The sequence below is a fragment of the Scyliorhinus torazame genome, chromosome 14, assembly GCF_047496885.1.
Source record: "Scyliorhinus torazame isolate Kashiwa2021f chromosome 14, sScyTor2.1, whole genome shotgun sequence".
Classification (NCBI taxonomy): Eukaryota; Metazoa; Chordata; class Chondrichthyes; order Carcharhiniformes; family Scyliorhinidae; genus Scyliorhinus; species Scyliorhinus torazame.
In genome coordinates this window covers 18,938,485-19,001,353 of record NC_092720.1, presented here as the reverse complement: position 1 = coordinate 19,001,353, position 62,869 = coordinate 18,938,485, and the positions used below count along the sequence as shown (strand labels likewise).

Below are 62,869 nucleotides of genomic sequence, written 5' to 3'. Positions count from 1 at the left end.
CTCCACACAGACTGTCACCCGAGGCCGGAATTGATCCTGTGACCCTGGAGCTATGAGGAAGCAATACTAACCACTGCACCACCGTGCCGCCCTTGAAAGTAGCTATTGATCTCTTTCACCAACAAGGAAAAGATTATTTAATGATCACAGACTATCTGTCAAACTATCCCAAAATGGATCTCCTGTCAAGCATAATGGCAAGAAGTGAAATACTGCATACCAAGTCAATTTTTGCTGGACAGGGAATTCCGCAAGTCGTTGTCAGTGACAACGGTCCTTGTTTTAGCTGTAAAGAGTGGCAACACTTCTCAGTCACATATGATTTCAATCAAGTCACGTCGAGTCCGTTATACCCTCAAGTCAAAGAAAATGCAGAAAAAGGTGCACATATTGTTAAGCCATTGTTGAAGAAAGCAATGGATCTTATCCATATCTCTCACTATTGAGTTACAGAGCGTCACCATTGTCACATGGTAGATCGCCAGCAGAGTTACTCATGAATAGAAAGTTGCGCACCACACTTCCATACTTGGCAAAGAAGGAGGCGAATGCAGTGGTGCTGCAGGAAATGCAAGACATTAAAGAGAAACAAAAGCAGTTCGATGAGAGAGTGTCGAGAACTTTACCACCTCTGAGTAGTGATGACATTGTAAGAGTAGAAGGTTCAGGCAATTGGTCGAAAAAAGCCATTGCACTTGAAGCAGTAGCACCTCATTCCTACAATGTACAACAGAGGATGGGTTGGTTTTAAGAAGAAATTGTCACGCACTCTTGAAAACCCGAGGAGACTTTCACAACACCGTGACGGATGACGAATCGACATCAGAATCAATGCAAGCTGCAGTGTCAGATAGTTCAGCAGTCCCTGAGCATAAGACTGTCACGGAGAACATTGAATCTACAAGCTCTGAGCAGAATGGCCAAGCTTTGAGAAGATCAATCAGAGTCAGAAGACAACCTGATCGACTCAATTTGTAGATTTGGACTATTTGTACTGTGTCCTTGCTGTTCTTGTGTGTGTATATATGTATAAAAACATGTATGTAATTGAAAAATGAAAAAACAATAATGCTGCTGGACTCGTCGGCTCATGATATCACATGTACGTATACTGATGATGGGGCAGCACCGTGGCACAGTGGTTAGCATTCTGCCTATGGCGCTGAGGATCTGGGTTTGAATCCCGGCCCTGGATCACTGTCCGTGTGGAATTTGCACATTCTCCCCATATCTGCATGGGTTTTGCCCCCACAACCCAAAAAGATGTGCAGGATCGGTGGATTGGCCATGCTAAATTGCCCCTTAATTGGAAATAAAAATAATTGGGTACTCTAAAAAATTGTTTTTTAATTTTAAGGATGATAATGTATTAATTTATTCTTTCAAAGTAAAGGGGATGTAATGATAGCATGGTTGTGTTGTAATTCACTGAATGACCACTAGGAGTCTCACTAGCATACAAGTGAATGTTGAAGTAACTGACCTCAGACTGGCTGGAGGAATTTGAAGAGAGAGTTTGCTTTGCATGATTTTACTGTATTTCATCTGTTGGCTTGTAAATAGTTTACCCACAGGTAAATCATAGAATAGAATCATAGAATTTACAGTGCAGAAGGTGGCCATTCGGCCCAACGAGTCTGCACCAGCTCTTGGAAAGAGCACCCTACCCGAGCCCACACCTCCACCCTATCCCCATAACCCAGTAACCTCACCCAACACTAAAGGCAATTCTGGACACTAAGGGGCAAGGTATCATGGCCAATCCACCTAACCTGCACATCTTTGGACTGTGGGAGGAAACCAGAGTGCCCAGAGGGAACCCACGCATACACGGGGAGAAAGTGCACGTAAAGTTAATAAATTGTTTATAACTTTAGCTACAAGTGTTCTTATAACAAATCAGGCCAACCAACAAGGACACGACAGTATTAGAAACACCAGGAACTGATTAACCAAAATCTCTCTTGCCACCATCTATCTATCTGCATGAATCTTTGTTTAGATTAATTGTTTTTCTGGTTCTCATTGGGGTAGATCTCAACATTGTGCGATTCAAAATGGAGGGAGTGATTTGGCAGACCTTATATTGCTAGTTCCATCAGAAAGAGGAGGGTTGTAAAATGGGGTGTCAACACACTTTTACCTGATTCACAATATTGAACAAAGGCAAGATCCAAATCCACTCTAGACTACCTCCAAATCTTTACCTTTTGTCTTTATATCTGCCTGCTTGTTCTTGTCTTTTCTAAACTGGGCACCTCTCATTATGATGAAAATGAAAATCACTTATTGCCACAAGTAGGCTTCAAATTAAGTTACTGTGAAAAGCCCCTAGTGGCCACATTCTGGCACCTTTCCGTGGAGGCTGTTAGGGGAATTGAACCATGCTGCTGGCCTGCCTTGGTCTGCTTTCAAAGCCAGCGATTTAGCCCTGTGCTAAACAGCCCCTGCTGATGAGATGCCACTATCACTATCTCTCACTCTATGTGGACATCTTTTGCTTGTCTATCTCTTGAACTTTATCATTGTTATTTTGTTTTTTAAATTTAGAGTGCCCAATTCATTTGTTTCCAATTAACGGACAAATTAACGCGGCCAATCCACCTTCCCTGCACATCTTTGGGTTTGTGGGGATGAGACCCACGCAGACACGGTGAGAATGTGCAAACTCCACACGGACAGTGACCCAGGGTCGCAATCAAACCCGGGTCCTTGGCGCCGTGAGGCTAACCACCGTGCCACCCTCCACTTTATCATTGTTGTAGCGACGAACACTAGTTTGTTGCTGAACATAATCCTTACATCTGTGGTGACTTTTGCCACCCAAACTTTTGGATGCATTGAAAAAGGTATTTACAGAATTGTGCCTTACCATTTTTTGTCCTCCACTCCACACTATACCTTCCTTCTCTATAACAAGTTGGTTATCTGTACCGACTGATGCATCATACTGGCCAACTTTAATGTACTTCAGATTACCATTTGGGACCCGCTGCCAGTTCAGGAGATCATAGGTTGCTCGAGGATCACCATTGACATCGAATCTTACTTCATCTCCAAATGCAGTTGTAAATTTCACCTTCTTTAAATAATGCAGGACCTTTGCAAAGAAATCACAGAATATTATTTCATATTTTGATACATAGAATTTTTTTTTACAGTGCAGAAGGCGGCCATTCGGCCCATCGAGTCTGCACCGGCTCTTGGAAAGAGCACCCTACCCAAGGTCCACACCTCCACCCTATCCCCATAACCCAGTAACCCGACGCAACACTTAAGGGCAATTTTGGATACTAAGGGCAATTTTAGCATTGCCAATCCACCTAACCTGCACATCTTTTGGACTGTGGGAGGAAACCGGAGCATCCGGAGGAAACCCACGCACACACGGGGAGGATGTGCAGACTCCGCACAGAGAGTGACCCAAGCCGGAATCGAAGCTGGGACCCTGGAGCTGTGAAGCAATTGTGCTATCCACAATGCTACCGTGCTGCCCTATACATGCTATATTTAAAACCAACATTGTGTAATTTAAATTCACTATGAAGCTGAGGCAATGCTGTAGCTTACACCTGAGTTTAGAGTGGTCTTAGGTGTCAATTAGATATTAATCTCTGAGTCACAAGTTTGAGGTTTCAAATTCCACTCCAGAACTTGACCATATATCCGCAACTGACACGTCAGTGAAGTGTCGAGGGAGTGCTGCGCCATTGGTGGTGTCACCTTTCAGATGGGCATCTGACCTCTCAAGTGGAAGTAAATGACCAGATGACACGATTTGAATAAGAACAGGTGAATTCTCCTGATACCGTGGAATATTTATTCCTCAAGCAAAAGCTGAAAGAGATGCTCAGGTCATTTGTTCCATTACTCTTTCTGGGAGCTTGCTGTGCATGATGGCTCCTGTGTTCCCTACATGACACAAGTGACTTTACTTCAATAGTGCTTCATTGGCAAGTGTTCCATCAATGCAGGTTCTTTCTTTCTTTGAAATTCAAAAATGGCAGCATAGTTCTGAAGTCCGGCAATAAAGATTATTAAAAATTAATGTAAAACAACATACTGTGGGTGCTGGAAATCTGAAACACAAGCCATAGGATTGATGGTAATATAGTGGCTTGTGGACTTGTGCTCCAGGCTAATACCTGATGGGTATAAGAACATAAGAACTAGGAGCAGGAGTCGGCCATCTGGCCCCTCGGGCCTGCTCCACCATTCAATGAGATCATGGCTGATCTTTTGTGGACTCAGCTCCACTTTCCGGCCCGAACACCATAACCCTTAATCCCTTTATTCTTCAAAAAACTATCTATCTTTATCTTAAAAACATTTAATGAAGCTCTACTGCTTCACTTGGCAAGGAATTCCATAGATTCACAACCCTTTGGGTGAAGAAGTTCAATTCCCATCATGGAAACTGTGAAATGTAAATTAACTTGATACATTTTAATGATGGTTTTGTAACTATCTTTTATCATTTTTTAAAAACGTATCTGGTTCACCTCTGTCCCTTTAGGGAAAAAAATCTACTATTCTGCCCTATACTTAGGGCAGCACGGTAGCACAAGTGGATAGCACTGTGGCTTCACAGCGCCAGGGCCCCAGGTTCGATTCCCCGCTGGGTCACTGCCTGTGCGGAGTCTGCACGTTCTCCCCGTGTCTGCGTGGGTTTCCTCCGAGTGCTCCGGCTTCCTCCCACAGTCCAAGGACTTGCCGGTTAGGTGGATTGGCCATGATGAAATTGTCCTTAGTGACCAAAAAGGTTAGGAGGGATTATTGGGTTACAGGGACAGGGTGGAAGTGAGGGCTTAAGTGGGTCGGTGCAGACCCGATGGGCCGAATGGCCCCCTTCTGCACTGTATGTTCTATGTTCTATATGTGTCTCCCGACCTAAAGCAATGTGGTTGACTCTTAACTGCTCTCTGAAATGGTCCAGTAAACCAGCTCAGTTTAAGGGGAATTATGAATAGGCAACAAATGTTGGCCATACCAGTGAATCCCACAACCTGTGGGAGAATTAAAATAAAGCTTGAAAAACTCAGCAGGTCAGGCAGCATCTGTGGAGAGAGACAGAGTAAACATTTCTGGTCGATGAACCTTTATCAGATTCTGGCCGACCTGCTGAGTTTTTGTTTAGGGCAGATTCACTTTGGTTTAACGTCCCATCTGAAGAACGTAATTGCAACATTAGGAAACAAGCAGCCTCCAAACTGACCGTACCTGTTAAAGCAGTATATCCTCAAATTTACAGCAAACTACATCAGATAGACAAGTATTTTCAAAAAGTGAATGTGTGGAATTGACTGCAACCGATTGTGAGAGGTATTCACCTTCTCAACTGCTTTTCTGTGAAGCAAAAGTCAAACTTGAATTGCATTTAGCTGTGACACTCACCAATTGCACGCCTGATTATATATTCATTGGGATTGGTCTAACTGGGTGCTATCAATGATAGATAATCACCAGAAATCCAGGGTGGAATTGGGAAGAAACCTCTTCACCCTGAAAGTGGTAAATTGGACAGGCATATGCAGGTGAAGGGACTGGATGGTTACAATGGTAGATTTAGATGAGTAAGATGATGTGGGGCATAAACACCAGCCCTCACCCATTCCAACCTCTCTCCTTCCGAACTTTCTGCTCTTCACTCCGTCAGGTCTAACCCCGACTTTGTCATCAAACCTGCCGACAAAGGGGGTGCTGTTGTCGTCTGGCGCACTGACCTCTACCTCGCAGAGGCTGAGCGCCAACTCTCAGATACTTCCTCTTACCTCCCCCTGGACCATGACCAGACCACTGAATATCAAGCCATTATCTCCAACACCGTTAGCGACCTCATTTCCTCCGGATGCATTCTCCCTACTGCTTCCAACCTCATAGTCTCCCAACCCCGGACAGCCCGCCTTTAGCTACTTCACAAAATCCACAAAAAGGACTGTCCCAGCAGGCCCATTGTGTCAGCATGTTCTTGCCCCACCGAATTTATTTCCTCTTATCTTGACTCCATCCTCACCCCTCTGGTCCATCCCCTCCCCACCTACATCCGGGATTCCTCTGATGCACTGGGTCATATTGACGGCTTCCAGTTCGCGGGCCCTAACCACATTCTATTCACCATGGATATACAATCCCTCTGCACCTCCATCCCACACCAGGATGGCCTGAGAGCTCTTCACTTCTTTCTCGAAAAGAGGCCCGGACAATTCCCATCCACCACCACTCTCCTCAGCCTGGCTGAACTCGTTCTATCTCTCAATAACTTCTCCTTTAACTTATCCCACTTTCCCCAAATCAAAGGGGTAGCAATGGGTACCCGCATGGGTCCTAGCTACGCTTACCTTCTATGGGGTGTGTGGAACATTCCTTGTTCCAGGCCTAGCCGGACCCCCTCCCACAACTCCTTTACCGATTCATCGATGACTATTTTGGTGCCGCGTCATGCTCTCGCCCGGACCTGGAAAAGTTCATCAACTTCGCTTCCAGTTTCCACCCCTCCATCTCTTTCACCTGGTCCATCTCAGACACTTCCCTTCCCTTCCTTGATGTTTCTGTCTCCATTTCCCGCAATAGACTATCCACGAATATGCACTACAAGCCCACTGACTCCCACAGCTATCTGGACTACAGCTCTTCGCACCCTACACCCTGTAAGGACTCCATCCCTTTCTCTCAACTCCTTCGCCTCCATCGCATTTGTTCCAATTATGCCACTTTCCAAAATGGTGCTTCGAAAATGTGTTCCTTCTTTCTCAACCGTGATTTCCCACCTACAGTTGTGGACAGGGCCCTCAACAGTGTGCGGTCCATCTCCCGCGCCACTACCCTCACCCCCTCCACTCCCTCCCAGAACAAGAATAGAGTCTCCCTCGTTCTCACATTTCATCCCACCAGCCTCCCTATGCAAAGCATAATCCTCCGGCATTTTCGTCAACTCCAGCGTGATGCCACCACCAAACACATCTTCCCCTCACGCCCTCTGTCAGCATTCTGCAGAGACCGTTCCCTCCGAGACAATCTAGTCCACTCCTCCACCATACCTAGTACCTCTCCCATCACCCATGGCACCTTCCCATGCAATCGCAGAAGGTGTAACACCTGCCCCTTTACCTCTTTCATGCTTAACATCCCAGGCCCAAAACACTCATTCCAGGGTAAGCAGCGTTTCACTTGCATCTCTTCCAATTTGGTCTACTGCATTCGCTGCTCCCAATGTGGTCTCCTCTATATCGGAGAGACCAAACGCAGACTGGGTGATCGCTTTGCTGAGCATCTTCGGTCTGTGCACATTCAGGACCCTGACCTTCCTGTTGCTTGCCATTTTAACAGAAGACCCTGCTCCCCTGCCCACATGTCTGTTCTTGGCCTGCTGCAATGTTCCAGTGAAGCACAACGCAAACTGGAGGGACAACATCTCATCTTCCGGTTAGGCACGCTACAGACTTCCAGTCTCAACATCGAATTTAACAACTTCAGATGATCAGCTCTACCCCAAATCGACCCATTTGTTTTCATTTCATTTTAACCGTCTTTTACCATTTCTTTCTTTCTTAATATATATTTAATTTCCCCCCCCCCCAATCTTTTCCACCTTTCCTTCACCTTTCTCCTCTTTGCTTCCCCCTTCCCCTCCCCCCACATCTACAGTTCATCCTCTGATGTTAGTCTCCCTGCTGTTTGACCTTTCACATCTTTTGTCCTCTCTGGGGACTGCCATTCGCACTCTTTCTCCTTGGTCTCTGTGGCCATTAGCATCCGGTTTCCCTGGGTTTCTGTGGCTATGACTCATCTTTCATTCTCACTCCACAGTATAAATATTTCCCACTTTCTCTGTCTGTTAGCTTTGACAAAGAGTCATCGGACTCGAAACATGAGCTCTTTTCTCTCCCTACAGATGCTGCCAGACCTGCTGAGATTTTCCAGCATTTTCTGTTTCGTTTCAGATTCCAGCATCCGCAGTAATTTGCTTATAACCAGCGTAGACCGGTTGGGTAGAATGGTGTCTGTGTTCTATATCCAATGTAAACCTGTGTAATCTGATAGGGCATTGCTGGCTACATTGAATGGAACGTCAATTTCAAACAGCCGGTATTCTCCTCCCGTTGGGATTCTCATTTCCTGCTGGAAGTGCACCCCCTGCCTGCGGGTTTTCTGGTGGTGTGGGATGGCCTTCAATGGGAAATCCCATGGAGAAGCGGCAGGAAAAGAGAATCCCGCTGCCAGTGAACAACGTGCTGCCAAGAAACACACGGCTGGGGGATTGGAGAATCCCTCCCATGATTTGTACAGGGGATGGATTTAAACTGTAATTTTTTAGAAAAATACAACTTACCTGCCAGGGTTGAAGTTTTGAAATATCTGGGCATGTTTTGTTGACAAATGGCCCTTGGCCTTTTTTACACTGTAACATATTATGGATGGAATGGGCCACAGCATAAACAGCTCGATAAGTATTATACGAAACTCTCAATTGTGTTTCATCAGTGAATGCATTTTGGGCAACTTTTAAATCTTCTTGCCCAGTGCACAAATGTTTTAAAGGCCCAAGCCTGGCATTTCCTGTGTCGTTGTGCGATGTCCATGTACAGTGAAACACAACTTCCCAAAGCTGCTTAATATATTCATTGCCTGGATACTTAGATGGGTGGAGCCTGACCAGGAACTGTTTAATCCCTGGAATATCAGCCCTACGAATTGCGAAACCCAACGTCCCACCCATAATCTCAGAATTGGCTGCCGTTGAGAGCAGTGCTGCTGTGCTCCAGCTTTCGCTCGCCAACCATTGCAGTCCAGTGACATTCTGGCGCACGAGTTCTTCCACCAAGAAGTTCAGGTCTATCTCTGGAGCAAAGACAAGAATAACTTTAACATTTGAATTTTTAATGAGTTCAACTTGATGCAAGATTTTCTCCTTGTCATTAAATTTGGGAAGATATTCAGCGAAAGCCACGCAGGCTCCAATTTTAGTTACTTCTTCCACGAAGGCTGAAATTCCCAAGTGGCCATAATCATCGTCAGATCCAAACGCCGCCAGCCAGGTCCAACCAAAATGTTTCACCAGCTGCACAAACGCTGCGACCTGAAAATAATCGCTGGGTATAGTTCGGAAAAAGGTCGGAAATTCCTTTTTATTGCTCAGGCACATGCATGACGAAAAATAACTAATCTGTGAAAACATCAAAAAGAGATTTCTTTTTTAGTTCAATACCTTCATCATTCAGGAAGACCAGCCTTCAAAATGTCCCTTCAAGAAGAAGCAGATTTTCAGTTTGCTGCCACAATGTGAAACTGGCATTACGGATTGGCCGACTGTTAAAGCATCCCACCCGGTTCAATCTCCATTGAATTCAATGGAAAGTCAAACTGAGCAGGGCTCTGTCATGAGTTCCACAACATCAGTTTCATGCCCAGATGGGAAGCTGCAAGTCTGACCTTAGTATCCCTCACAGATTAGCTCATGTACACATTCAGAACAGTTATGAGCCGCACATTTGGCCAAATTTGCTAACTAAAAATAATGTGCTAATGTCATAGAACATAGAATTGTTATGGTGCAGAAGGAAGCCATTTGGCCCATTGTATCTGCACCGGCTCTCCAGATGAGCATCATTACTTAGTGCCGTTCCCCTGTCTTTTCCCTCTATCCCTGCACAATATTTCTGTTCAAATAACCATTTGTGCCTCAATTGAAAATGCCCCCACCACTTTTCCAAGGCATGTGCATTCCAGACTCGAACCACTCATTGGATGAAAAGAACTTTTCTCACATCACATTTGACAGTCCAGCCCTTTCTTTAATGAAGATCCTAATCAACTCTGAATAGCGGAGAGCAGAATGTCTTATGAATGCTGTCGGTACCTGGCCACTATTATTAATTATAGTAACTTGTGAGCTGTTGTCCATTCATAAATGTACGATATGAGGAATTCTTCCAGGTATCAATGAGATGGATGCGGGCACGAGGAAATAAACTAACTTTTCCTTGCAGAAATCCTATGGATTTCTAAATACGAAGATCCCAAGTTTAATGCAGACTAAAGCTCTCTCTGCTTTGACTTAACACTGTACCTTCGCGCAAACCTCAAAGAGCACCAAACCAGTCTGACCCATTTTGCCCAGTACCAGGCAATGAGTGAGATCAGCAATAAGTGCCAGTTTGCACTGTGGGTTGAATCACACCAAGAACTGAAACGAAGAACCACGTGAAAACAATCTCACATAGAACCTTGTCAACCTGCAAAGGGGGAAGACATTTGTTTTGTTTCTCGGTATTAGGTTTGGATACAGATTCCACTGGTAGTATTTCACCTGTCACTGAATCCACATGTCCATAAAGGCACAAATGTATTTAGCATGACTTGGACTTGTTCATCTCTCTATTTGAAGAATCCCTTTGAGTGCTGATACCAAGCAACAATATTGTGAGAGGAATTTAGAATGTAGAATTGGTTTAGATTGAATGCTGCCTGCATCTAGTTTCATAACTTCTATTGCTTTCTCTCTTTGTCTCAAATTCTCCTACACACCCTTCTGAAAATACAATTCCAAATCAGAAAGGTGCCCGCCAATATCTCAGCTTGTGTGAGATTTGACATGGTTTAGGTGCAGGCTATGAGACTCAGAAGAGCACCAAAGCTGAATATATTCCAAGCATCAGCTCATACACCCTTCCGACAGGGCTCAGTGATGCAACTCTGGGCAATATTTATTTTCCTAACGCAGCGCCAGTATGACGATTGCTGCACCCATAGAACTGCCCAAGCCTAAGTTGAGTAACTCAGAACAAAGTGCTCAAAACTGGATGTTTCTTTGTTGAAATGGCTGAGTGACTGAGGAACATTGGACTCAGGAGGAGGCCATTCAAGGTTTTTGGGCCTAGCTGCTCTGCATTCAATTTATCTGTACCTCAAGTGCATTTTGCTGTCTTTGCTCCATAGCTTTAACAAAAAACTACCAATCTCAGTCTTCAAGCATCAGTTGTCCAGCATGCACAGCCTTTTGGGAGGGGCTGAGTTTTAAATTTCAGCTACACTTGACCTCCATGCTTCCAACAAAGTTGCTAACACTTACATGTTAAATGTTTTATTGCTTACCATTGGTATTCCAAAAAGCCCCGCTGTCCTGGCAATTGTTATGGATTGTGTTGAGCCAGAATCGCCAATAAGTGCATGAACCGGAGAGCCTCCATTACATCTCGAGAGTGTAACATTTTCTTCTTGGCCATTAAGAATTGTCAGGGCTGCTCTAAGAGCCAATGCTGGAGTGGCACAGGAATCATAAATATTGTAGCCCAGCGTGATATTGGGAAGAAGCGACGGGTCATTATTAATTTCTTCAATGGCAAAGATCATCAGTTGAACCCAGCGGAAAGATCTCACATTAAATCTGTTGGAAACAAAGACATTTTGACTCTGAAAAAGTCACGTGATCATAAGTATTTATACAGCTGGGTCTGTCACACCATGACACCAGAAAGACATAATAAGTACATGCATTTATATAATCACATTTCCAATCTCTGAAGAAATAATGGCACATGCTATTGGAGTGACTATAGTCTATTCGTGGAATGGTGAAATGATACATAAATAGTGCAGTTCATTGTTTCACTGTGCCAGATGTCAATTTTTATCGATTTGATCGAGAAATTATTTTAGAGACAACTAAAATGTATATTCAGTGTAAGTGGCTCCCCTTTATAACAACATCTCCTTTGGCCCGAGATCTGTCCGACACCCCTCTAGGTTCTGACTCCTACCTAAATGCACTCCCTTGCTTTCTCTGCCTTCACCTAGCTTGGACCTACTCTGTGGAATATCTTCCTGAAATATCTTTGAATCTCTACTTCTTCCTCCACTTCTACTCAATAATCAAGAAGACTCTACTCACTCTAAGCACCGTGGAGTCTCTGGTTGTGTTTGGTAAGAAGTCCTTGGCGGCATACCTCGGTAATGAATGGGAAAAATTCCACCAATGATGATGTCTCCACCTTGCGTGAGTTCAGGCAAATTAAACTTTCCTTGAAGGCTGCAGATTCGATCGTCTTTGGCAAATATACAGGTCACCAAAACAAACAGCACCCACCCCAGCAAATACATTGCAATTGTTGCTGGTAAGGTCTGCTGCTGGTTATTGGAAACAGAGCAGGTTTCATTCCTTATATTGAGTTATTATTGCCAACTGAACAAGCAACCAAAAACATAATTAAAACAACAGAAATCCCACATGAACTTCAGGTTTAGCAGCACCTGTGGCATTTTCTGATTGCATCCATTGTCTGCACCTCAGTTAGTTTAACTCTTTTTTTAATAATCTTTATTGTCACAAGTAGGCATACATTAACACATCAATGAAATAACTGGAAATCCCCAGTCGCCACATGCCAGGGGCCTGTTCGGGTACAGGGAGGGAGAATTCAGAATGTCCAAATTAACTAACAGGACGTGTTTCAGAAGTTGTGGGAGAAAACCAGAGCACCCCGAGGAAACCCACGCAGACACGGGAGAATGTGCAGACTCCGCACTGACAGCGACCCAAGCTGGAATCGAACCCGAGGCCCTGGCGCTGTGAGGCAACAGTGCGATCCACTGTGCTACCGTGGAATTATTGTGCTGAGAGTAGTAATAAAATAATTATTTCCCTGTATTTCTAACTTGTACGATGAAAATCGTAGACAGGGAAGAAGAAATTAGTTGGGAAATACATAGATACATAGAACATACAGTGCAGATAGAGGTCATTCGGCCCATCGAGTCTGCACCAACCCACTTAAGCCCACAATTCCACCCTATTCCCATAGCCCAATAACTCCTCCTAACCTTTTTTTTGGACACGAAGGGCAATTTATCATGGCCAATCCACCTAACCTGCACATCTTTGGACTGTGGGTGGAAACCGGAGCACCCGGAGGAAACCCACGCAGACACGGGGAGAACGTGCAGACTCCACACAGACAGTGACCCAGTGGGGAATCGAACCTGGGACCCTGGAGCTGTGAAGTCACAGTGCTAGCCACGTGTGCTACTGTGCTAAATAATTCATGCTTGTTATGTACTTTGCACACACAATACATTGTAACTTGTCTGTTCTCTCACACCAAAATATATTTCCAAGGTTCCTATTCTTATTAAAGAATTCCTGCATTTGCAGTTTTCCCTTTTGTTTTCCATTAAAATGTCCGATTTTGCAAAATATTCAAAATGGAGTAAATAATTAGAGACACTGAATTGGGCGTGATTGAGCAGACTTCAATCTACATCCTCTGTCGGGCCCGTTTAGCATTGTGTTTCTTGGTGACTGCAGCACTGATAAACACCCAGCAATTCAACAGCACTTTGCCCTTTTATTGGCCTCGGGGAGATTCACTCCACTGAGGCTGCACTTAGAGGAATTTCCTGCTGGTAACTGAAACTTGCCAACTTGAAAGGCTCCTTACAGATCGGGGCGCCATTTTGACCGGTTGCCCTGACCAGCCTCTCAATCTTCCCCCCCACCAGCCTGGAGGAGGCCCCTGGGAACATACCCCATACCTCCTCTCCTCAGCCAGATGCCTGGTAGTGCCAACTGGGCACCCTGGCACTGCCAGCTGAGCACCGCTAGACAGGCACCCTGGTAGTGCTGTCTAGGCACCCTGGCACTGCAAGAGAGGCACTACCAGGGTGCCCAGGTGGCATTGCCAGGGTGCCAGGCAAGCAGTGCCAAGGTGTCCAGGTGCCAGGGGGCGTGTCAGGGTACCACCTTGCCCTGTCACCCATCACCTGGGAGTCTCCAATGGCCTGGGAGACCCCCCCCCAGATGCCGTTACGCCTGGTGGTGCATGTTTGTGTGGATCAGTACTAAACGGCACCCTGGCGAGGTCTCACAGGTGCGGCCATTGAGTCTCGGACGCCCGGGGAATCTGTCGGTCTGGATATTTAATGAGTCCAGCAAGTGTGAGATCTGGATCGTGCCGGGCAAAATCGAGTTGGGTGACTTGCGATCGGCCTGCGCGGATCCCTAGTCAGTGTTCTCGCGTAATCCACCCGTTGCGCCCGGCTCCATGCTAGGTGTGACGGGGGTTGCTGAATCACGCCCATAAGGTCACAATTACAGGGCAATGAAGAGGGGATGGATAGTGGGACTGAGCTGGTGCGAGAATAATGGACTGAGCAGTGTGGTTCTATATTTCTAAGCAACATTCAGGTTGGCTAAGTTCGGAGCACTTTTGCATCTAAATTATGAGATATGAGTTTAAAATCCATTCTTGTGCGTGAGTGTGCAAGGCTGACACAACTCCTATCCAACACTTAAACGATGCCGCTGCAATGCTAACCCTGGGACGGCAAACGTGGCTGATGTTGGTTGAGCAGAGAGTTAGAGATAGCAGAGTATTCGATGCTGCTGAACACGCCTCCCTCAACCATACCGCGTAAAGTCTGATGAATTATCTTACTGCAGTTTGCTGATCCAAAATGTTCATCTGTGCAATGACAGGCAACATATTTCAAATTCAGAAACGATTGGAAGGACCCAGCAGGTCTAGCAGCAAAGGAAGATAGAAAAAGAGAGTTAATGGCACAGATTCCTCCCGTATCTGCCTGTCTGACCCAGGAACGGAAAACTGGACCCGCTAAGGTCTGAGTCCTTTCATTCGGAACTGAGAAAAGCGAGAATTGTGACAGGTTTTGAACAAGTGAAGGGTGGAGGGTGGGATTAGCAACCAAACAAAGGCTAAGGCAGAGTGCAGGAGAGATTAAATGACAAAAGCTTTCACCGTGCACAGGCAAAGGCTGTGGGAATGGGACAAATAAAGAAACAAAAAACTGTGGCGAGTGTGGTGTTCTTTGTGGTCCAGATCCTAGGATAGTTGGCGTAGTGCTCACAAAGACCAGAAATAGCTTTTGTATTAAACAAAGCTAAAGATTTATTGACAGTATTTAATTGAATTCGACTTCTTACTTCTATATAATAAACAATTGACAATAAACATACAATCTACACTCATCTACCACTAATCTCTAGACTAATACAATAACAATGATTTGCTCTCACTCACACTAACTTTCCTACAGTCTTTCTCCTTACCTTCTCCTCAACACTCTCTCAGAAGGCCTAGCATCGATGCTTTATATAATTCTGCATCTACCTCCCTCTAGTGGTTGATTCGGACATAACATTAACCCTTACAGTTCTGTACATTTCTCATAATGCCACAGCGAGATGAGGGATGAATGGCAAGTAGGGAGAAAACACGTTTTTATTTTTCAAACCAAATTTATTACAATTTCCTATTTGTCTCCTAATGCTTGTGTCCAGATACATTTTGGCAAAGGTATCAGAGCAAAACATTCATCTGTTGTGACAAAGCCTGGAGTGTAAGGAAGTAGGACATGGAAGAAAAACAAAGTGACCTAAAAGGGACAAATAATTCTGATATTAGTGTGGTGTCACCAGTGACTTGCACTTTGGCCTGTATGGGAACCCGCTCTGGTAATCAAACCCTTCTAAAGGACTGTTGCTCTTATGTACTGTGTTGAATTTTCCCTGGGAAATGGATTAGTCGTCCAGCCTTAAATCGGGATTATATGGGGTTGGATTCTCCAGCTTCCCAACCGTGAGTTTCCGGGCAGTAGGAAGTGACGTGCCGTTCGCCAGAGATGGGATTCTCTGCTCTCGCTGCTATCAACGGGAATTTCCATTGAAGCCACCCCAGACCGCTGGGGAACCCATTGGCAGGGGTGCACTGCCGATGGAACCAGAGAATCCCGCTGTCAGATAACGGCTGGAGAACTCTGGCCATGGTGTGTAAAGCCAGGCTCAAAGAGCTAGGTGTTTATTTCCGTTTCTATTTTGCTGGGTATCTGATGACTATTTATATAAATCTTCCTTTTTTTATTTGGACAACAGTGGGAGTTATTGAACAGAGTGAACTCCACCTGACCTGTCACAATACCCATCCCATTGAGACATCACATGAGGTATAAACTATAATATATGTTTGGTATACAGAACTTGAGGATTGCTGAAAAAAGCGACATTCTATCAAAACTGTTCATCTTTAGCTCATTATGGCATTGATGCAAGACAAACCAACTCTAAAGGGAACAAACGATTCACTGTTTTCTGCTGCATTCTCCATAGCCACACATCTACCAATTAGAATCCACTTGCCAAGGAAACAGCGCTCTCTTCCCATGCAGTAAAAAAATGTTTTCTTTATTGTTGATTTAGTTATTTATTTTTTTAATTTAGTGTACCCAATTCATTTTTCCAATTAAGGGACAATTTAGCCTGGACAATCCACCTACCATGCACATCTTTGTGTTGTGGGGGCGAAACCCACGCAAACACAGGGAGAATGTGCAAACTCCACACGGACAATGACCCAGAGCCGGGATTGAACCTGGGACCTCGGTGCCATGAGGCTGAAATGCGCCACCATGCTGCCCTTACTGTTGATTTATCTTGTGTGGCTGATCTGATGAATGCAAGATGAAAAGCTTTGGTAGCATATGTCTCAAATACTCAAGATATAAATGTTGGGCAAACCAAATGGAGTTTTAAGGGATTTATATTTGTATTAGTAAACATTAAAAAAGGTATAGTTTTAGGTGTGTTTAATTTAATGTTTCGGTGCCTGGAAAAGATTTAGTTAGATTCATGCCAGACAAAGGGTTTTGTGGGTGTGGCGCTTGGTTAAGTTTCAACTGTAATAGAGAGAGCTATGGTGTGAAGAGTAAATCAAGTTGCTTGACAGATAGAGGCCCTTGTAAGGAAAAAGATTCCTTTGTTCTTTAGTTTGAGCTGCAACCTATAGTAGTTTGTAGATAGACAGCTGGATTGGGATCAGTTCCTACAGCTCTGCTCAAAACAATAGTTTTATAAAGCTAAAGAGGGAACAGGTCTTCCAGCTTTGTTAAAAGTAAAGCCATGGAATACAGTAATGGTTATCTAAAGAGCAGATAGTTAAGGAAACTAAATTAATGAAAATAAGTTTCCAGGTGATCTGAGGGTAAAGGTACAAGAACAGAGAGTTCTCAGTAAAGACAGAGAGTTCAGAGGAAGGCTGAGACAGAGAGCCATCTGAAATGATTTTCAGGTTTGTGAGATTTTAGAACAGCCTATGGAACATGAATTGGAATATCTGTGGAATTGGTGGCTGGATCTCAAGTGTTTAAAAGCAGTCAAGACAAAAAAAATCATGAAAAGGGTTGGTGTAAAATCCTAGACCGGATTCACCGGTAAAAGTGGAGCGGCAGTTCTATTCACAAGAGTTATTTGGAAAACGTGGACAGGATTTTAAGATGCAAACCATTAATAGAGATATGAGAAGATTTTAAAGCACGTTTTTGGGATTAGAATTTGAAAACTATCATGTGACAATCATCTGGGTGGATTCTGAGGAGAAATTCACAGACACTAACTTGGGTTCAGAGTGGATTGTGTCTTTGAAAAAAAGGACTTTGTGTGAATGAGACAATTGTAGTTTCAAATATACTGTGTCATCTGTGTTAAGCTTAGAACCTCTATGTAATTCTTAACCTAAGTGGGAGGAAAGGAGAATTGTATTATAACCTTTTTGTCAATTTTAATGTTGTTTCCTCAGTTAAAACCAATTGGTGGTCTTGTGATTCTGTTCCTCTACATTTAAAAAAGAAAGTGAAAGTTACGGGTCTGGATTCTCCATCCCACTGCACCAGATTTCTGGTTCAGCATGCCAGCGGGATGCTCCGTTTCGCCGGCTGATCAATGAGGTTTCCCATTGTGGGGCACCCCACACCATCGGAAAACCCCCGGGCTGCCGGCAAAATGGAGCGTCCCGACGGCGGAGAATCCAGCCCACTGTGTTTTGAGCCAGGGTTCCATTCTGGGATCTTCCCATACATTTATAACATCAACTGGACCATAACAAATGTGGACACTCTTGTGGAATTTCCGAAATGTGGACAAAGGGTGACTTGATGCTGAACAGTACAACATGTTTTGGGATTTCTGGTTAAATGGTGGGATCTGTGACTCCGTAATGAAGAGTAAGTGGGGTAATGACGTAGTGGACAAAAGAATTTGAGTTACTGTGAGATATATTGTACAAGTTAGAATCCAAAATAGAATTGTAAATTACGAAGACTTTTTTAACGATGGAACATGTAACTCTGACTGGTTTACAGAAAGTTACTAAGAGTCAATGAACTGAATTGTCAGATAAACTGAAATTAGGATTACCTGTAGAGGTAAGGAAAACTGATCATTGAAAGCATAGCAAAACGTAAATTGCAAGGGTTGCCTGATAGGCCAAGTTCTCAAAGTGTGGCAATTGAATTGGCCAAAGTTTCAATTGCAAAAATAAACTTGAACCAAAGATGGAGATGCAGGAGAAGCAAAGAGAGAGTTTTTTAAAAGGGAATTGAAATGAGGACACTTGGATTGGATTGATTTATTGTCACGTGTACCGGAGTACAGTGAAAAGTATTGTTCTGCATGCAGCTCAGACAGATCTTTCTGTACATGAAAAGAAAATACATAATAGGGCAAACAGAAAATACACAACTTAAATACATGGGCACAAGTATTGGGTGAAGCATACAGGAGCATAGTACTGCTCTTTTGTAAGTAAATAGAACATAGAACATACAGTGCAGAAGGAGGCCATTCAGCAAATTGAGTCTGTACCGACCCACTTAAGCCCCCACTTCCACCCTATCCCCGTAACCCAATAACCCCTGCTAACCTTTTTTTAAAATTTGGTCACTAAGGGCAATTTATCATGGCCAATCCACCTAACCTGCACGTCTTTGCACTGTGGGAGGAAACCGGAGCACCCGGAGGAAACCCACACAGACACGGGGAGAACGTGCAGACTCCGCACAGACAGTGACCCAGCGGTGAATCAAACCTGGGACCCTGACGCTGTGAAGCCACAGTGCTGCTATCCACTTGTGCTACCGTGCTGCCCAAGTAGAGAAGATGTGCGAAACCCACACAGATATGGGGAGAACGTGCAGACTCCACACAAACAGTGGCTCAAGCTGGGAATCGAAACCGGGGCCCTGGTGCTGTGAAAGAATATTGCTAACCACTGTGCTACTGTGCCCCCCCCCCCCCCCCCCCCCTGCCAAGGGTTGTGAATCTGTGGAATTCTCTGCGCAGTGAAGAAGTTGAGGCTACCTCGTTGAATGCTTTTAAGGAAAATAAAGATAGGTTTTTTGCACGGTAACGGGATGGCAGGCGAGTAAGTGGAGCTGAGTCCACAAAACAATCAATTTGGTCTTATTGAATGGTAGAGCAGGCTCAAGGGACCAGACTCCTGCTCCCAGTTCTTATGTTGTTATGTGTGAGTGTTAATGCATAATCTCACTATGATGGCTCTCACCTGACACCCAAACATGAGCACTATCTACTTGGGACCATTGGAGGACAGATTGGGAATAAACATGACTGATTTGTCCTCTCTTACCAAAACATTGTTTTCAAATTATTTGAACTGACACCAATTCATAAGCAGAGTAATCACAAGCAGAATTATGACAGAGTGAAGGGAGAAATTGGAAGAAAGTTATTCAGCATGGTTCATATATTTTCTGTTGCAAGCCTTGGTTTTATATCACCGGAATATCGGAGCAGGAGTCATCCATTTTCCATTGAGCCTCCTCTGCTATGCAGTATGATCATGGTTGATCATCACTTTTCCCACACATCCTCTTATCCCTTATGTCATTGGTATTCAGAGATCTGTCAATCTCTACTTTAAACATGCTCAATGACTGAAATTCCACAGCCCTTGATGAGCGTCTAGAAATCCATTAGTCTCTTGTAACTCCTGAACCACAGGGAAATGTTGTTTAATAGATAGCTTTGATCGCTCGCCTCTGCCATGAATTTCACAATGTTTATTAACACAGGATAAAGGGGTTTGAAGTGCTTTCAGTTTCTGCAATAGATACTTTTATGAATATAGAAAGTAATCAATAAATGATAGGGGCTGGTTTAGCACAGTGGGCTAAACAGCTGGCTTGTAATGCAGAGCAAGGCCAGCAGCCCGGGTTCAATTCCCGTACTGGCCTCCCCAAACAGGCACCGGAATGTGGCGACTAGGGGCTTTTCACATAAACTTTATTGAAGCCTACTTGTGACAATAAGCGATTATTATATGATATTATTATTATAGCTTTCTTTGTTTTTAAATAAATTTAGTGCATCCAATTCATTTTTTCCAATTCAGTGGCAATTTAGCATGGCCAATCCACCTACCTCGTACATCTTTTGGTTGTGGGGGCGAAACCCACGCAAAACGGGGAGAATGTGCAAACTCCACATGGACAGTGACCCAGAGCCGGGATCGATTCTGCTAACCACTGTGCCACTGTGCTGCCCCTAAATAGCTGTTTCTTAACGATATTTTTAAACTCATTCCATTGTCCCTAAAGTGTTCGTTGCTTTGATACAATATATAGCAGGTGAATTAGCATGAACATTACACAACTTGGCATTGGGATCATGACGGGTTCTTTGGGTGGTATACCTGGGAATAGGAGAATGAGGGGCCCTTAATTCTGGGGGCCATATCTTGACATGGTGGTATGAGAGGCCATATGGGTTGTTTGGGGGCATACCTTAGCACGAGGGCATAAGGGGTCATTCTCATAGTGTGTAGCTAGACCTTGGCATAGGATCATAGGCATAGTTTGGAGGTCATAGCTTGGCATGCAGACATGAGGGCCACAAGGGTGGGTGCAGGAGCATGAGGTGACATGGATGATGCATGGAGAGTAGGTGGGGAAGGGGCGGTCAGGGCTAGAGGACCTTTCTGTTTTTACAACTGGGTAAAGGTTCCACACCAGTGAGGCCGGCCTATTAAACAGCCTGCCTTGACCACTGGCAGCCAATGTGGCTGCCTTCAAACTTTTTCCTGGGTTGTCTGAACAAGTGCACCCCACACCCACCCACCCACAATGCAAATCCCATCCTTGTGACACTTTCTCCTGAGGTGGGCTGGCCAAGCAGGGAACTTTCATAACTCACGCCACCCACCTTGAGGATAAATATCCAGTGTGTCATGTATGTTGCGAGGATATTGAGCCTGACATGTATGATGCACTCGAGAACTTTACACAACAGCTGGACATTGCTGGATGGAATTAATTTTGATTTCAGCATGGTGAAGAGTTGAAATGTGATACTCACAAAGTGATGAAGATCCCATCAATGGCACCTTGCATCATGGGGATGCTTGATATTCTCACAAAGCTGTGTACTCGCTCCGCCTGCTTACCTCTCGCAAGAGAGAATGAAATGCATTCAACTCTTGGAATACAGAGAATGTTTTGTTTATTAAATAGACAACAGTAACAAAGATTTGAAAATCAGCTCCGTAACCTTTCTACATATCTGATTAACCAGTAAACAACAAGGAAAGTCACCGTTCCATATTGGTACCATTACAAAGTTAGATCGGCTCATTTTCGCAAAAGAAAACAAACACACGGTATCTCCAATTGCAGGTCATTCAACAGAAATGGAGAATAAGTCTGAGAATGTATTATCATGTCCAGAGCTTTGTCGTAGAAAAAATCTGTCCACCAATGTGTGACGTGTTCCACGTATCACTGCCATTCTCCGTCCAGAAGCCACAGCTGTGCGGGCCCCTCCCACACGGCCCAATCTCACTGGAACCAAATCCTGGCATCCACATATTCCACAGGCGCTCAAGGTATAGTTGAACATCCTGGACTTCCAGAGTGTTTAACCCGCGGTGACTTGCCAGTTACATACAGCGCCCACCACACCAGCAAACAAAAGCATCTGCAATCTGCAAAAGCATTTCTTCAATGGCATCATCAGGTGGCCCGTTTGGAACAATGTTGTGCACCAGGTCCCACAGCGACTTCTTGCTTCAAACCGGATTGTTTCCTGGACACATACGTCCCCCGAGTCCGGTGTTCCAGGACCCAGGGATCTTAGAAAATATTGTCCGCCTTTCCGGCTGCAGAAAAGGACATAAACAGCCACAGCAGCCTCCAGGCATCAAGTCAGTGACTTCCCTTCTGTGACAGTGGAGAACAAACCGCGATCACCTGCTCCAGTCTGCAAGGAGGCAGATAGATAAAAAATCATGGCCACAGCCACTTCCATAGCCACTGGGAAAGCTGTCCACAGTTGGCTCTAAATCTGCATTTTAGGCTTCAACAGGTGGAATATTCATATTTAGGGCTGAATACTGGAGGGGAGCAGACAGCTCGACACCCCCCCCCCTCCCCGCCCCGAACCCAAGCAAAGTTGATGGAGACCCAACTCACTCCACGCCGACTCGCTCCACATATGATGTGCTGCCTGTGGGCTTAATAAAGACCAAGTGGGACTTCCGCACATCACTAGAGAGGGAGTCCTCCCCTCTGGAGCTGCTGGCAAATCTGATTGGCTGGTAGCTTCATCAGTCCCGGCACCATCACGGGATGTTCGTGGCTACTGTTGGGGCTGAAACAAGAGGAGGTAGAGGCCTGTGGTTCCCTGAAGCCGGAAAGTCCGGGAAAGGGACAGGGAAGGTTTTGTTAGATCGTGGGGGCAGGTGGGAGGGGGGCTGTTGATGGGGGGAGCTGAGTTTAATGCTGTGGAAGGTTAGGAAGAAAGGGGGGATTCCAACTTAGTTTCACCCCTCCTCCTGTCCCCTCCCCTGAATATTGAGTCCTCCACTGTCCTCCCATTTGCTGAATGTGGTTTAAAAACTGGGCCGTCCACTCCTGCCTGACTGCTCACACCAGCCGTTTTAATTTTTTAACCATCCTTATAGTTACAAAGCCAATGCACAGAGTGATCAGGGGAAACTTTAATCCATCTCATTGCTTGCTCCAAAAAAGAATTCAAATTCAATTTTACGGTTATGGGGCTGGGTTCTGTGCCCCGCTGTGCCACATTTCTGTTTCACGTCGCCGGCGGGATGCTCCGTTACGCCGGCTGGTCAATGGGGTTTTCTATTGTGGGACAGCCCCACGCCGTCGGGAAACCCCCCGGCTGCCGGTAAAATGGAGCATCCCGCCGGCAGAGAATCCAGCCCCAGGTCTCCACAAGAGAGACATACAAGTTCCAAGCTGACAGTAAAGATATTGCTCCTCATCTAGGGCTTGATCTGATGCTTGCTCTTAGCATATTATCAGAGTGAATGGTAATGATCCTAATTGACCCTTGATTACCTAGTTAAATATGGCAAGTGGGCTGCCAATTGTGGCACCCACCTTCCCACCCCCCATATTATAGGGGGTGAGCTCGGGGTGGATAGGAAGCTGGTGGTGGGGGCACCTGCCCTATTTTACATGCCGTGCTTCCAGAAACATGTAAAATGCAGCCCGCAGTGAAGTAGAGCATGATAGCACAGTGGTTAGCACTGTTGCTTCACAGCGGCAGGGTTCCAGGTTCAATTCCTGGCTTGGTTCCTGTCTGTGCAGCGTTTGCACGTCCTCCCTGTGTCTGCGTGGGTTTCCTCCGGGTGCTCCGGTTTCCTCCCCCAAGTCCCGAAAGACGTGCTGTTAGGTAATATGGACATTCTGAATTCTCCCTCCGTGTGCCCGAACAGGTGCCGGAATGCGGCGACGAGGGGCTTTTCACAGTAACTTCATTGCAGTGTTAATGTAAGCCTACTTGTGACAATAAAGATTATTATTATTATTAGAGTCGTCTGATACACTCTTCCGCACTGAGATTCAGGCAAGAGAATTGCTACCTTGACAATCTGAGCCGATACGTCCTCTGCTGAGAGTCCGCCTCTCTTTTATCCTTCTAATAATAATAATAATCGCTTATTGTCACAAGGAGGCTTCAATGAAGTTACTGTGAAAAGCCCCTAGTCGCCACATTCCGGCTCCTGTTCGGGGAGGCTGGTACGGGAATTCAACCCGCATTGCTGGCCTTGTTCTGCATTGCAAGCCAGCTATTAGCCCACTGTGCTAAACCAGCCCCTTCTTCCTCTTCCACCACCTTCTCCGACCTTATCTTATCTCTGTATATATTCCCCGTCATCCCCACATGGGGAATGCATAAAACCCCATCCATATCTGGGAGCATGTGATTTATGTAAAATTCTTGAGATCAGGATGCAATCCTACTGCACTTTCCACACCGCTGCCTGTGGATGTTTGCAGCAACCACCAAATGCCCCCAATCGCAGCAAACTCCAGTAGAAGTCAATCAGCACCCTGACAGAAGTTGATGATTCCCTTGCAGTAGCAGTGGTGGAGGGGGTGATTGGGATGCTGAACACATATTCAGCTCTGTTACCTGGAACACGGAACTCCACAATGCAACATTGATGTCACATCTGTCATAATATCCACTCATGTATATAATGAGATGCAGACAGGCAGTGATTGACACACAGGATAACCAATGAACACACACGACACATAACAACCAATCATCAGACAGGACACCACCACTATAAAGCACACAGGGCATTAAGACTCTCCCTCTCTCTACAGGGCACAGCTACTGAGATAGTCAGAGTGCACAAGCCAGTGAGCACTATCACCATGAGGTAGAGAGTTAGTCTGGTCAGGCCAGTAGGAGGTTATCAGTTAGATTGATAGAGTGTCAACTCACAGCAGGCTATGTACAGCAATCAGGAAGTTCAATAAAACAGTGTTGGACCATCTCCTGTGTCAGAAGCCTGTTTCTAGTTTCACTGCATGGAGTTGCAGTCAACGTTGAACCAACTTACTTAACACATCATGGTACCAGAATACTATTAATTCTTACGAACCTACCTCGAGTGCATCTGCAATGACCAGCAAGCAGCCATCCAGTGGCATGGAAAGGATCCAGCCTCCTTCGCAACTCCAGATCTCCGGCAACCTCGCGCCAACTGGAAAGTCTTCAAACAAAAGTTCCTCCTGTACATCGAGGCCTCCGACCTCGAGGCAGCATCGGATGCCAGAAAGATCGCGCTGTTGCTGTCGACTGCGGGGGATCACGCCATCCACATCTATAACTCACTTACGTTTGCCGATGGCGAAGAACAGACAAAGTTCAAGACAGTTCTGCTGAAATTCGACAGCCACCGTGACATTGAGGTGAATGAGAGCTTTGAACGGTACATCTTCCAACAGAGGCTTCAGGGTAAGGATGAACCTTTTCAGTCCTTCTTGACCCATCTGCGCATCCTAGCACAGTCATGTAATTATGACTCGACAACTGATTCCATGATCCGGGATCAGATCGTTTTCGGGGTCCAATCCGACTCCCTGCGGGAGCAGCTCCTCAAAATCAAACAATTGACCCTCTCTGTCACCAGCGAAACGTGCGTTGTCCATGAGCATGCCAGAAATCACTACTCCCGCATCAGGGCAGGAGAAACTGCAAAACTGGCCTCCCACGAGGCAGAAAGGGTGTAGGCCATAGCGAAAATGCAAGGCCTGAGCATCGAGGAGAGTGGTTGTTTTGCGTGCTTTTCTCGGGTCCCCACGCATGCGCGCCACGACCGGGTGGACGATGAGGCCGAAGACCCTGAGGCGCATGCGCGAACGTCGGTCGACCGCACTGTGCATGCGCGATGGCGCACAGAATGTGCTGATGTAGGCGTCATGACGTGTCCGAATTGTGGCTCCGCCCATTTAAAGCGGCAATGTCCAGCCAAAGGCAGGCATGAGGCCACCGACATGGCAGCAATCCCGCCTGTCCCAGTGCCGGCATCTCATCCTCCACCTCTGAGGCGATTGACAAGAATTCGTTGCCCACTACAAAGACTGAATCTATAGTCTTAAATCTTGTAAATTTTGTTCAGTTTGCTCTGTATCTGCACGATAGACACCTTCCCATGTACATATGTTCATTCACTCACCACTTGTATATAATCATGCATGTATATATATTGCCACGTTCCAAAATTTACTTCAAAAAGGGGAGATGTCATAATATCCACTCATGTATATAATGAGATGCAGACAGTCAGTGATTGACACACAGGATAACCAATGAACACACACGACACATAACAACCAATCACCAGACAGGACACCACCACTATAAAGCACACAGGGCATTAAGACTCTCCCTCTCTCTGCAGGACACAGCTACTGAGATAGTCAGAGTGCACAAGCCAGTGGGCACTACCACCATGAGGTAGAGAGTTAGTCTGGTCAGGCCAGTAGGAGGTTATCAGTTAGATTGATAGAGTGTCAAATCACAGCTGACTATGTACAGCAATCAGGAAGTTCAATAAAACAGTGTTGGACCATCTCCTGTGTCAGAAGCCTGTTTCTAGTTTCACTGCATCCAGTTGCAGTCAACGTTGAACCAACTTACTAAACACATCAACATCAGTATCATCAGCAGATTGTCACTGTGAGCTGCGCTCTCTCCATACCTCTGGTACATGCTTCCAGCTAATGCCCTCATCAAATATTCCCAGGTGCGACTAGCACAAGAAAAGCGACCAAGCACCAGGGATACCACATTGGATCCAAAACAGCACTTGTAGCATCAAAATAACTCTACGTGAGAATCACAGTTTTTGGCCATAGTCTCTTATAATCAATGATGTGGTCAACAAAATAACACTTGATGTCAGATTAGCTATTGTGCGGGATTTTCCGGCCATTCTGGCTGCTGGGATTATCGGTCCCGTCGATGGCGAGTCGCTGCCACAGGTTCCCCGACGGCGGACGGTGTGAACAACTTGGAAACCCCGTTGAAAGTGGCAGGATGTAAAGGTCCCAGTGCCGGCCAATGGCGGGCTGACTCCAGTGCCCCATAACCGGTTTCATGCACATTTGAAATCTTTTGTGCGTGTGTTTCTATGTGATCTGAGAGGATTAACTTCTCTGGTAAACAATATTTGAAATGTTTTGTTAATATTAAAGAATTACTTTAAATTCAGGACATTGTGCGCCCTCGACAGAATCTCTTGATTTGTCACACCTTCTCTTTGATTCTTCTCAACTGCTTTGTAGACCTAAAAACATCATTGTTGGCATTGTGCCCATTGAGGTCCTCCATTGGATTATTCTGTCAATTGTACACGTTATATCATAGAAGTGCCCACATATTTTATTTTTTTAATTTTAATTCAGTAGAATTGAATTATTGTGCAGAGCTATTGAACAAAAATTAAGAGTTATTTCTGAATTTAAAAACATTGCAGTTTTCACAACTTCAGGATATCCCAAAGCTCGTTCCACAAATTATAGGCGGTATTCTCCGGTTACATAGCCATGCGTTCCTTAGCGGCGCGCTGTTCGCTGGCAGTAGGATTCCCGCTGCCTGTCGATGGGATTTCCCATTGAAGCCACCCCAAGGGTGCGCTGCCGGCGGTAACACAGAATCCCAACAGCCGGAAAATTCCGGACTATGGCCGGGATTCTCCGCCGGCATGGTTCTCCATTATGCCAGCGCTCCGGGGTTTCCCGATGGCGTGGGGCTGCCCCACAATAGAAAACCCCATTGACCGGCTGGCGGAACGGAGAATCCCGCCGGCCGGTCGGGGGAGAGATGTGACGCGGCGGAGATTCCCGACCAATGTCTTTTAAAATTCGGACACTGTTGTAATGTCGGAAACACAGCTGCCAATTTTCACACTTCACGCTCCCACTAACAGCAACATGATAACGATTAGATAAACTGTTTTCGTGATGTTAGTTGAAGGATGACTATTGTTCAGGACACAGTTTAAATAGAATTGATAAAGGGATGGCTCAGCAAGCACTCACACATGTACATTATTGTTTATTTGCATTCATACATTTTCCAAAGAATCTTTTCTGTGGCACAACAATTACAATATAGAAAAATGACAAATACTAACTTTAGCATTGCAATAAAAGCCATGACCCTTGCATACTTTCTTTTTGGACTGGCCAAAGATTATCAACCTTCCAGCATTCACAGTGCGTTAGCGGGTGGCCTGTCCATTATATTTTTCTTGGTGTTCAGTTCCGGTTTCAATAGAATGATATAAAACCCTTTGGTGCAAATATACAGCTCAGCAAACCAAAACTGGAAGACAATATTGCAAATATCTCCACAGCTACTGTGTGCTTTCCAGAGTTGATGTCAACTGGAATGAAAGTTATCCAGACGGCACAGAAAATCAGCATGCTGAAGGTGATAAACTTTGCTTCGTTGAAGCTATCTGGCAACGCACGCGCTAGAAATGCAAGAACAAAGCACATGACAGATAGGAAGCCTATGTAGCCCAACATGGAATAAAAGGCTGTTGCTGACCCCACATCACATTCTAATATAATGGTTGCACTTTGATGTTGAAAGTTTTTGGCAGGATATGGGGGTGATAAGGTCAACCAAAGAATACATATCACAACTTGAATTGAGGGCAGGGAAAATGTGGAAAGTCTTCGCTGCAGAGGGCCAAACCATTTTCCCACATCATTGTTTGGAAGCCTTGCATTGAATGCCATTAACACCATGATTGTTTTCCCAAGGATACAAGAAATGCAAAGGACAAACACAATAGCGAATGCTGTATGTCGCAACATGCAGGACCAGATTGTTGGTTGACCGATGAAGAGAAGAGAGCAGAGAAAGCAGAATACCAATGAAAATAAAAGAAGGAAGCTTAACTCAGAATTGTTTGCTTTGACAATAGGAGTATTCTTGTAATGGTAGAAAACAGCAATAACAGCCATTGATATACAAGCACCGGATATGGACAATGCTGTTAATATGATCCCCATGGTGTCTCCAAATGACAAAAATTCAATTTCCTTAAGGATGCATTTGTCTCTTTCTCGGTTTGGCCAGTAATCTAAGTGGCACGTCAGGCAGTCCACTGAATCTGCAGGAAACAACACAGAATATCATTCCAACAAATTTCCAAGACAAATCTATCTGTAATTATCAAACTGGATCATAAATAGGAGACACACAACCTGCCCAAAAGCACTTATTTCCTTTCATGACTTTTGATAGTGCTTTCTTGGAACTTTTAAATTTCTACTCCATGTTTCCTATTCAACAATCAGGGTGTGAAGTATAGAATCTTACGACACAGAAAGAGGCCATTCAGCCCATCCTACCTATATTGAGTAGGATTTGAAACCATTTCCTCAAGTTTTAACTGACTTTTTAACACCCCAATACTAGGTTGAAAGATTTTGGACATCCCACAAATTGTCAATTTTGAGTTGGTTTGATCCCCAATTGATCAATTATGACTTAAACTGGACAGAAATAATCAGATGGGATTCCTGAACCTATTTGTGGGTTTGGGATACTCAGCTTGTACCTAAAAGTACAGGTTTTTCTGCCTAACTATTTTAGTTACACGGAGAGATCAGCAAAACTAGGATTGTCCTCTTTATAATTATAAGATACTCTGCTATCTCTAACTCTCTGCTCAACCAACATCAGCCACGTTTGCCGTCCCAGGGTTAGCAATTGCAGCGGCATCGTTTAAGTGTTGGGTAGGAGTTGTGTCAGCCTTGCACACTCACGCACAAGAATGGATTTTAAACTCATATCTCATAATTTAGATGCAAAAGTGCTCCGAACTTAGCCAATTTGAATGTTGCTTTGAAATATAGAACCACACTGCTCAGTCCATTATTCTCGCACCAGCTCGGTCCCACTGCCCATCCCCTCTTCATTGCCCAGTAATTGTAGCCTTACGGGCACGATTCAGTGAACCCCATCACATCTGGCATGGAACCGGGTGCAACGGGTGAATTGCGCGAGAACACCAACTAGGGCTCCACGCGAGCCATTCGCAAGTCACCCGACTCGATTTCCCGTGGCACGATAAAGGTCTCACACTCGCTGGACTCATTTAAATGTCCAAACCAACAGATTCCCCGGGCGCCCGAGACTCAATTGCCGCACCTGTCAGACCTCGCCAGCGTGCTGTTTAGTACTGATCCACACAAACATGCACCAGGCGCAACGGCACCTGGGGGAGTCTCTCAAGTCATTGGAGACTCCCAGGTAGTGGGTGACAGGGCATGTTGTACCCTGACACTCCCCCTGGCACCTGGGCACCTTGGCAGTGCCACCTGGGCACCCTGGCAGTGCCCCTCTGCCAATGCCAGAGTGCATGGGCACCATTACCAGGGTGAAAGGCTAGCAGTGCTCAGTTGGTAGTGCCAGGGTGCCCAGTTGGCACTGCAAGGGGTCTGGCCAGGGGCGGGGGTCGCGCGATCTTTCCACATGGAGAGAAGGTATGAAGGGTGTTCCCAGGGGGAAGAGGGGGGTCAATAAAGAAAGGGGGGATGGATATCGGGGCAGCCGGTCAGACTGACGCCCCGATCTGCAAGGAGCCTTTCAAGCTGGCAAGCTTCAGCTCACCAGCAGGAAATCCCTCTAAGTGCAGCCTCAGCGGAGAGAATTTCCCCGAGGCCAAGAAAAAGTGCTGTTGAATAGCGGGGTGTTTCCAGGCGCTGCAGTCACCAAGATGCAAGACGTTAAACGCAATCGCGCCCAATAGAGTGTCTCTAATTATTTACTCCATTTTGGATATTTTGCAATATTCTTCAGTAAAATAGAAAACAAAAGGAAAAGTTGCAAATGCAGGAAATCTTTAATAGGAATAATAATCATGGAAATACATTATAGGTGTGAGAGTGCAGATAGGTTACAATGTATTGTGTGTGCAGAATTTATAGATATGATCAGTGGCCACCTGTGGTCAGAGATTTATGGTTATTCTAATGCAGTGTTTTCCCTGAGTTAGGCTACTTTTGAGCAGGAAAAAACAGGCCTTCAGAAACTTCAGATCGCTTTCCACTCAATTAAACACTTGCTTCTCATGTCCAATGAACTAGACCTTAAATTCCTATTCCTTGATTCAGTCACACTGAAACCATAAAAGAAAACAAGGAAGAGGGCTCTCAAAGTAAACATACTTCGCTAAGTACATAACAAGCATTAATTATTTACCAAGTAATTGGTTCTTCCAAGTCTCCGGTTTTCAACCTATGGCGTAGAAATACAGGGAAAAGAATTATTTTATTACTACTCTCAGTACAATAATTCCCCCAAATAGTCTTCCAGTGACTCGGAGTAACTTGAGCAAAGTTAAACTAACTTAGGTGCCGACAATGAAACACAATTATCAGAAAATGCCACAGGTGTTGCTAAACCTGAAGTTCATGTGGGATTTCTGTTGTTTTAATTATGTTTTTGGTTGCTTGTTCAGTTGGCAATAATAACTCAATATAAGGAATGAAACCTGCTCTGTTTCCAATTACCAGCAGCAGACTTTCTACCAGCAACAGACCTTACCAGCAACAATTGCAATGTATTTGTTGTGGTCGGTGCTGTTTGTTTTGGTGACCTGTATGTTTGCCAAAGACGATCGAATCTGCAGCCTTCAAGGAAGGTTTAATTTGCCTGAACTCATGCAAAGCGGAGACATCATCATTGGTGGAATTTTTCCCATTCACTACCGAGGAATCCCTCCAAGGACTTCTTACCAAACACAACCAGAGACTCCACGGTGCTTAGAGTGAGTAGAGACTTCTTGATTATTGAGTAGAAGTGGAGGAAGAAGTAGCGATTCAAAGATATTTCAGGAAAAAATTCCAGAGAGTAAGTCCAAGTTAGGTGAAGGCAGAGAAAGGAAGAGAGGCCACTAAGGTAGGAGTCAGAACCTAGAGGGGTGTGGGACAGATCTCGGGCCAAAGGAGATGTTGTTATAAAGGAGAGCCATTTACACCTAATGTACATTTCAGTTGTCTCTGAAATAATTTCTCGATCGAATCAATAGAAATTGACATCTGGCGCAGTAAAATAATGAGCTGCACTATTTATGTATCATTCCACGAATAGACTCTAATCACTCCAAAACCTTATGCCATTATTTCTTGAGAGTTGGAAATGTGATTATATAAATGCACGTACTCAGTATGTCTTTCTGGTGTCATGGTGTGACAGACCCAGCTATATAAATACTTACGATTACGTGACTTTTTCAGAGTCAAAATGTTTTTATTTCCAACAGTTTTAGTCTGAGAGCTTTTCGTTGGGTTCAACTGATGATCTTTGCCATTGAAGAAATTAATAATGACCCGTCGCTTCTTCCCAATATCACGCTGGGCTACAATATTTATGATTCCTGTGCCACTCCAGCATTGGCTGTTAGAGCAACCCTGACAATTCTCAATGGCCAAGAAGAAAATGTTACACTCTCGAGATGTAATGGAGGCGCTCCGGTTCATGCACTTATTGGCGATTCTGGCTCAACACAATCCATAACAATTGCCAGGACAGCGGGGCTTTTTGGAATACCATTGGTAAGCATCAAAAAATTTAACATGAAAGTGTGACAAACTTTGTCAGTAGCATGCAGGTCAAGTGTAGCTGAAATTTAGAACTCATCCCCTCCCAAAAGGCTGTGCATGCTAGGACAACTGATGCTTGAAGACTGAGATTGGTACTTTTTTGTTCAAGTTATGGAGCAAAGACAGTTAAATGCACTTGCGGTACAGGTAAATTGAATACAGAGTAGCTTGGCTCAAATCATTTGAATGGCCTCCTCCTGACCTCTGAGCCATTTCAACAAAGAAACATCCCGTTTTGAGCACTTTGTTCTGAGTTCCTTAGCCTAGGCTTGGGCAGTTCTATGGGTGTAGCAATAGTCATACTGGCGCTGTGTTAGGAAAATAAATATAGCCCAGAGTTGCATCACTGAGCCCTGTCGGAAGGGTGGATGAGCTGATGTTCGGAATATATTCAGCTTTGGCGCTCTTCTGAGTCTCATAGCCTGCACCTAAACCATATCAAAGCTCACACAAGCTGAGATATTGGAGGGCACCTTTCTGATTTGGAATTGTATTTTCAGAAGGGTGTGTCGGAGAAATTGAGGCAAAGAGAGAAAGCAATAGAAATTATGAAATTCGATGCAGGCAGCATTCAATCTAAACCAATTCTACATTCTAAATTCCTCTCACAATATTGTTGCTTGGTATCAGCATTCAAAGGGATTCTTAAAATAGAGAGATGAACAAGTCTAATTCATGCTAAATACATTTGTGCCTTTATGTACACGTGCATTCAGAGACAGGTGAAATACTACCAGTGGAATCTGTATCCAAACCTAATACCGAGAAACAAAACAAATGTCTTCCCCCTTTGCAGGTTGACAGGGTTCTATGTGAGATTGTTTTCACGTGGTTCTTCGTTTCAGTTCTTGGTGTGATTCAACCCACAGTGCAAACTGGCACTTATTGCTGATCTCACTCGTTACCTGGTACTGGGCAAAATGGGTCAGGCTGGTTTGGTGCTCTTTATGAAAATGAAATGAAATGAAATGAAAATCGCTTATTGTCACAAGTAGGCTTCAATGAAGTTACTGTGAAAAGCCCCTAGTCGCCACATTCCGGCACCTGTTTGGGGAGGCTGGTATGGGAATTGAACCGTGCTGCTGGCCTGCCTTGGTCTGCTTTCAAAGTCAGTGATTTAGCCCAGTGAGCTAAACCAGCACCAGCCAACATGACATCTAAGGTTTGTGTGAAGGTATAGTGTTAAGTCAAAGTAGAGAGAGCTTTAGTCTGCATTAAACTTGGGATCTTGATACTGAGAAAAGAAAAGTTAGCTTATTTCCTCGTGCCAACATCTATCTCATTGATACCTGGAAACATTTTGAATATCATACATTTTTGGATGGACTATAGCTTACAAATGAATATAATTAATAATAGTGGCCAGGTATCGACAGCATTCTGCACTGTAAATTCTATGATTCTATGATTAATTCATATGACATTCCTCTCTCCACTGTTCAGAGTTGATTAGGATCTTCTTAAGGTAAGGGCTTGACAGAAAGATGCGATGTGAGAAAAAGTATTTTCACACGAGTGGTTCGGGCCTGGAATGCAATGCCTGGAAAAGTGGCGGAGGCAGGTTCAGTTGAGGCATAGCTGGTTATTTGAATAGAAACATTGTGCAGGGATAGAGAGAAAAGACAGGATAACGGCTCTAAGTTCTGATGCTCATCTGGAGAGCCGGTGCAGACACGATGGGCCAAATGGCATCCTTCTCTGCATTAACATTTCTGTGTTCCTGTGACATTAGCACATTATTCTTCGTTCGCAAATCAGCCAAATGTGCGGCTCATAACTGATCTGAGTTTGTGCATGAGCTAATCTGTGAGGGATACTAAGGTCAGACTTGCAGCTTTTCACCTGGGCATAAAACTGATGATGTGGAGCTCATGACAGAGCCCTGCTCAGTTTGACTTTCCATTGAATTCAATGGAGATTGAACCGGGTGGGATGCTTTAACAATCGGCCAATCCGTAATGCCAGTTTCACATTGTGGCAGCAAACTGAAAATCTGCTTCTACTTGAAGGGACATTTTGAAGGCTGGTCTTCCTGAATGATGAAGGTATTGAACTAAAAATGAAATCTCTTTTTGATGTTTTCACAGATTAGTTATTTTTCGACATGCATATGCCTGAGCAATAAAAAGGAATTTCCAACCTTTTTCCGAACTATACCCAGCGATTATTTTCAGGTCGCAGCGTTTGTGCAGCTGGTGAAACATTTTGGTTGGACCTGGCTGGCGGCGTTTGGATCTGACGATGATTATGGCCACTTGGGAATTTCAGCCTTCGTGGAAGAAGTAACTAAAACTGGAGCCTGCGTGGCTTTCGCTGAATATCTTCCCAAATTTAATGACAAGGAGAAAATCTTGCAACAAGTTGAGCTCATTAAAAACACAAAAGTCAAAGTTATTCTAGTCTTTGCTCCAGAGAGAGACCTGAACTTCTTGGTGGAAGAACTTGTGCGCCAGAATGTCACTGGACTGCAATGGTTAGCGAGTGAAGCCTGGAGCACAGCAGCACTGCTCTCAACGGCAGCCAATTCTGAGATTATGGGTGGGACGTTGGGTTTGGCAATTCGTAGGGCCGATATTCCAGGGATTAAACAGTTCCTGGTCAGGCTCCATCCATCTAAATATCCAGGCAATGAATATGTTAAGCAGCTTTGGGAAGCTGCATTTCACTGCACATGGACATCACACAACGACACAGAGAATGCAAGGCTTGGGCCTTTAAAACATTTGTGCACTGGGCAAGAAGATTTGAAAGTTGCCCAAAATGCATTCACTGATGAAACACAATTGAGAGTTTCGTATAATACTTATCGAGCTGTTTATGCTGTGGCCCATTCCATCCAGAATATGTTACAGTGTCAAAACGGCCAAGGGCCATTTGTCAATAAAACATGCCCAGATATTTCAAAACTTAAACCTTGGCAGGTAAGTTGCATTATTATTGAAAGAATACAGTTGAAATCCACCCCTGTGCAAATCCCACCCTCCCATCCCCCAGCCGTGTGTTTCTTGCAGCACGTTGTTCACTGGCAGCGGGATTCGCTTTTCCTGCCGCTTCTCCATGGGATTTCCCATTGAAGGCCATCCCACGCCACCAGAAAACCCGCAGGCAGGGGGTGCACTTCCAGCGGGAAATGAGAATCCCAACGGGAGGAGAATACCGGCTGTTTGAAATTTAAGTTCCATTCAATGTAGCCAGAAATGCCCTATCAGATTACATAGGATATAGAACACAGAAACCATTCTGCCCAACTATGCTGGTATGCCCCACACCATCTTCCTCATCTAAATCTACCATTGTAACCATTTTTCATTTCATCCATTCCCTTCACCTGCATATGCCTGTCCAGTTTACCACTCTTTGGGTGAAGAGGTTTCTTTGCAATGCTGCCCTGGGTTTCTGGTGATTATCTATCATTGATAGCACCCAGTTATACTAATCCCAATGAATATGTAATCAGGCGTGCAATTGGTGAGTGTCACAACTAAATGCAATTCAAGTTTGATTGCTGCTTTTCAGAAAAGCAATTGAGAAGATAATTAACTCTCACAATAAGTTGCAGTCAATTCCATGTATTCACTTTTTGAAATTATTTGTCTATCTGGTGTAGTTTGCTGTAAATTTGAGGATATACTGCTTTAACAGGTACGGTCAGTTTGGATTAACAGGTACGGTCAGTTTGGAGTCTACCTGTTTCCTAATACTGCAATTACGTTCTTCAGATGGGACGTTAAACCAAAGTGAATCTGCCCTATACAAAAACTCAGCAGGTCAGCCAGCATCTTATGATCTTTCATCAGAAGGGTCATCGACCTGAAATGTTTACTCTGCCTCTCTCTCACAGGTGGTGGACATCATTGGTATGGTCAGTATTTGTTTCCCATTCCTAATTCCCCTTAAACTGAGCTGGTTTACTGGACCATTTCAGAGGGAAGTTAAGAGTCAACCACATTGCTTTAGGTAGGGAGACACATACAGGTCAGAATGGTAGATTTTCTTCCGTAAAGAGGCAGAGGTGAACCAGATAAGTTTTTTTTAAATGATCGTTTCATAGTCATCATTAAAATGTATCAATTGAATTTACATTTCACAGTTTCCATGATGGGAATTGAACACATACCCAGCGGGTATTAACTTGGAGCACAAGTCCAGTGACATTGCCACTACAGTACCATCTATCCTATGACTTGTGTTTCAGATTTCCAGCATCCACAGTATATTGCTGTTACATCAGTGTATTATCGAAAGAAAATCATCTGGTCATTTCCCTAGTTAATAGCGGGAGTCCACTGTGCTCAAATTGGCCGCCTTGTTTATTACATTACAAATCTAATTACACTCCAAAAGTACATATTGATTACAAAGCCTGTTGAGACATCCTGACCTTGTGGTAGGCGCTATAGAAACGGAAGCTTTCTTTACCAATTAGAATCTCATTACCATTAGATATTTCAATTTCTCTGAAATTAGCAGATTTTCTTTCTCTTAATACTTTCCTTGAAAGTTTAAAATAAATATTCTGCTTGTGTGCCCAAATATGGTGCCTTAAGTATGGTAGATACATTTGAAAACTTTTAGATTTTCAGGTTAGGCTCCAGGCAGATTAATTTACTGATCTGAAACCAATAGCAGTGGAACATGAATAGAAGCAATTGACGGCAATCGAAATACAGACAAAGCTCCATTCGTTAACAAAATGTGGATGAAAGCATTCTCTTCCCAAACCATTAAAATGTCTCCAATATGAGTTTAGAAAGTTGCCAGGAGGTCCAGAATAGGACTATCAGACCACTTGGCTTTTGTCCAGAATAAAAAACACACCGGATTTCAGAATTGTGCTGCCATTTTTGAATTTCAAAGAAAGAAAGAACTTGCATCGATGGAACACTTGTCAATGAAGCACTATTAAAGTAAAGTTGCTTTTGTAATGTAGGGAACACAGGAGCCATCATGCTCAGCAACCTCCCAGAAAGAGTAATGGAATAAATGACCTGAGCATCTCTTTCAGCTTTTGGTTGAGGAATAAATATTCCACGGTATCAGGAGAATTCACCTGTTCTTATTCAAATCGTGTCATCTGGTCATTTACTTCCACTTGGGAGGTCAGATGCCCATCTGAAAGGTGACACCACCAAGGGTGCCGCACTCCCTCAACACTTCACTGACGTGTCAACTGAGGACATATGGTCAAGTTCTGGAGTGGGACTTGAACCCACAAACTTGTGACTTCGAGGCTAATATCTAAAAGACACATAAAGGCACTCCAAACTCAGGTGTAAATTACAGCATAACCTCAGCTTCATAGTGAATTTAAATTACACAACATTGGTTTTAAACATAGCAGATTTCAAAATATAAAATAATGCTCTATGGTTTCTTTGCAAAGGTCCTGCATTACTTAAAGAAGGTGAAGTTTACAACTGCATTTGGAGATGAAGTAAGATTCGATGTCAATGGTGATCCTCCAGCAACCTATGATCTCCTGAACTGGCAGCGGGTCCCATATGGGAATATGAAGTACATTAAAGTTGGCGAGTATGATGCATCTGTCGGTACAGACAACCAACTTGTTATAGAGAAGGAAGGTATCGTGTGGAGCGGAGGACAAAAAATGGTAAGGCACAATTCTGGAAATACCTTTTCCAGTGCATCCAAAGGTTTGGGTGGCAAAAGTCACCTTAGATGTAAGGATTATGTTCAGCAACAAACTAGTTTGTTTGCCGCTATAACAATGATAAAGATCAAGAAATAAACAAGCAAACGATGTACACATAGAATAAGAGATAATGGTTTTGGAATCCCATCATAATGAGTGTACCCATTTAGAGAAAAGATTAGAATAATCAGAAAGATATAAAGACAAGTGAGAAAGACTTGGAGATAGTACAGAGTGGATTTGGATCTTGCCTTTGTTCAATATTGTGAATCAGGTAAAAGTGAGTTGACAGCTCATTTTACAACTCTCCCGATTTTGATGGAACTAGCAATTTCATGTCTTCCAACTCACTATCTCCATTGTGAATCGCACAAAATTGAGATCTTCACCAATGAGAAGCAGAAACACAATTAATCTTATCAAAAGATTCATGCAGATAGATAGATGATGGCAAGAGAGGTTTAAATTAATCAGTTCTGGTATTTCTAATACTGTAATGTTCTCTGCGGATGGTCTGATTTATTACAAGAACACTTGTAGCTAAGTTATGAACAATTCATTAACTTTAACTGCAGGAAAACTATATACAAGACAACAGATGAAAAACAATAAACTCATGCAACGCAATTTCTCTCTTCAACTTCCTCCAGACAGTCTGAGGTCAGCTGACTTTAACATTCCCTTATATACTTGTGGGAATCCTAGTGGTCAGTCGGTGAATTATAACACAACCATTATATCAATAAAACCCCTTTCCTTTGAAAGAATAAATGAAACATTATCATCAGTATAGTTACATGTGATATCATGTGTCATAAGTCCATGAGTCTAACAGTATTAATTTTGGACACTCTATCTTATAACTGCTTTTGTTTCTCTTTAATGTTTTGCATTTCCTGCAGTATCACTGCATTCTCCTCCTTTGCCAAGTATGGAAGTGTGGTACGCAACCTTCTATTCATGAGTAACTCTGCTGGTGATCTACCATGTGACAATGGTGACGCTCTGTAACTCAATAGTGAGAGATATGTATAAGATTGGCTGTCCATTGCTTTCTTCAACAATTGCTTAACAATATAGACACCTTTTTTGGCGTTTTCATTGGCTTGAGGGTACAACGGACTCGACGTGACATGATTGAAATCAAATGTGACTGCGAAGTGTTGCCACTCTTTACAGTTAAAACAAGGCCCGTTGTCACTGGCGACAACTTGCGGAATCCCATGTCGAACAAAAATTGACTTTGTATGCAGTATTTCACTTCTTGCCATTATGCTTGACAGTGGAACCACTTTGGGATACTTTGAAAAATAGTCTATGATCATTAAATAATCTTTCCCCCATAGGTGAAAGATATCAAGAGCTACTTTCAAGGGTGGCATCGTGATGCAGTGTTTAACACTGCTGCCTCACAGCTCCGGGGTTCCAGGGTGACTGTGGAGTTTTCACTTTCTCCCCCTGTCTGCGTGGGTTTCCTCTGAGTGCTCCAGTTTCCTCCCACTGTCCAAAGACGTGCAGGTTAGGTGGATTGGCCATGCAAAATTGCCCCTGAGTGTCCAAAAGGTTAGATGGTATTACTGGGCTACAGGGTCAGGGTGAAGGCGTGGGCTTAAGTACGGTGCTCTTTCGAAGGATCGGTGCATACTTGATGGGCCAAATGGCCTCCTTCGGCACTGTAAATTCTATGATTTTATGATTGCTGCCATGATGACCTAGGTAAATCAGATATTTGCATTGGTTTTCTTGTGTGCTTGCAACATTGCGTCTGGCATGTGTCACAACAACTGACCACCCTTTCAATATCCTGTTTTTTTACCTGCCAGTAAACAGAGCCGCGAGCTCTCCGTTTACATTTTTCAATCCCAAGATGTCCTTTGTGTATCCTCTTTCGTACATCCTTGCTAAGAGATTGAGGTATGACTATCGTGTTCAAATGATGTACCACTCCATTAATGATACTGAGGTCAGACCTTATATTGTAGAACTCCATACATTGACCTCTGGGCCAGTGTGAATTGATGTTCCTCACCACCTCTTGAAGAGTTTGGTCCTTCCTAGTCTCTTCATGGATCTCATGTAATTTCGCGTCTGATACTAGTAGTAGTGTGGAAAAAACATGCAGATCAACATCCTCAGTAATCTCACCGCCAGTACTTTGCATCTGTGCTTATAATAATACATCTGCTAAGAACAAATATCTGCCTGGTGTGTAGATAAGATTGAAGTCATAGCGTTGAGATTTCTTTTTGATGATGTTAACCAAAGGACGATTACCTGTCTCAATTGTGAAAGTTGGAAGCCCATAGACGTAGTCATGGACTATCTCCAAGCCTACGCCTAAACCCAGGCATTCTTTTTCGATTTGAGCGTACCTCTGCTCTGTTGTCATCATGGCTCGTGATGCATACACGACTGGTTTCCAACCATCATGCTGGAGTTGCAGAAGAACTGTTCCCAGACCATCTTTGGACACGTCTGTTGACACTTTAATCTGCTTAGATGGGTCAAATAATGTGAGACCTGCCGTGGTGGTCAGTGAAGTCTTGAACTTCTTCCACTCTTGCCCATGTTGCTCAGTCCAAGTGAAATCCGTTGTCTTGTGCAGGAGATCAGGTAGATGTGTTGTTTTTGCTGTCAGTCGGTGAATTACAACACAATGATATCACTACAAATACTGTGATTCATTTGTAATGTTAAAATGACTGAAATCTGCATCATAGAACAGTAAAAGCTATTCTGTATCAATGTACCAGTCATCAGATTAATTTTTTACATGTGGCAGATAATGAAACAAATTTCATAATTTTCTCAAGGCCAAATAAACAATATCTGTAATCCTGCACAAAATAGACTTGTAATAAAATGGAAATTAATTGTTCATTTTACATCCAGGTCATTGAGGCAAAGTGTAGTGAATCTTGTCTGCCTGGAACAAGAAAAGGAGCCAGAACAGGGGAGCCAATTTGTTGTTATGATTGTATACCCTGTGCTGAAGGTGAAATTAGTGATGAAATTGGTGCGTATATCTATCTATCTCTCGTTCTCTATCTGTCTGCCTATCTACCTATCTATCTCTCTCTCTCTCTCTCGTTCTCTATCTATCTATCTATCTCTCTCTCTCTCGTTCTCTATCTGTCTATCTATCTACCTATCTCTCTCTCTCTCGTTCTCTATCTGTCTTTCTATCTATCTCTCTCTCTCTCGTTCTCTATCTGTCTATCTACTTGTCTATCCACCCATCTATGTCTATTTATTTATCTATCCTGACCTGTCTGCCACAAACATATCTGTGGACTTCGAGGACAATCAATATGTTAATTGGTTTTGTGATGTATCTATTTAGATCGGTGGCGTTGTAGACTTAAAAGGCTACTCTTTAGCAGCATCATAAGAATTTAATAGTCAACCCTTTATAAAAAAGTATGAAGGTTAAATTGGTCGAGGGAAAATATGGCAAAATGGACCAGAACAAATTGGCAATCTGTTTTCCACACCACCTAAATTTCTTTCCCATGCACGGTAGCACAGTGGGTAGCACTGTTGTTTCACAGCTCCAGGGTCCCAGGTTCGATTCCCGGCTTGGGCCGCTGTCTGTGTGGAGACTGTACGTTCTCCCTGTGTATGCGTGGCTTTCCTCCGGGTGTTCCGGTTTCCTCCCACAAATCCCGAAAGACCTGCTGTTAGGTAATTAGGTATTTAGGTAATTTGGACATTCTGAATTCTCCCTATAAAACGTACCCGGACAGAGGCTGGAAGGTGGCGACGAGGGGCTTTTCACAATAACCTCATTGCAGTGTTAATGTAAGCCTACTTGTGACGATAAAGATTATTATTATTGTCACGTTCAGTGCTTCATAAGAACATAAGAAAAAGAAACAGGAGTTGGCCATACGATCCCTTGAGTCTATGCCACCATTTAGTAAGATCATGGTTGATCTTCAATCTAAGCTTCACTTTCCAATCCAATTTCCATATCCCTCAATCCGAGAACGTCAAAAATCCCTTGCTCTGAGCCTTGAATATACTCATCGACAGCATCCACAACTTCCTGGGTGAGGGAACTTCAGCAAAATGCTCCAAAAACTCTTAACTCTCGCAGTGAAGAAATTTCACCTAACCTCATGCCAATCTCGGCAACAAGAGCAGGAGATATCTCCCGGCTACCCTCCCTTGGCAATGCTGGGTGCCTCGATCAAGCAGTGTGTGGATTTGAATGAGAGAATCTCACCCCACCCATCACCCCCCACCCAGTTCAATAGAACTCAGCCACCAAAGCACCTGGGAGAGCGTGTTAAATTCTGCCCCTGTTTTCCGCTGCCTCATACCATTGATCTTCCTCCAATGTTGAGCCATGTGGTGGAAACAAATAGGATTCACTTCATTTGTGAAACACTCAAACAAGAGGGAAGAAACTCAGAGGAGGGTCACAGTGCACAGATAATATCACCTCAGACCCTTGAGGTTTATGAAAAGAGGACAGGAAATATTTGCATTTTGTGTTGCAGAATGTAGGTGAAAATTATCTTTTGATCCCACAGTTTATAGATACTTCCAGATCATACAATCTTACAACAGGGAACGAGGACATGAAGCTTATTGTGTCTGTGCTGGCAGTTTGAAGAGTTATCTAACTGGTTACACATTCCTGGACTATCGCCAAAGTACTACAATTTCCTCCCCCCCCCCCCCCCCGTCAAGTGTTTACCCAACTCCCTTTGGAAGTTCCTATTGAATCTAAATCCATCATCATTTCAGACAGTGCATATATACTGCCATTTTTTTTTTTTAAATCCTCTTATGCTTTTTAAATTTGCATCTGTTGAGTAGTTCTTACTCCCTGTGGGAACAGGCTCTCCTTCTTAACTCTACCAAAACTTTTCATGATATTTAACACCTCCATTGCATCTCCTCCTGAAATGTCTGCTTGAAGGTCAGCAATCCTAGTTTTGCTAACTGTAACTAACATACTTCAGCAGATAAGCCTATACTTTGCATTGATGATATTGGGGTACCAGCTGAGTATTCCAATCCCACAAATAGGTTCAGCAATCCCATCCGATGATTTTTGAGCAGTTTAAGTCACAATTGATCAATGGGGAACATACCAACTCAAAACTGACAAGTTCTGTGTGTCCTATTTATGATCCGGTTTGATAAATATAGGTGGTTTTGTCTTGGAAGTTTATTGGAAAAATATTCTGTGTTGTTTCCTGCAGATTCAGTGGACTGCCTGACGTGCCACTTAGATTACTGGCCAAACCTAGAAAGAGACAAATGCATCCTTAAGGAAATTGAATTTTTGTCATTTGGAGACACCATGGGGATCATATTAACAGCATTGTCCATATCCGGTGCTTGTATATCAATGGCTGTTATTGCTGTTTTCTACCGTTACAAGAATACTCCTATTGTCAAAGCAAACAATTCTGAGTTAAGCTTCCTTCTTTTATTTTCATTGGTACTCTGCTTTCTCTGCTCTCTTCTCTTCATTGGTCAACCAACAATCTGGTCCTGCATGTTGCGACATACAGCATTCGCTATTGTGTTTGTCCTTTGCATTTCTTGTATCCTTGGGAAAACAATCATGGTGTTAATGGCATTCAATGCAAGGCTTCCAAACAATGATGTGGGAAAATGGTTTGGCCCACTACAGCGAAGACTTTTCATATTTTCCGTGCCCTCAATTCAAGTTGTGATATGTATTCTTTGGTTGACCTTATCACCCCCATATCCAGCCAAAAACTTTCAACATCAAAGTGCAACCATTATATTAGAATGTGATGTGGGGTCAGCAACAGCCTTTTATTCCGTGTTGGGCTACATAGGCTTCCTATCAGTCATGTGCTTTGTTCTTGCATTTCTAGCGCGTGCGTTGCCAGATAGCTTCAACGAAGCAAAGTTTATCACCTTTAGCATGCTGATTTTCTGTGCCGTCTGGATAACTTTCATTCCAGTTTACATCAACTCTGGAAAGCACACAGTAGCTGTGGAGATATTTGCAATATTGTCTTCCAGTTTTGGTTTGCTGAGCTGTATATTTGCTCCTAGGATTTATATCATTCTATTGAAACCGGAACTGAACACCAAGAAAAATCTAATGGGCAGGCCACCCGCTAACACATTGTGAATGCTGGAAGGTTAATAATCTTTGGCCAGTCCAAAAACAAAGCATGCAAGGGTCATGGCTTTTATTGCAATGCTAAAGTTAGTATTTGTCGCTTTTGTATATTATAATTGTTGTACCACAGAAAAGATTCCTTGGAAAATGTATCAGTGCAAATAAACAATAATATACACATGTGAGTGCTTGTTAAGTCATCCCTTTTATCAGTTCAATGTAAACTTTTTACTGAACAATAGTCAACCTTCAACTAACATCGCTAAAACAGTTTATCTAATCATTATCATGTTGCTGCTCGTGGGAGCTTGAAATGAAAATTGGCTGCTGTGTTTCCAAAATTACAACAGTGTCCGAATTTTAAAAACAAATTCCAAGTTTGCAGACGGCTAAAACTGGGAACGGCGATTGGGCGGAGAATAGCTTCCTACGCCAAAATCGCGGCAGCTGCCGATTTGACGGGAAATCAAGATTCTCCGTCACCTCGAAAACAGCGTCAAAGTGACGCACGCCGCGCGTAGTTTAAACACCGTTTGCATGTCATTCGTGGGCCCACCCGCGATTCTCAGCCTCCGATGGGCCGAGTTCCCGAAGGCGCATTCCACGTGTGCTGTTAGAAATCGTGAACCTGGCATGGTGCTGCTGAGAGATGAGGTAGGACACTGAGAGGAACGACTACGGGCTGCCGGCCGGACACTGGCCGTGTTGGGGGGGGAGGGTAGGACGGATGGATGTGCGGGGCAGCAGGGGTGGGGGGGGGGGCGGTAACAGGCCCACTGGCTGGGATTGCCCCCCATGGGACGAGGGGGGTGTCCACTGACCACCCACCTTGGCCCCGGGTTCTGCACAGTGACACTGGCTTTATGGGTGCCCCCATCCCAGCACCCCACCCTAACCACCCGTCACACCACTCCCCACCCCAAAGTCGCCACCCAACGGCGGACCACCCAGGGCAACACCCACAGCAGCCCCCATCGAGGGTGGTGCCAGCCAATTCCTATCATCAGGGATGGGTGCCGGCCACCGACGGGGCATGGGTGAAGGGATGGGGGGGGTAGGGAGATGCAGGGGCAGAGCCCATCGTGCCAACCGGGGCCACCATGTAGCCTGGTGGACCTGGTTGAGCACAGGGGTATGCACCATGTTAACACGTTGGCCTTCCACCCCCTGCAGACAATAGATATCGAAGTGCGACCAGCAATGGCGAACTCTCTGCTGATCGCCGCAGCTCTGCGGGATGCATTGCGTCTGTTTGAGCGGGAGCCACTCGAAGAGGAGGAGGAAGCTGCAGCAGCAGAGCGGGCTGCAGAGGGGCAGGTGGCAGCCACCCAGGTTGGAGTGCCGGCTGCCCAACAAGTCGAGGAGGAGGAGGTGCCAAGGAGGCGTCGCATGAGGCCTCGTGTGTACCGGCACCGCCTCACATTCGGGACCTGCCGGACCGGGCATGCCGATGGAGATTCCAACTTAGCAGAGAGAAAGTGTGACACATCTGCCAGATGATGGCACACCTGGCACCGGGGGGTATGGGGGAGGACACCTGCTCCCGGTGACCGTCAAGGTGATGGTCACCCTGAACGTTTATGCCATGGGGTCCTTCCAGGTCCCGAGTGGGGCCTGTCCGGGATCTCACAGACCTCGGTGCTCAGGTGCATCCAAGCCATCACGGAGGCCCTATACGCCCAGGAGATTCAATACATCCAGTTCCATGTGGACCGGGCCCAGCAGGCTGCCCGGGCAGCATGGTTCACCGCCATCAACGGGATGCCCCGGGTCCAGGGAGCGATTGACGGGATGCATGTCACCCCTAGAAGCACCTGCGGATAACAGGCCACTCTACACAAACCGAAAAGGGTCCCACTCAATGAACGTGCAGCTGATATGTGACCATCAGCTGCGCAGCATATACCTCTGCACCTGATACGCGGACAGTGTGCATGATGCCTTCATGCTGGTACACTCAACGATTCCTGACATGTTCGAGATGTCTCCTGGGTGACAGGGGTTATCCACTGCAGTCTTGGCAGATGACACCTATCCAGGGACCACAGACCGATGTGGAGACCCGCTACAATGACGCACATGCAGCGACCAGGTCCATGAGCGAGCGGTGCTTCGGCCTCCTGAAGATGTGGTTCAGGTGCCTGGACCGTTCTGGAGGGGCCCTCCAGTATGATGCTGAGAGGGTCGCCTGCATTGCAGGGGCCTGCTGCATCCTCCACAACATCACACAGCAGAGGAGTGCATGTTTGAGGAGGAGGATGAACCAGAACTAATCCGTCGAGGAGGATGCAGGGGAGGGCAAGAATGGGCAGGACATGGGACCCAGGCAGGCATGGGAGGCCACACGACATGTGCGCTAGGGCGAACGCACATGGGGCACTCTGATCGCCTCCAGGTTCACCGGCCAGGGTTGCGGGGGGGGGGACTGGCCAGGAGCACGGACACCGCATCCCAATCCCACACACCCTCACTTTCCAGCCTGGCTACCACCCCGCTGAACTCCCTCCGTGATACATAACTACCGCGCTACGGGGTGGGAACCCTGGGGACAGCGGGTCTGGTCCATGGGGTGGAGGATGATGACAACCCGCTCGGCAATGAGCTATGGTGCTCCACATCGTATGACAACATCTGACTCCTGCCCACGGTAGCACCTTCCACCTGGGTGATTCCTGCATGCGAGCTGGCCGGTCCATCACACGGCCTCGTTGAATCCTTGGGGTGGCAGTGCTGGGGACGGTCGGGGGGCCAGGGAGGAGGATGGGGAACACTGGACACCAACAGGGCCTGCACCAGTCACCCCCACCCCCCACCCCGGTCATCCTAGACCAGCCCACCCCTCACACCCATCAGACAGAGCACCGGGACAGGTAGTAACAGTGGTATCTGGTGTCTATTGTGCACAAATATATATAGGTTTGTGCTCTACCCCCTATCACTAAACTGCGCCCTGCACCCATGCCAACTTAACTGGTGTCTAACTTTCTGGCCTTATGGGCCGTAACGCTACGCCTCAGTGGATCCCCAGATGGTACAGCAGGAATGGAGGCAGCCTGCTGTGACCCCTGCCCTGCAACAAGGGTCCCCGTTGGCAAGCATATTCTGGGGTAATCCAGCCTTGATGGGCACGCCCGCTGCTCGGGAGTCCCAGGTGGCTTGGTGCCATCCTGTTCTTCCCGCTGCCCACCGGATGCACCAGAGACAGGGGGGAGGGGAATCCGAGGTGCTGCGGTGTTCTGGCAACTCACCTGTGGGAGTCACTGGCATGGGCCCTCCTTTAGGGTGCCCAATGACCCCTGCGCTTCTCCATGGGATGGGGGTGTGAGCGGAGCTGCCTCCTGAGGCTCCCCTGCCACCTGGCGCTGCCAGTCCTGGAGGCCCACTCGGGTCTTGACCAGGGTCCTTACGCTCACAGCCAAGGAGCACAGGGAGTGGACCATCTCTGTCTGGGACTGCGCAACATCATCTTGCGACTGTGACACCACCTTCTGGTTTGTGTCTGTGACTGGGCCATGCTCAGGAGCACCGCTGCAATGTCCAGGTGGCTCTGGCACATGGCTGCCTGTGAGAGGGCAGCCCTGTCTTGAGCCTCGGCCACTGCCTGCACAGAATGGCCCAGGCCTTGGACATGCTGGTCCATGGCCGAAACCGTTGCCCCCCAATGCCTCCACAGTGGACACCACACGTGTGGTGTTGGCCTGGGTGGCACACATGGTCGGCGCCACTTCCTGCTCCTGCACGTGGTTTCACGCCTCGACCTGCGCCAGGTGCTGGATGCTCGCCGACAACCCCTCATGTAGTCCCTGGCTCTGCGATTGCATCTCCACCGTCGTTGGAACTGTCTCTTCCAGACGCCCGAAGTCCGTCTGGACGACAGCTAGTCCCTGGATTCAGCCTGCCCTCCGACCTTCCGACCCTCTCGGGTGTTCCTTCCTCCACTTGCTGTGCCGGATCAACTGCGTGGTGTGCACCAGAGAGTGTCCCAGGAGCCTCTTAACTAAAGTGCACAACAGAGGTGAGTGCCTCGGGGCTGTGGAGGGTGTTGGAGACAGCTGTGACGGGAAATCAGTGTCATCCTCTGACCTGAGCTCCTGGTCTCCTGTATCTCGAGCAGAAGGCTGGTGGCCAAGCTGCTTTCCTTGTCACTGCTCGACTCACTGGGGGGCTCCGGCTGTGGCACTGGCTGGGGGCAGCGGCCACCTGATGGACCCGCCCAATGCCCAGATGCTCCTGCAAGACACAAGACAAAATGCATGATTAGACCGTGGGCCAGGCTGAAGTGGGGGAGGGCTTGGGGGGTGGGGTAGTGGTGTAGGTTCGGCTGTCCTCTGGGGATGGGGGGGTGGGGGGGGGTAGGGTTACAGGTGTGTGGGTGGACGTGTTTTAGTGCTGCCTACTCACCCTGGCCGCCCTGAGGATGTCATGAGATTTCTTCCGGCACTGCAGGCCGGTACGAACCACATTGCCATGGCGCTGACCAACTCTGCCACCTGTGCCCAGACACAACGAAGTGCAGTGGCTGGGAGCCTCCTAGCTGGACCGAGGTACAGGGTCACCCTCCTCTCCTCCACGGCGTCCAGGAGGGTCTCCAGTTGGCATCCGTGAAGCGTGGAGCTGCTCTCCTGACAGCCATCTTGTTGGCTGGGATGGTGTGTGCGGGGAGTGCAATGTGTATATGCGGCTGCAGTTTGTCCCCGTGTCTGCGTGCGTTTCCTCCGGATGCTCCTGTTTCCTCCCACAAGTCCCGAAAGCCGTGCTTTTAGGTAATGTGGACATTCTGAATTCTCCCTCTGTGTACCCGAGCAGGCGCAAGAATGTGGCAACTAGAGGCTTTTCATAGTAATTTCATTGCAGTGTTAATGTAAGCCTACTTGTGACAATAATAAAGATCATTATGATGATTCTAATAGAAGTAAATGTAATTTGGTTAAAAATAAAGCCAATTAAACACAATGCTTGTCTCACAAGTGAAAGCAGACTCATTGAGGTTGCACTATCCTCCTTCACTGAATATTGCCCGCAGTGATTTGTAATGAATGCCTCATTATGTTGTTTCTACATAACATCAGCATTGTAATGAGCCAGGCTTAATTAGTCACTAAATTAGCGCTTTTTAAATATTTGTGGTGCAGTGGTCAATCCAGTGATAGATTGTGAATATTTGTCCACAGAGGAGTATGAAAATTTGAAACACAAACTCAAAATGCTGCAAACACTCAGCACATCTGGCAGCATCTGTGGAGAAAGAAACAGAGTTGCTTCAGGTGATTTCTTATCAGAAATACCCAGAAATTGTTTGGGAAGTACATTTTGCCCTTCGAGCATGCCCCGTCATTCATTATGATCGTGGCTGATCATCAAGTTCAATACCCTGACCCCGCCTTCCCCCCCCCCCCGCCGCCATATCCCTCGATCCCTTTAGCCCCAAGAGTTATATCTAATTCCTTCTTGAAATTACAAAACATTTTGGCCTCAACTACCTTCTGTGGTAGCGAATTCCACAGATTCACCACTCTCTGGGTGAAGAAATTTCTCCTCATCTCAGTCCTAAAAGGTTTACCCCTTTTCTTCAAACTACGACCCCTAGTTCTGGACTCCTCCATCATTGGGAACATCCTTTCTGAATCTACCCTGTCTAATCCTGTTAGAATTTAGTAAGTTTCCATGAGATCCCCTCTCATTTGTCTAAATTCCAATGAATCTAATCCTAACCAATTTAGTCTCTCCTCATATGACAGTCCCGCCATCCCAGGAATCAGCCTGGTAAACCTTCGCTGCACTCCCTCCATAGCAAGAACATCCTTCCTCAGATAAGGACACCAAAACTGCACACAATACTACAGATGAGGCCTCACCCATGCCAAAGCATCTCTTTTCCTATGCTCAAATCCTCTCGCTATGAAGTCTAACGTACCATTTGCCTTCTTTACTGCCTGCTGTACCTGCGCGCTTACTTTCACGACTGATGCACGAGGACACCGAGGCCTTGTTGAGTATCCACCTCTCTCAATTTACACCCATTCAAGTAATAATCTTCCTTCCAATTTTTACTACCGAAGCAGATGACCTCACATTTATCCACATTATACTGCATCTGCCATGCATGTGCCCACTCACTCAGCCTGTCCAAACCCTGCTGAAGCATCCCTACGTCCTCCTCACAGCTCACCCTCCCACAACATTTTATCATCTGCAAATTTTGAGATAATACATTTAGTTCCCTCGTCCAAATAATTAATAGATAGTGTGAACAGTTGGGGTCCTAGCACAGACCCCTGGATTACCCCACTAGTCACTGCCAGCCAATCAGAAAAAGAACCATTTATTCCAAATTTTTGCTTCCTGTCTGCTAACCAGCTTTTCATCCATGTCAAGACACTACACATAACCCCTTTCACTTTAACTTTCCATATTAATCTGCTATGTGAGACCTTGTCGAAAGCCTTCTGAAAGTCTAAACAAACCACATCCACCGGTTCTCCCTGGTCAACTCTACTAGTTACATCGGCAAATAATTCTAGTAGATTTGTCAAGCATGATTTTCCTTTTGTAAATCTAGGCTGACTTTGTCTGATTGCACCAAATGCTGTGCTATGAAATCTTGAAAATGGACTCCAGCAACTTCCCGACTATCTTGCTTTAAGAATAGTGGAGTTACATTCGCTACCTTCCAATCTGTAGGAACCATTCCAGAGTCGAAAGAATTTTGGAAAATGACCGCCATGGAGCTACTATTTCTCAGGCTACTTCCTTCAGTATTCAGGAATGCAGATTATCAGGCCCTGGAGATTTGTCCGCCTTCAATCCCATAAATTTCCCCAAAACTATTTCTTTATTAAAAATCATTTCCTTCAGCTCCTCACTACAACTTGTGCGTCTCAGAACTTCTGGTTCATTATTCATGTCTTCCATTGTGAAGACAGAAGCAAAGTACAAATTTAGTTCCTCAGCCATTTCTTTGTTCCCTGTTATGAATTCCCCTGTTTCTGACTGTAAGAGACCTACATTAGTTTTTATCAATCTTTCTCTCTTTACACACCGATAGAAACTTTTACAGTCAGTTTTCATGATCCCCGCTAGTTTATTTTCAAATTGTATTTTCCCCTTCTTAACAATCCCTTAGTCTGCCTTTGCTGAATTTTAAACAGCTACCAATCCACAGGTCTATTGCTTTTCTTGCTAATGTGTGTGCCTCTTCCTGGACTCTTCCTGTTCCTAATACTATCTCTAATTTCCCTTATGGTTTGGCCACAGTTCCCTTTCTACTCTTGCGCCAAATAGGAATAAACAAATTTTGGAGTTCAGCTATTCATTCCTTGAATTCCTGCCATTGCCTGTCCGCTGTCCTTCCTGTCATTAATGTTTCCCAGTACGTCATTGGCAGCTCATGTCTCAAATCATCATAGTTACCTTTATTGACGTTCAGAATCTTGGTCTAGAATCAACTACCCCACTATTCACCTTGATAAAGAATTCTACCATATTCGAGACACTCTTCCTCAAGGGTTCTCTCACAACTAGTTCGCCAACTAATCCTTTCTCATTGCCCAGTCCAAGATGACCCGTTCCCCTGTTGGTTCCTCTACATACTGGTCCAGAAAACCATCCCTTATACACTCCAGAAATTCCTCCTCTATTGTACTGTGGCTAATTTGAGTCACCTAATCTATTTGCAGATTAAAGTCACCCAGAATCACAGATGTTTCTTTATCACATGCGTCTCTGATTTCCTGTCTAATGCTATTACCAACATTACCACTGCAGTTTGGTGGTCTGTACACCACCCCAACAAATGCTTTTTGCCCCTTGATGTTTCTTAACTCCACCAAGACAGATTTCATATAATCAGTGCTAATATAGTTCCTCAATATTGTATCAATATTTTCTTCAATCACCAATGCTCATTGCTTAATCTTTTATATTAGAGTAAATTCAAGTCTAGTCTATGCAATCCGCCCTCATAGTTTGACCATTTTTCCCTCAGAACCATTCTGGTGAAATCTATGGAGGAACATCTGCCAAATGCTGATTTATAAGAAAATAAGACCATAAGACACAGGAGCAGAATTAGTCCACTCGGCCCATCGAGTCTGCTCTGCCGTTCAATCATGGCTGATATTTTCTCATCCCCATTCTCCTGCCTTCTCCCCATAATCCCTGATGCCCTTATTAATCAAGAACCTATCTATCTATGTCTTAAAGACACTCAGTGATTTGGCCTTGTTATGGGCCAGGGTTTAGAGAATCCAAAGGGTATCATGGAGTTCACCTGACCCACAACTTTCAATAGATTGTGGTATGGGGAGCACATGGCCTACTGTACAGGTGTGGTAGAGCAGAAATGGAAAAGTATTTTTTAAAGCAAAACAATGTTTATTCTATGACCTCAAGTTAACCTTTTTAAAACATACAGTGAACATCTTAGCAACCATTAATTCAAATACAACCCCCAAAGAATACAAAACTAAGTAATCCTTTAAGCTTTCCTTTTTACATCCATAAGACTTAAAACACCTTTTACCAGAAGCACATCAGGTTAAAGTCACTACTGTTATTAGTTTTAAATCACCAGGATCGATTTACAGTCTTTAGATTACAGAGAGAGACTCTAATACCCCTTCTGGCTGTGACTGCAGCTATCCAGCTCTGAAAATGAAACTAAAACACACCCTGCAGCAAACAGCCTAAAACAAAAGTAAAAAGCTGACAGACAGCCCAGCTCTACCCACTCTCTGACTGCAGTAATAAACACCCATTTCTTAAAGGTACTCTCATTACAGATATTTATATACATACCCATTTACAAACACCCATTTCTTAAAGGTGCTCTCACATGACACCTCCTCCCAAGAAAAAAAAATAAACCATCAACTTCAAGATGGTTTAATTTTTCACCTTTTCACTTTTAAGAAATGCACACAGTAAATATACTTTTTTGTTTCAAAAAAACAACACACGCAAACAGGTATAATAATGTAGTCCATTTCCTTTTTTTTCTTCTTCCTCCAACTGAATTTGCTTTCGTTCATCACATTCGTGACAAAGCATCGGCTATCACGTTTTCTCGTCCTGCCACATGTACTATTTTTAAATGAAATGGCTGTAACAATAAACTCCAGTGAAACAGCCTTGCATTGTTATTCCGGAATGGCTCCAAAAACGTCAACGGATTATGATCAGTATATATAATGGTGTCAGACGGATTGCTGGTCACATCAATGTGAAAATGTTGCAAAGCTAGCACCAAACTTAACGTCTCCTTCTCAATCGTTGAATACTTTTTCTCGTGAGAATTCAATTTCTTTGAAAAATAAGCATCAGGCCGCTCTAACCCTTCGTCATCGCCTTGTAGAAGCACCGCACCTACAACCACATCACTCACATCAACAGCCACTTCGAATCATTTGGTATAATTTGGGATGACTAACACAGGAGCAGTGGTTAACAGAGCCTTCAGGCCGTCAGATGCCTGTTGACACTCCCCTGTCCACTGGAATTTGTTACGCTTCTTGAGAAAGTCCGTCAGTGGAGCGACCACACTGCTGAAATTCGGTACAAATTTCCGGTAAAATCCACTCATACCAAGAAATCACATTATTTCCCGTCATGTAGAGGGTATCGGAAACTCCCCAATAACTTTTGTTTTCACATCCCGTGGGATCATTCAACCCCGCCCAATTGTATGGCCAAGGAAAGTGACTTGGGCCTTTCCAAATTCTCTTTTGGCTAGGTTTATCACCAAACCCGCCTTCTGAAGTCGATCGAATAACTCCATCAGATGTTTTAAATGTTCTTTCCATGTCTGGCTGAAAATTACCAGATCGTCGATGTACACCGCACAATTGGGTAATCCTGAAACGACTTTGTTAGTTAACAGTTGAAATGTGGCTGGGGCGTTTTTCATGCCAAATGGCATAACTTTGAATTGGTGTATACCATCTAGAGTCACAAAAGCTGAAATTTCCTTCACCCTTTTGGATAAAGGTACCTGTCAGTAACCTTTAAGTAAATCCAGTTTGGAAAGAAAAGCTGAATACCCACTTTCTCAATGCAATCCTCCAAACATGGGATAGGATAAGAGTCCATTCTTGTAAATGCATTAACTTTTCTACAGTCCACACACAACCGTTGGGTACTGTCTGATTTAGATACCATCACTATGGGTGAGCTCCATTGGCTGCAACCCACTTCCAATATGCCATTTTTAAGCATACTCTCAATCTCTTTGTTAAACTGTGCCAATTTTAAAGGGTTAAGTCTATATGGGTGTTGTTTAATTGGAACAACATTTCCCACATCTACATCATGTATAGCCATTTTAGTACTTCCCAATTCATCTCTACAAACTTGCCCATGTGATATCAATAACTCTTTCAGGTCAGTTTGTTTTTCCTCTGAAGGGTAACTCAACAATTTATCCCAGTTTTTAAGAACATCTTCCTTTTCCAATTTAATTTGAGATATGCCAAATTCACAATCATCTGGATTTGGTTCATCACTTTGAGTTAGAATCATTAAAACCGCCTCCTTTTTCTCTCCTTCCCTTTTGATGTACCTTTTAAGCATATTCAAATGACACACAAGTTTTCCTTCTATCTGGCGTTTTTACCACCTAATTCACCTCACTTAATTTCCATTCAATCTGATAAGGTCCACAAAACCTTGCTTTTAAAGGTTCACCTCCCACTGGTAACAGCACTAAAACTTTATCTCCACTGGCAAAACTACGACCTTTGGATTTCTTGTCCGCTACCCGTTTCATCACATTTTGTGCAACTTTTAAATGTTGGCTAGCCAATTCCCCTGCTCTATTTACTCGTTCCCTAAAATTTGACACATAATCCAATAATGTAATTTCTGTTTCTCACTCACCAATTTTTCCTGAATCAATTTAAGTGGTCCTCTTACCTCATGACCAAAAATTAGTTCAAAAGGACTGAATTAGGGTGCATCCCTAATTGCAAACAGTACGAATGGAATTCCTTTATCCCAATCCTCTGGATAATCGTGACAATAAGCCCTCAACATTGTCTTCAATGTCTGAGGCCACCTTTTTAACGCTCCCTGCGATTCTGGATGGTACGCAGTTGATTTAAATTATTTTATTCCTAAGATATCCATAAAATCTTTGAATAACCTTGAGGTAAAATTTGATTTTTGATCCGATTGTATTTCTGTGGGTAGTCCATATCTGGTAAAGAATTTAAGTAACTCCTCCACAATCATTTTAGCTGTAATATTACATACTGGAATAGCCTCTGGAAACCTAGTAGACACATCCATTATAGTCAAAAGATATTGATTCCCACTTTTTGTTTTAGGAAGCGGTCCTACACAATCAATTAGGACCCTTGTAAAAGGTTCCTCAAATGCTGGAATGGGTATTAAGGGTGCTGGTTTTATCACTGCTTGAGGTTTCCCTATCACTTGACATGTGTGACATGATTGACAAAATTTAACTACATCTTTATGTAGTCCAGGCCAATAAAAATGTTTCTGGATTTTCGCTTGAGTTTTCCTTATTCCCAAATGACCTCCCACTGGTACCTCATGTGCAACTCGCAACACCTCCTTTCTATACCCTACCGGCAATACTACTTGATGAACTTCTGCCCACTTTTCATCCACCTGCATATGTAAAGGTCTCCATTTTCTCATCAAGACATTACTTTTACAGTAATAACACTCTGGTATACACTCAGATTCCTCTTCCGCGTATGCTTTCTGATACATCCGTTTTATTTATACATCTTTTTGTTGTAATTCCGCCAATTTTCCTGAACTAAAAATATCCGCCTCATCCTCCACCTGTTCTTGTTTTTTTTCACTCATCTGATCAAAAATCGGTTCTGACAATTGCACTTCAATGTCATCTTCGCTCTTTGATTTCTCCTCTTGTTTTAACCTGTGACTTTGCGACCTTGTCACGACACAATCCGGAAAAATCCCAGGATATTCGTCCTTCAACACTTCAGTTGTCTGATCTTACACTGGCCTATCAACCACAGTAGGCATCACTCCCACCTGCGATCCAGCTATATCATTACCCAAGATAAACTGTATTCCTGGACAAGATAGTTTCTCTATTACTCCTACTACCACTTCACCACTCTTCACTGGACTTTCCAACCTTACCTTATGTAATGGAACACTACTCCTCCCACCCTTTATTACCACCTTTTCTGGCAACATTCTTCCCAAACCACATAACTCCTCATCTCTTACCATTAAAGATTGACTAGCTCCCGTATCTCTTAAAATTGTGACTTCTTTACCTGCTCCTCCTGATACTCATGAGTAAACTTTACCCACACAAGTAAATTCTTTAAAGACATCGGCCACTTTCTTATCAATCACCACTTGATCAGGCTGTGCAATCTTTTGCACCTCCTTCGCTTCACTTGGGCTTTCTTTTACCACTTTAACAAACCCCACTGTCTTATACTGTTTTACCACATCAGCCATCCCAGCGCTTTTCTTCAACCACCAGCACTGTGATTTTACATGGCCGAGTTTATTACAGTGAGAACATTTGAAACTTTTCATTTCATTTCCACCCTCCTGGATTTCTTTTTTAATCTGAGGTACACTCTCCTTCTTATCTCCCATCAGATCACCTTTACCTTTACCACTTGAGTATTTCTCATGTCCCCAGTTTCTATCCCTCACAGGCTGAAACTGATGTTGGAAACCAAACTTTAATTTATGAACTAATTCATAATCATCTGCCATTTCTGCTGCTAATCTCGCAGTTTTAACCCTCTGCTCTTCCATATGAGTTCTCACTACATCAGGAATTGAACTTTTAAACTCCTCCAAAAGAATAATTTCTCTGAGAGCTTCATACATTTGGTCTATTTTCAAAGCCCTTATCCACCTATCAAAATTACTCTGTTTGATCCTTTCAAACTCCATGTATGTTTGACCAAATTCTTTCCTTAAATTTCTAAACCTTTGTCTGTAGGCTTCAGGCACTAGTTCATATGCACCTAAGATGGATTTTTTCACCTCCTCATACATCTCAGATACCTCCTCCGGTAGTGATGCAAACACTTCACTAGCCCTACCTACCAGCTTTGTTTGAATCAGTAAGACCCACATGCCCTATGGCCATTTCATTTGTTTAGCTACCTTCCCAAATGAAATTAAAAAGGCTTCTACCTCCTTCTCGTCAAACCTTGGCAATGCTTGGACATATTTAAATAGATTCTCGCCAAGCCTTCGACTTTGACGCTCTTTCTCACTATCCTCATCACTATCATCCAACTGTATGCTTCCCTTTACGTCTACCAATTTTAACTGACGGCCATGTTTCATGGCCATTTTCTGAAGTCTAAACTCTCTCTCTTTATCTTTTTCCCTGATCTGTATCTCCCTTTCTCTTTCTTTTGAAAATGAAAATCGCTTATTGTCACAAGTAGGCTTAAATTAAGTTACTGTGAAAAGCCCCTAGTCGCCACATTCCAGCACCTGTTCGGGGAGGCTGTTACGGGAATTGAACCGTGCTGCTGGCCTGCCTTGGTCTGCTTTCAAAACCAGCGATTTAGCCCTGTGCTAAACAGCCCTGTGCTAAACAGCTTTTTGTTCTGCTCGGGCTATTCTTTCTGTTTTCCTTTCTTCTCTCTCTTTTTCCTCTCTCTCTCTTTCTTTTTCTTTTTCTCTCTTTCATATTCAAGCTGCTTTAATTCTTTCTCATGTTCCATTTGTATAATTTGTAACAGAATTTTTGCTATTTCCAATGAGTCAAACTGTATCTCAGGCAACTTTAAATGCTCAGCCACCGCCATAATTACCTCATCATTTCACATTTTGTCAGGTAATGGTAACTGCAATGTTTTTGCCAAATCTAACAGTCTGCTTTTTGTCTCTGTCCGTAAAGTGCTGCGTTTGACCATCTCCACCCCCCAAAAACTTCAGAGCCTCTGAAAGAGCCATTGTCCAAAACATACCCCCTACTTAAACTGAAATACCACACCTGAAAAGCACCCACAATATGCTCACCCCTCACTGTCTTTATGTTCACAAAGCCAATCCAATAGATAGGCTTTGATCCCGGACGAGCCCCCAATTTGTTCTGGGCCAGGGTTTAGAGAACCCCAAAGTGTACCATGGAGTTCACCTGACCCACAACTTTTAATAGATTGTGGTAGCGGAGCACACGGCCCACTCTACAGGTGTGGTAGAGCAGAAATGGGAAAGTATTTTTTAAAGCAAAAAAATGTTTATTCTATGACCTCAAGTTAACCTTTTTAAAACATACAGTGAACATTTTAGCAACCATTAATTCAAATACAACCCCCAAAGAATACAACACTAAGTAATCCTTTAAGCTTTCCTTTTAACATCCATAAGACTTAAAACACCTTTTACCAGAAGCATATCAGGTTAAAGTCACTACTGTTATTAGTTTTAAATCACCAGGATCGATTTACGGTGTTTAGATTACAGAGAGAGACTCCAATACACCTTCTGGCTGTGACTGCAGCTATCCAGCTCTGAAAACGAAACCCTGCAGCAAACAGCCTAAAACAAAAGTAAAAAGCTGACAGAAAGCCCAGCTCCACCCACGCTCTGACATCACTGCAGTGATAAACACCCATTTCTTAAAGGTACTCTCACTACAGATATGTATATACACACCCATTTATAAACACCCATTTCTTAAAGGTACTCTCACATGACAGCCTCCACAACCTGCTGTGGCTAAGACCTCCACAGATTCACCACCCTCTGGCTGAAGAAATTCCTCCTCATCTCTGTTTTAAAGGATCGTCCCTTTAGTCTGAGATGGTGTCCTCTGGCTATAGTTTCTCCGACAAGTGGAAACATCCTCTCCAGATCCACTCTATCCAGGCCTCGCAGTATCCTGTAAGTTTCAATAAGATCCCCCCTTATCCTTCTAAACTCCAACGAGTACAGACCCAGAGTCCTCATCTGTTCCTCATATGACAAGTTCTTCATTCCAGGGATCGTTCTTGTGAACCTCCTCTGGACCTTTTCCAAGGCCAACACATCCTTCCTTAGATACGGGGCCCAAAACTGCTCACAATACTCCAAACCACGTCTGACCAGAGCCTTATCCAGCCTCTGAAGTACATCCCTGGTCTTGTATTCTAGTCCTCTTGACATGAATGCTAACATTGCATTTGCCTTCTTAACTCCCAACTGAACCTACATGTTAACCATAATAGAATTGTGAACAAGGACTCCCAACTCCCTCTGTGTTTCTGATTCCCTAAGTATTTTCCAATTTAGAAAATAGTCGATGCCTAAATTCCTCCTTCCAAAGTGCATAACCTCACACTTTTCCACATTGTATTTCATTTGCCACTTCACTGCCCAAACTCCTAGCTTGTCCAAATCCTTGTGCAGCCCCCTTGCTTCCTCAATACTACCTGTCCCTCTACAGATCTTTGTATCAACTGCAAACTTGGCAACAGTGCCTTCAGTTCCTTCTTCCAGATCATTAATGTATATTGTGAAAAGTTGTGGTCCCAGCACCGACCCCTGAGGCACTAGTCACCGACTGCTATCCTGAAAAAGACCCCTTTATCCCAACTCTCTGCCTTCTGCCAGTCAGCCAATTCGCCAATCCTCTATCCATGCCGTACAAAACTCTGGTACGGCCGCATTTGGAGTATTGCGTACAGTTCTGGTCACCGCATTATAGGAAGGACGTGGAGGCTTTGGAGCGGGTGCAGAGGAGATTTACCAGGATGTTGCCTGGTATGGAGGGAAAATCTTATGAGGAAAGGCTGGTGGACTTGAGGTTGTTTTCGTTGGAGAGAAGAAGGTTAAGAGGAGACTTAATAGAGGCATACAAAATGATCAGGGGGTTAGATAGGGTGGACAGTGAGAGCCTTCTCCCGCGGATGGAAGTGGCTGGCACGAGGGGACATAGCTTTAAACTGAGGGGTAATAGATATAGGACAGAGGTCAGAGGTAGGTTCTTTACGCAAAGAGTGGTGAGGCCGTGGAATGCCCTACCTGCAACAGTAGTGAACTCGCCAACATTGAGGGCATTTAAAAGTTTATTGGATAAGCATATGGATGATAATGGCATAGTATAGGTTAGATGGCGTTTGTTTCGGTGCAACATCATGGGCCGAAGGGCCTGTACTGCGCTGTATCGTTCTATGTTCTATGCCAGGATCTTACCCTTAACACCATGGGCTCTTAACTTATTTAACAGTCTCCTATGCAGCACCTTGTCGAAGGCCTTCTGGAAATCTAAATAAATCACGTCCATTGGTTCTCCTTTGTCTAACTTCCTTGTTACCTCCTCAAAGAACTCTAACAGATTTGTCAAACATGATCTCCTTTGACGAAGCCGTGCTGACTCAGTCCTATTTGACCATGCACTTCCAAATACTTTGCGATCTCATCTTTAATAACAGACTCTAAAATCTTACCAATGACCGAAGTCCGGCTAGCCGGCCTATAATTTCCCGTCTTCCGCCTACCTCCTTTCTTAAACAGTGGTATTACATTAGCCACTTTCCAGTCCTCTGGGACCCTTCCTGCCTCCAGTGATTCCTGAAAGATCAGCACCAATGCCTCCACAATCTCCTCAGCTATCACTTTTAGAACCCTGGGGTGTAGTCCATCCGGTCCAGGTGACCTATCCACCATCAGACCTTCCAGTTTCCCCAGAACCTTCTCCTTAGTAATGGTCACTGCACTCACCTCTCCCCCCTGGTTCTCCTGGAGCTCTGGCATCCCACTGGTGTCTTCCACCGTGAAGACTGATGCAAAATAACTATTCGGTTCGTCTGCCATTTCTTTGTTTCCTATTATTACTTCACCAGCAACATTTTCCAGTGGTCCAATGTCTAGTTTTGCCTCTCTCTTACTTTTTATATATTGAAAGAAACTCTTCTTATCTTCTTTTATATTACTAGCTAACTCGCACTCATATTTCATCTTCTCTCCCCTTATTGCTTTCTTAGTTGTCCTCTGCTCGATTTTAAATGATTCCCAGTCCTCGCCATTTTGTGTGCTTTTTCTTTTGTTTTTATGCTGTCCTTGACTTCCCTCGTCAACCATGGATACCTTGTCCTGCCCTGAACATGTTTCCTCCTCCTTGGGATGAATTTCTGCTGTGCCTCCCGAATATCCCCCAAAAACCCCTGCCATTGCTGTTCCACTGTCTTCCCTGCTAGTCTCCTTTTCCAATCAACTCTGGCCAGCTCCTCCCTCATGTCTTTGTAGTTACCCTTATTTAATTGTCATACGTTACATCTGACTCCAGCTTCTCCCTCTCAAACTGCAGGGTAAATTCTATCATATTGTGGTCACTTCTCCCTAAGGGTTCCTTCACCTTAAGATCCCAAATCAAGTCTGCCTCCTTACACATCACCAAATCCAGAATTGCCTGTTCCCTCATGGGCTCTACCACAAGCTGCTCCAAAAAAAAATCTCTTAAATATTCCACAAATTCCTTTTCTTGGGATCCACTACCAACCTGATTTACACTCAGGTTCACGGTGGAAGACACCAGTGGGATGCCAGAGCTCCAGGAGAATCAGGGGGCAGAGGTGAGTGCAGTGGCCATCACTGAGGAGAAGGTTCTGGGGATCTATAGAGGGACAGGTAGTATTGAGGAAGCAGGGGGGGCTGCAGAAGGATTTGGACAGGCGAGGAGAATCAGCAATGAAGTGGCAGATCAAATACAATGTGGAAAAGTATGAGGTTATGCACTTTGGAAAGAGGAATGGAGGCATAAGCTATTTTCTAAATGGGGAAATGCTGAGGAAATCCGAAGCACAAAGGAATTGGGAGTCCTTGTTCACGATTCTCTTAAGGTTAATGTGCAGGTTCACTCGGCAGTTAAGAAGGCAAATGCAATGTTAGCATTCATGTCAAGGGGGTTAGACTACAAGAGCAGGGATGTACTTCTGAGGCTGTATAAGGCTCTGGTCAGACTCCATTTGGAGTATTGTGAACAGTTTTGGCCCCATATCTAAGGATGTGCTGGCCTTGGAAAACATCCAGAGGAGGTTCAGAAGAATGATCCCTGGAATGAAGAACTTGTCTTATGAGGAACGGTTGAGGACTCTGCGTCTGTACTCATTGAAGTTTAGAAGGATGAGGGGGGGATCTTATTGAAACTTAAAGGATACTACGAGGCCTGGATAGAGTGGATGTCGAGAGGTTGTTTCCACTTGTTGGAAAAACTAGAAGCAGAGGACACAATCTCAGACTGAAGGGGCCATCCTTTAAAACAGAAATGAGGAGTAATTTCTTCAGCCAGAGGGTGGTGAAGCTGTGGAACACTTTGCCGCAGAAGGCTGTGGAGGCCACATCACTGAGTGTCTTTAAGACAGAGATAGATAGGTTCTTGATTAATAAGGGGATCAAGGGTTATGGGGGGAAGGCAGGCGAATGTAGATGAAAAAAATATCAGCCATGATTGAATGGTGGAGCAGACCCGATGGGCCGAGTGGCCTAATTCTGCTCCTCTGTCTTATGGTCTTATGGTCTAAGCTATATATGAAGGGTCACCGGTAGAGGCCAGTCAGAATGCTTTGTGATGTGGAGAGAATTTGAAGATGATGTGGTAATTTCTGCTTTTGTCTTTCTTTGTTGTAAATGTTGTGGGACTGAGGCAAGCTCTTGAGATAAGCTGTTTGGGGCAAATCATTGCTCTTCTTTTACAATGAGAGCAAGACATTTGGAAACATAAAGACCATAATAGACTTAACAAGACATTCCTACAGCCCGTCGATAAACCAAGCTGCAGATGAATAGAAATCTGATATCTTTTCAAGCTGTCTACAACCCACTCATTTGTGTAGATCCCTCATTGAAAAAGATTCAAGATTAACTTTTTGAGGTTCTAATGGAAC

The 62,869-nt window shown here is 44.5% G+C and overlaps 3 protein-coding genes across 3 annotated transcripts in view; 1 reads left to right on the top strand and 2 right to left on the bottom strand.

Annotated features, from left to right (window-relative positions):
• Positions 1–11,955, bottom strand: part of LOC140389561 (extracellular calcium-sensing receptor-like) — a 17,230-nt gene extending 5,275 nt beyond the window's left edge. The window contains exons 1-4 of the mRNA XM_072473789.1: positions 11,888–11,955; positions 11,092–11,383; positions 8,330–9,163; positions 2,873–3,100 (exon numbers count right to left, since the gene is read on the bottom strand). Of these exons, the coding sequence (XP_072329890.1) occupies positions 2,873–3,100; positions 8,330–9,163; positions 11,092–11,383; positions 11,888–11,940 (1,407 nt within the window). The 5' untranslated portion in view covers positions 11,941–11,955. The remainder of the gene's footprint in view (positions 1–2,872; positions 3,101–8,329; positions 9,164–11,091; positions 11,384–11,887) is intronic.
• A 15,883-nt stretch (positions 11,956–27,838) lies between these two features.
• On the bottom strand, positions 27,839–30,811 carry LOC140389475 (vomeronasal type-2 receptor 26-like). The gene is given in 3 exon segments (XM_072473606.1): positions 27,839–27,916; positions 27,919–28,751; positions 30,712–30,811. Coding segments are annotated over 3 exon segments (1,011 nt in total).
• A 395-nt stretch (positions 30,812–31,206) lies between these two features.
• Positions 31,207–44,050, top strand: LOC140389560 (extracellular calcium-sensing receptor-like). Its single transcript, XM_072473788.1, has 6 exons — positions 31,207–31,415; positions 31,911–32,202; positions 34,338–35,171; positions 37,634–37,861; positions 40,796–40,919; positions 43,120–44,050. The coding sequence occupies exons 1-6, from the start codon at positions 31,207–31,209 to the stop codon at positions 44,028–44,030; spliced, it is 2,598 nt and encodes an 865-aa protein (XP_072329889.1). The 3' UTR covers positions 44,031–44,050.
• The last annotated feature ends 18,819 nt before the right edge of the window (positions 44,051–62,869 follow it).

Coding starts and splice junctions, on each gene's coding strand:
- LOC140389560 (XM_072473788.1), top strand. CDS start 31,207: ATGTATTTGTTGTGGTCGGTGCTGTTTGTTTTGGTGACCTGTATGTTT. Junction 31,416..31,910: donor GAGACTCCACGGTGCTTAGA/GTGAGTAGAGAC, acceptor TATTTCCAACAG/TTTTAGTCTGAGAGCTTTTC. Junction 40,920..43,119: donor TGAAATTAGTGATGAAATTG/GTGCGTATATCT, acceptor TGTTTCCTGCAG/ATTCAGTGGACTGCCTGACG.